General features: G+C 39.6%; 1 protein-coding gene and 4 pseudogenes across 1 annotated transcript; all 5 read left to right on the top strand.

Annotated features, from left to right (window-relative positions):
- Positions 1–1,556: 1,556 nt before the first annotated feature.
- Positions 1,557–2,452, top strand: LOC138085230 (olfactory receptor 7A10-like; annotated as a pseudogene).
- A 21,141-nt stretch (positions 2,453–23,593) lies between these two features.
- Positions 23,594–24,562, top strand: LOC138085632 (olfactory receptor 7A10-like; annotated as a pseudogene).
- A 5,452-nt stretch (positions 24,563–30,014) lies between these two features.
- On the top strand, positions 30,015–41,078 carry LOC138085631 (olfactory receptor 7A10-like; annotated as a pseudogene).
- Positions 41,079–53,342: 12,264 nt separating this feature from the next.
- LOC138085628 (olfactory receptor-like protein OLF4) lies at positions 53,343–54,310 on the top strand (annotated as a pseudogene).
- A 9,906-nt stretch (positions 54,311–64,216) lies between these two features.
- Positions 64,217–65,167, top strand: LOC138085627 (olfactory receptor-like protein OLF4). Its single transcript, XM_068980093.1, has one exon. The coding sequence runs from the start codon at positions 64,217–64,219 to the stop codon at positions 65,165–65,167; it is 951 nt and encodes a 316-aa protein (XP_068836194.1).
- Positions 65,168–72,089: the final 6,922 nt, after the last annotated feature.

Genomic DNA, 72,089 nt, shown 5'->3' with positions numbered 1-72,089 from the left:
CTATAATGTGACTTGATATCATAGTGATATCTCTTTTATCATTTACATATTTTTTTCTGCTTTATTAGTTAATCTGGGTATCCAGGGGATACACAATGCAAAGAACAGATGGACAAGGGACTCCCCATGTCTTGAAGTTTTAACAATAGCAGGGAAGCCACTTTATTCTTCAGCATCCTCTAATACAACCCTTCATCACCTCCTTCTTACATTCTGCCAAACAATGGCTTAAGTTTGAAACTTGGATATCTGGGGAAAAAAAGACCCTCAGGTTTTTTCACAGGTTCTTTTCCCTTAAGGCACCCTGATAACTTCTTGTCACCTGCTGTGTTCTCACTGAAGTATCTTTTAAAATATCATTTTGTTTACAGGATTCCTGAATTCCCAATAAAAAGTAACAGCCCTCTCTCTTATGAAAGTGAGTGTTAGTTGCTCAGTCATGTCCAATTCTTTGCTACCCAGTGGACTGTAGCCTGCCAGGCTTCTCTGTCCATGGGCTTCTCCAGGCAAGAATACTGGAGTGGGTAGCCATTCCCTTCTCCATGGAATCTTCCCAACCCAGGGATTGAACCCAGGTCTCCTGCATTGCAGGCAAAATTCAAAACCATCTGGGTGAACACTTCATAGCAGCTGCCACTACCTGGCATGAAATATATTTGCTAATATTCTTTCCTCATTCATGATTAGATTGCAGGACTTTTATAGGACAAAGCTGACACTAGAACTCATACACAGGGAAGCCACAAAGACTCCTTTAAGGAGATGAGGTTCAAACTCTGTGTGTGTGTGTGTGTGTGTGTGTGTGTGTGTGTGTGTGTGTGTGTGTGTGCACACTTAGTTGCTCAATTGTGTCTGACTGTTCTGAAACCCTTTGGACTGCAGCCCACCAGACCCCTGTCCATGAGACTTTTCAGGCAGGAATACTGGAGTGGGTCACTGTTTCTCTGTCTCTCTCTGCATCTAGATATAGACCTCCCTCTCTCCATATATATATGAGTTGAGCTTCCCAGGTGGCACCATTCGTTCTAAAGAACCAATCTGCCAATGCAGAAGACATAAGAGATGCAGATTTGATCCCTGGGTTGGGAAGGTCCCCTGGAGGGCAACCCACTCTGGTATTCTTGCCTGGAGAATCCCATGGGCAGAGGAGCCTGGTGTTCTACCATCCAAAGGGTCACAGAGTCAGACATGACTGAAGTGATTTAGCACACATGTAAGTTTGCAGTTTAGCCATATATACAAGTGCTGCTAGGCAGTGGCTTCCTCATTGGTGTGTGTGTGTGTGTGTGTGTATATATATATATATATATATATGTATAAACATGGCTTAATTTAAAACTTTAATATATGCTAGCTATATATATATATAATTAATTGTAATATTTCATCTAGCTAGTAATGCCCATTTGTATGAAAATTAGCTATATTATTTTTTTCTTTTCTAGTCATTACATCTACCTTATGGAACCAGTAATAACACACAGGTTTCAGGATTTCTTCTGGGATTATCAAAGGAACCAGAACTGCGACCCCTCATATTTGGGCTTTTCCTCTCTATGTATCTGATCACTGTGTTTGGAAACCTGCTCATCATCCTGGCTGTCAGCTCAGACCCCCACCTCCCCTCCCCCATGTACTTCTTTCTCTCCAACCTTTCCTTTGCAGACATCTGCTTCACCTCCACCACCATCCCAATGATGCTGTGGAACATCCAGACTCACAGCAAAGTCATAACCTATGAAGGCTGCATCATCCAGAGGTAGTTTTTCTTACTGTTTGGGGGACTGGACGTCTTCATCCTGACTGTGATGGCCTATGACTGGCATGTGGCCATCTGTCACCCTCTGCACTACATGGTCATCATGAAACCCCGGCTCTGTGGTCTTCTGGTTCTGTCATCTTGCATTATGAGATTTTCCTGTATTCCTTGTACAGAGGAATACATTTCATTTCTTGTATTCCTTGCTACAGAGCTTAATGGTGGTGCAGCTGTCCTTCTGTACAAACAATGAAATGCCTCACTTTTTCTGTGAAACCAGTCAGTTGTCCTACTTGCCTGTTCTGACACCTCCATCTGTGACGTGGTGATGTATTTTGCAGGAGTGCTGATCGGTGGTGTTTCCTTCACGTGTATTCTTTACTCTTACTCTCAGACAGTCTCCTCTGTATGTGGAATCTCATCAGCTCAGGGGAAGTATAGAGCATTTTCCACCTGTGCATCTCACCTCTCAGTTGTCTCCTTATTTTACTGTTCAGTCCTAGGAGTGTACATTGTTTCTGCTAATACCCACGGCTCACAGTCAAGTGCAGTCACCTCAGTGATGTACACTGTGGTCACCCATGCTGAACCCTTTCATCTACAGTCTCAGGAATAATGACATAAAAGGAGCTCTCAAAATATTACTTACAAAGGAAACTATAAAAGAGATAATTGACGAAGAACTGCTGTTAGTTGCAGGGCTCACAACTTCAAAGCCATAAATTGTGATTATTTGAATCGCATTTTGAAACTAGAACTTGCTCTTTCTATTTATTTCCAGAATTTTTATTTCTTTGGCTTCCGTTTATCTAAAAAACTTTAACTACCATTATTATGCTTTATTCTCCCTCTGATATTGAACATTTTCCCCCTTTTTTATCTTCCAATTTTTCCAGATTTATTCCCAATCTTGAATATTAAATATTTGGAGAATCTCATTTGTCTCATGGGACAATATGCATTTCTCAGTATTTTTTTTCCTCAAATGTCATATATAATCCTATGTAACCTTCCCTTAGTTTTCCTAAAAGCATAACTATAGGCTGTACTAAACCTATGGGGGTAAAGAAGAACACATTTGAGAAAACAAGGTCATTTACATAAGTTTATAGGAGAGGAAAATCTGAGACCACCATTTTTCACTATATAAGCACAACTGCTTGTGTATCAATAACAGTTGTTTTTCATAATTATATAGATTGAACATATAGTGTGTTTTAGCTAATCATTTGTTTTCATTAATTAATTTCAATTAATTAATACCCAGCAAGAATACCAAAGTGGATATTCTTTTTCTCCTATATAACCTGTATACGCAGTGCCAACACTAGCCCCTGACTTTGTCTACCAAATACATGTCTCCTAGTGATGTCTCCATGAAAACAGATATTTGAATAAACCTTTGGATTCATATGACCTTGAATATGATGAAGCAAGCTTTAACTTATACTTGGTATCACTCTACATAATATTTCTCTTTCAAAATATACATTTACTTTTTGAAGTAAAATATATGTCACTTGTTTAAGAGGGGGTTATTCTTTGGTGTGAAGTTTTGGAAGGTATGTTTTAAAGTTTTTCATTGAATTACTGACTTTTTTTTCTTGAAATCTTCCAGTGATGCATACAAACATGATTCTTTCTATTGCTCTAAGTAAAATAACTCATCCTTTTTTATATTTCATTATGAACACTAGAGGGACAGTGAATGACCATAATCATCTACAATATATCTCCTATGGGGGACATTTCTTCAATATTTATTATCATAAATCATTCCCAAGACAATGTGAATCTTCTTAGTCATGTGATTCAGGGTCAGCCGAGTTTCTGCACCAACTTACACGTCCTTCCAAGTTCTCGTAGGTGGCTGGAAAGGATATCAGTGTAGTCATTTTTTACTATTGTTACTTGTGAAAGTGAAAGTTGCTCAGTTGTATCCAACCATTTGCAACCCCATGGACCATAGAGTCCATGGAATTCTCTAGGCCAAAATACTGGAATAGGTAGCCTTTCCCTTCTCCAGGGGATCTTTCCGACCCAGGGATTGGATCCAGGTCTCCCTCATTGCAGGCAGGTTCTTCACCAGCTGAGCCACAAGGGAAGCCCAAGAATACTGGAGTGGATAGACTATTCCTTCTCCAGGGGCTCTTCCAGACCCAGGAATTGCAGGCAGATTCTTTACCAACTGAGCTATCAGGGATTTGATATAAACATAAATGATGATACAATCAGAAATGCTATCTTCAAATATCAGAATAAATGTCAAAAATAAGATCAAGTAGATTATTTTCATTGCCCTCAGTTCTGTGCCTTTGGGTTATTGTATCAATTATTGTATCAGTATCAGTTATTGCAGCATAACAAACCAACATACAATAAAATAACTTATCATAATGACTGTATTTTTGAATGAGATAGTATGATGGGGAGTGGTTCTGAGCCCTGCTTGCCACTTGATGAGTCCTTATTCAGCTAGAAGTTTCTTCATTGTGTTTCTAAGGCTCATCCATGAAACTGTGTGACTCGTGTTCTTCTGTCTTGAACATATTTATGGTCATTTCACTCCTTGTCTATATCCAGTTTATCCATTTACAGAAAAAAACGAGTTTCTGAAATGTGAATCCCTTTACCTAATGTCACAATTCCTATATTCATATATAGCACTTTGCTTTCTTCTCAGTTAGAAGACCTATATTCCATACTTCACTCTAAATATTATCTGACTTATTAATTTTTAACTAATACCTCAAATTTAATTTTTTCCTGTTAACTAATTTATTAGAGTATCATGCTGTATGCTCAGTTGTGTCCAACTCTTTGTGACCTCGTCAGGCTCCTCTGTCCATGGGATTATCCTGGCAAGAATACTGGAGTGGGTGGCCATGTCCTCCTCCAGGGTATCTTCCCAACCTAGGGATTGAACTCACATCTCCTGAAGCTTCTGAATTAGCAGCTGGATCTGTTAACCACTACCACCAACTGGTAAGCCCTATTAGATACATTAAACAACACATATTTTAAAAGTACAGGTGATAAGCAATTTACAAATTCAATGCAATCCCTATCAAGCTACCAGCCATATTTTTCACAGAACTAGAACAAATAATTTCAAGATTTGTATGGAAATACAAAAAACCTCGAATTGCCAAAGCAATCTTGAGAAAGAAGAATGGAACTGGAGGAATCAACTTGCCTGACTTCAGGCTATACTACAAAGCCACAGTCATCAAAACAGTATGGTACTGGCATAAAGACAGACATATAGATCAATGGAACAAAACAGAAAGCCCAGAGATAAATCCACACACATATGGACACCTTATCTTTGACAAAGGAGGCAAGAATATACAATGGAGTAAAGACAATCTCTTTAACAAGTGGTGCTGGGAAAACTGGTCAACCACTTGTAAAAGAATGAAACTAGATCACTTTCTAACACCGCACACAAAAATAAACTCAAAATGGATTAAAGATCTAAATGTAAGACCAGAAACTATAAAACTCCTAGAGGAGAACATAGGCAAAACACTCTCAGACATACATCACAGCAGGATCCTCTATGATCCACCTCCCAGAATTCTGGAAATAAAAGCAAAAATAAACAAATGGGATCTAATTAAAATTAAAAGCTTCTGCACAACAAAGGAAACTATAAGCAAGGTGAAAAGACAGCCTTCTGAATGGGAGAAAATAATAGCAAATGAAGCAACTGACAAACAACTAATCTCAAAAATATACAAGCAACTTATGCAGCTCAATTCCAGAAAAATAAACGACCCAATCAAAAAATGGGCCAAAGAACTAAATAGACATTTCTCCAAAGAAGACATACAGATGGCTAACAAACACATGAAAAGATGCTCAACATCACTCATTATCAGAGAAATGCAAATCAAAACCACAATGAGGTACCACTTCACACCAGTCAGAATGGCTGCGATCCAAAAATCTGCAAGCAATAAATGCTGGAGAGGGTGTGGAGAAAAGGGAACCCTCCTACACTGTTGGTGGGAATGCAAACTAGTACAGCCACTATGGAGAACAGTGTGGAGATTCCTTAAAAAATTGCAAATAGAACTACCTTATGACCCAGCAATCCCACTGCTGGGCATACACACCGAGGAAACCAGAATTGAAAGAGACACATGTACCCCAATGTTCATCGCAGCACTGTTTATAATAGCCAGGACATGGAAACAACCTAGATGTCCATCAGCAGATGAATGGATAAGAAAGCTGTGGTACATATACACAATGGAGTATTACTCAGCCATTAAAAAGAATACATTTGAATCAGTTCTGTTGAGATGGATGAAACTGGAGCCGATTATACAGAGTGAAGTAAGCCAGAAAGAAAAACACCAATACAGTATACTAACACATATATATGGAATTTAGAAAGATGGCAATGACGACCCTGTATGCAAGACAGGAAAAAAGACACAGCTGTGTATAACGGACTTTTGGACTCAGAGGGAGAGGGAGAGGGTGGGATGATTTTGGAGAATGGCATTCTATCATGTATACTATCATGTAAGAATTGAATTGCCAGTCTATGTCTGACGCAGGATACAGCATGCTTGGGGTTGGTGCATGGGGATGACTCACTGAGATGTTATGGGGAGGGAGGTGGGAGGGGGGTTCATGTTTGGGAACACATGTAAAAATTAAAGATTTTAAAATTTAAAAAAAAAAGTGAAAAAAAAAATAAATAAATAAAATTAAAAAAAAAAAGAAAAAAAAAGTACAGGTGATAGATGGAGGAGAATGATTTTCTCTGAGTAATGTCAGTAATGTGGTATATGATGATTTGTGTGTGTGTGTGCGCGCGCGTCATTCAGTCATGTCTGACTCTTTGTGACCCCATGGACTGTAGCCCACTAATCTCCTCTGTCCTTGGGATTCTCCAGGCAAGAATACTGGAGTGGGTTGCCATGTCCTTCTTGATACGAGGTATATAGGGATTTCTAGCATTCTTCTACCACTGGAAACATCAATTTGAATAACTGTCTGTATACAATAATGCCTTTGTAAGTGTCAGGATTCTACACCTTTGATTATAGTACACTAATAAGAGAAAAAAAATTAGTAAAGACATTTTTCTGTTATCCTCATTACAACTTTTCCACAAGTGGGCAACAAAGCATGGAGAGAGACACCCTCCCCACGACAGAAAGAAGCTGAAGTGTTTGTCTGACCTCATTGTAACCCATACACCAGGCCATCCCCTGCAGCCTCAGGCTCCAGGCAGACTTCCCCCGACTGAGGCTCCAGTAGAACAATGTCCATGCTCCCAAGCCTGAGGACATCCTACATTGACCCAAACTGTAGGCTGGTCCTGAGAATAGGATGCCATATGATGGCTGAGACCCTAGGAGCTCCACGCTCATCTAAGCACCAAGTCAGCATGACTCCTGTTAACCAGAGCTTTCAGTCTACCCCAGCATGAGGCCAGCTCTTGCAGCCCAACTGCCAGGCCCATTCCAGTGTTCCCTGATGCCTCATCAACCCCTACAAATCCAAAGTCCAGGTCTATCCCCAGGGCTCCAAGCATCAGGCCTTATCAATCACCTGCCCAGACATAAGACCTGCCCATTTTAGGACTCCAGAAGGAAGCCGAGCAAAAGACATAACTGTTATGCACCGAGCCCATATCTCCAAACCGACCAAGAGAAAGCAAGTCTTCCACAGTAATGCAAAAAGGCAGGAAGGGAGTTTATTTCTAGCACGCTAGGGTCTGAGTCTCATCCGACACAGTGGAATCCGACAGGGACCCCGAACAAAGGGATATGGTGGTTTATATACAGTCAGTTCTTTGTCTCAGTTACAGGAGTAGCTGGTGTTACATGATTGGCTAGACAGGATGAGCGCATGTCTTGTCTCTTTCTGGTTGGTGTGTATGGGAAGTCTTCCTAATTTGGTCAAGGAATGCTTTTTTTTCTTCCCAGCTAACAGGAAACATGACTCAGGTCCCTGGTGCTATGCACCTTACTGAGCCATCCGGTCTGCCTGACATTCCCCCTGTTTTTAGATCATACAGCGGAATCTTCCTCTGGTTCCTGAGACACGGTCTGATATTGTTGCCGAAGCACGAACAGCTGTACTGTATGCGTTCCTTTACAAGGGCTACAAGTCTATTGATAATGCATGGGCCAAAGGTAAGCATTAATAAAAGTACTAATAGGGGTCCCAGCAATGTGGAGATTAGGGTGGTCAACCAAGGGGACTGTTGAAACCAAGACTCTAACCACCCTTGTTGAGCCTCACGTTCTCTTTTACGTTGGGCTAATCCTTCTCTCACTTTGGCCATAGATTCCCTGAGTATTCCGGTGTGATCAGCATAAAAACAGCACTCTTCTCCTAGGGCTGCACAAAGTCCTCCTTGTTGCAGAAAAAGCAGATCTAAACCTCTCCTGTTTTGCAGGACCACTTCAGATAGTGAGGTTAAAGATGATTCTAAATGACTAATAGATTGTTCTATACGGGTAATGTCTTCATCTATGGCCACTCTTACAGAGTTAAATCCTTGACTTTGCATGGACAGAGCTGCTATTCCAGTTCCGGCCCCGGCTATTCCCAGACCGAACATAGTTGCTATAGTTATGGCAGTAATGGGCTCTCTCTTAACTTTATAAGCTCTTTCTTGTTGATTAAGAGTCAATTTGTGGGCCCAATAATCATATACAGCTTCTTCTGGTCGATACAGTATCTTTGGTATCACAGCCACCATAACACAGAATTCTTTTTTAGGGTCAAAGATTGAGCTGTGTAAGCATGGAGTCAGCCCCGTGTGTGAACAGACCCACCATCCTCCCATCCGTGGTATTAGCCACCTGGCTATGGGCAAGTCCGTAGGCTCAACGACATGCGCACACAGTGGAGACCTCTCTGATAATATCTTGCCCATACATAACCCTTTTCCCCATACCTCTCTCATTGTAAGGCCTACTTTTCATTCTCCCCATCGACACTGGGGAGGATCGGTGCCGTTGGCCAGGTCATAAGAGGAGTTGAGGCCTACTGCCTCATAATAAGGGGGAATTAAGTTGTAACATAACCAACAGGATTTAGTTGCCTCAGGATGGGTTTGATTCAAGGTAGCATAAGCTGCCTTTACTAATTTCCATAGTGGATCTATTTGTCCAAGTTTAGCAAGGGGGCCTGCCTCTGGGTCTTTTGTTGGTCCCTGGGATGTAGATAGGGAGGTTGTCGGGTAGAGAGTTGCATGGACCTGTTCAACGGGGTTTGGACCGATACTATACATTTGTACCAGTTCTTAAACTTGACTCACAACAATGATCCCATTATAAGTAGTCAGGTCATTTCTAGTCTGAAGTCCCCATGATATTCCGTTGATCCAGGCCTTCTCTTTTTTTGCTTTGCCGATGTTAAACCTTATTTTTACCTGGGCAAAGTTATGATCCTTTTCCCAATCGGAGTACGGAAGTACGGGTCCTACAAATGAGAAGTTAAGCAAGTCCCGATTTCCTACATCCCACCGTCTATACCCTGGAGTCTCTGACCCATCATTAGAAGTTACGCAGTCCCAAGATTTACAATAAGAGTCCTGTATCCCCCAACAGATCTTCCAGTTGTGCCTGGGTGCACCTGGACATGCCCAGAATGCATGATTCCGGAGGTAGCCCCTCTTCCAAGGTACATTTACCACCGGCTTAAGGTCAAAGTATAAGTCTGGCCACCAAGTATTTGGTGGATGTATTGCGGTGGTGGAGTTAAGCATCTCACGTGTTAGTCCATTTTGCAGTTTCCAGGTGATTTTGACGGGTTGGTGCGGGTTCACGCTGGCAGCTTTGGAGCAGAGTAACATGGTCATCCATAAGATGGTCCAGACGAGTTGCCTTGGTCCTGTCGACGACGCCGGAGCTCCAGCCTCAGGGGGTTGGATGGGTGCAGAGACACTTCCCATTCTTTTTTAGCGTCTTCCTGCTCTGCTGAAGTAGCTGGGCGTACGTGGTTGCAATGCACCCAAGGCCCGATACCGTCGACCTTTAGGGCAATTGGGGTGGTAAGAAAAACAACATAAGGACCCTTCCATTTAGGTTCTAGTGCCTTGGTGTGGTGCCTTTTGACCCACACCCAATCTCCGGGGCCAATGTTATGTGAGGGGATAGTCCCCTTGTTTTGACCCTCATGTATTTCCTGGAGCAGTTTCCAGACGTGAGAATGCACTTTGCCCAAAGCCATCAAAGCCTCCTGGAATTGTCCCAGAGTAGGAGGTGGAAGTTTCTTTCCTTCAAATATTGGACATACAGGGGGAGGTCGCCCATACAGAATTTCAAATGGGGTCAGATTAAGCTGATAAGGAGTATTACGTGTGCGAAAGAGGGCAAAGGGAAAGAGAGTCACCCAGTCCCCGCCAGTCTCTATAGCCAATTTAGTTAAAGTTTCCTTTAGGGTCTGATTCATTCTTTCAACTTGCCCCGAGCTCTGTGGGCTGTATTCACAATGTAATTTCTATTTGGTCCCCAGAGCTAGGGCAAGGCTCTGAACTATTTGGCTCACAAAAGCAGGTCCATTATCAGAGCCAACAGTCACCGGCAGACCAAACCTGGGAACTATTTCTTCTAAAATCTTTTTAGCCACTACCATTGAAGTTTCTCCCTTAACAGGAAAAGCTTCTACCCACCCTGAGAAGGTATCTACCAACACTAACAAGTACTGGTAACCATACTTGCCTGGCCTTACCTCGGTGAAATCTATTTCCCAGTGCTGCCCTGGCCCTTCTCCCCGATACCTCAGTCCTGCGTGTTGCCTCTTTCCTGGCCTCATCTGTTGACATGCCTTACAAGCATGTACTATGTTCTTCACAGTTGTTTGGTGCCGGGGGAATCATAGGCGTGCAGTTTGAAAAAGCATCAGAGTCTTTTTCTCTCCCAGATGAGTAGACGACTGTAGATGCTCACACAGTTGCTGTCCCAACTGAGCAGGGAGTATCAAGTAACCATCGGAGTCTCGGTACCATCCATCCTCTCCTTGTTGGAGGTTGGAACGTTCCTGAATCCAGGCAAGGTCTGTGGATGAATACTCAGGGGTTGGGGGCAAAGTTCCCATACCTGGGGGTGGAAGTCCGATCGCCAACACCGGAGTGATAAAATCTTCATCAGCCACTTTTCGAGCTGCCAGATCTGTGGCACGATTTCCTCGTGCTGTGAGGCTGTCCCCTTTTTGATGTCCAGGTACATGTACTATTGACACAGTCCGAGGCAACTGCACAGCCTCCAGAAGTCGACGGATTTCTGGCAAGTTTTTAATCTCTTTTCCTTCAGCTGTCAAAAACCCCCGTTCCCATTATATTGGGCCCTGGATGTGTACCGTGCCAAAAGCATAGCGACTGTCAGTAAAAATATTCTTTTTCCTTTGGCTCTCTCTAATGCTTGAATCAGGGCAATTAACCCTGCTCTTTGTGCTGAGGTGCCTGGGGAAAGAGTCTCCGCCCATATCGTCCGTCCAGAATCATCTACCACTGCGGCCCCCACCCGTCTCTGTCCATCTTTACATAACTGCTTCCATCTGTAAACCATATTAGCTCACTGGTATCCAGTGGCGTATCTGTTAAGTCCTTCCGTATTGCTGTTACTCCGGCCAGTATCTCATCGCAATTGTGGAGGGGGCTATCCCCCTCCGAATTGGGCAAAAGAGTAGCCAGGTTTAGAGTGCAGGGCGTTTGACAATGAATCCGTGAGGTGTCAAGTAGCAGGGCCTGGTACTGTGTCAAGCGGGCATTGGAAATCCATTTACCCGGGGGTTGTTTCAGAACTCTCTCTATAGCATGAGGAGTGTAGACCAAGAGTCTCTGTCCATAAGTCAGTTTATCAGCATCATGGACTAGGAGTGCAGTGGCCGTGATGATTCGGAGGCAAGGTGGCCATCCGGCTGCCACTGGGTCCAATTTCTTGGAAAGGTAAGCTATGGGACGCTTCCAAGGTCCCCACTTCTGTGTTAGTACCCCTTTTTCTATCCCTCGCCTTTCATCTATAAATAATTGGAAAGGCTTAGATGGGTCAGGAAGGGCAAGGGCAGGAGCTTCCAGCAAGGCATACCTGAGCTCCTGAAAGGCCGTTTTCATTGACTCAGTCCATTTCCAGTCTTTGTTTTCCTTGGTCCCTTCATACAGGGGCCTGGCCTTTTCTGCAAACCCCAAGATCCATAATTGGCAATATCCCACAGTTCCCAGAAATTCTCTCACTTGTCTAGGGTTGGCCGGCTCAGGGATCTGGAGGATGGTTTCTTTCATAGCCTGTGTTAGCCACCCTGGCCCTGTTTTATCTTATAACCGAGGTATGTAACCTCTTGCTTGGCAATCTGGGCCTTTTTGGCACTGGCCCTGTAACCTAAAGTCCCCAAGGTTTGGAGAAGGTCACCTGTTGCCTCTTGGCACTCTTTTTCCGTAGTTGCTGCCAGCATAAGGTCATCAATATATTGTAATAAAACAATGGTAGGGTGTTCAACCCGATACTCACGGAGGTCTTCATCCAAGGCCTCGCTAAACAATGTGGGTGAGTTTTTGAAACCCTGTGGTAAGCGAGTCCACGTCAGCTGCACAGGAGTCTGACCACCGTCTTCCTGTCATTCGGAGGCGAAGATCTCTTGGCTTGCAAGGGCAAGAGGCAGACTGAAAAAGGCATCTTTTAAATCTAAAACAGTATACCAAACGTAGCTTGGTGGCAAGCTGCTTAGCAATGTATAAGGGTTAGGAACCGTAGGATGAATATCACTCACCCGTTTGTTGACTTCTCGCAGGTCTTGAACGGGTCTAAAATCAGTTCCCCCAGGCTTCTTTACGGGAAGCAGGGGAGTGTTCCATGGGGACCGGCACTTTCTCAAGACCCCAGTGTCTATGAGGCGTTGTATGTGAGGAGTAATTCCTTGCCGAGCCTCTTGACTCATGGGATACTGCTGCACTCTCACAGGTGTGGCACTGGCTTTCAGTTCCACAATAATAGGGGGCCTCTGTTTGGCCAGTCCCATTCCTGCTGTTTCAGCCCAGGCCTGAGGGTATCTCTGAACCCATGGCTGTACTTCGGGACTTATTGTCACTGGGGCCTTTGGCAAGTACAGTCTGTATTCAGCCTTTAATGCCAAAGACAAGACCTGAAGAAGATGCTCGGTTCCATCTAAAACTGACACTTGCCCATGGTCGAAATGAATTTGGGCATTTACTTTAGACAGTAAATCTCTTCCCAGCAAGGGCGCTGGACACTCAGGTATCACCAGAAAGGAATGGGTCACTTGGTGGGCCCCTAAGTTCACATGCCATTTTATAGTCCATCCATATCACTTAGTCCCGGTTGTTCCCTGCACCCAGCTACTTTTCTTAGACATGGGTCCATCTCTTTGGTTTAAGACTGAGTATTGAGCTCCCGTATCCACCATGAAGCCAACCGGTTTCCCCTCCACATTTATAGTTACCCAGGACTCGGGGAGGGGCGTCGAGCCCTGACCCCCCTAGTCACTATCCTCACCTGCGTAGAGGATATGACTGTCAGGAGAGGGAGTCTCGTTCTTGGGATTTTTGGGCCCCTCTTTTAGGTTTTTCTTGGGGCATTTATCTTTCCAATGTCCAATCTCCTTACAAAACGCACATTGGTTTTTTTCAAGCTTACGCCTTGCAGGTTTTTCCTCAGTCTTTGAGTCTAGCTTTTTCCCTTTTAGGAACCTATTTTTGTTTTCAACTCCGGCGAAAAATATCTGAGCCAGCTCTTGTTGGTTCTTATGGTTTTCTTCAGCTCTAAATTCTCTTTCTTCCCTTCTAATGCGGTCCTCTCTCTCCTCTGGGGTCTCTCTATGACTGAAAACTCTCTCTGCCGCCCTCACTAGATCTTGCAGGGACTGGTCACCCAGCCTCTCTATCTTTTGTAACTTTCTCCTAATATCAGGGGCTGCCTGATTCACAAATGCCAGCATAACTGCTGCTCGAGACTCATCTGCCTGTGGGTCCATAGGAGTATACTGTCTAAAAGTTTCCATTATCCTTTCAAGGAAGGCTGCCGGGCTCTCATTTGGCTCTTGCCTCACTGAATTTACCTTGGCCAAATTAGTTTGCTTTCTGGCGGCCGCTCTAAGGCCGGCCATAAGGATCTGCCGGTACATTCGGAGACACTCCCTATGTTCAGCACGTTCGAAGTCCCAGTTGGGTCGCACCAAGGGGAACCCCTCCTCAATGAGGTTAGGCTGTATTGTGGGTCTCCCATCTACCCCCGGCACGTTCTTCCGAGCTTCTAACAGGATTCGCTCGCGCTCCTCTGTAGTGAAAAGCACCTGTAACAGTTGGTGACAATCATCCCAAGTGGGATTGTGAGTAAAGAGGATAGACTCTAAAAGATCAATAAGACCCTGCGGTTTTTCAGAGAAAGAGGGAGTCTGGGTTTTCCAATTGTACAAATCACTAGTGGAAAAGGGCCAATACTGATATGTCCATTCCCCGCCCTCTCTGGCTGGCCCCGCCCGGACCGGAAACACGTGAACAGTGGAGGAGGGAATTTCCGGGCCTTCTTCTTCCGCTGCGCTGGCCATTTCTCTTGCTCTTCCCAGAGTTCCCTGGGCGGGGCCCCCTTCCCTAGGAGGAGCCGAGGGCTCCGCCCTCCTCCGGGCTTCTCCCGATGAAACTTGTGGAACCTGTGGAAGCAAGGGTGGATGTGGATCCCCATACGGGGGTGGGAACAATTCGGTCTCCAGATCTATCAGATTAGGATACAGAGAAGATTCCTAGAAGATCGGCTTTGGTTGATTGTCGTCCTTTTTTCCTTCTTTTTCTTTGGAAGCCTTCATGACTAATACCTGCGGGTTTGGCGAAGTTGGGGTTGGGGAAGAGGGATGGGGAGGTTTAGGGGGTTTAGGAGGAGCAAGAACAAAAGGTTTAAGCCATTCTGGCAGATTCCTCACTAGATCCTGCCAGACTAGGATGTAGGGAGTCTGATCAGGGTGTCCGGCAGGACTAGGAGCAAATACCCGCTCTTTAACTGCTTGGACAATCTGGGGATTGAAGGTTCCCTCTGGTGGCCATCCAACGTCAAAGGTGGGCCACTCGGTGGAACAGAAAGTCACCAATTTGCTCTTCTTCACCAGTAACGAAAGATTCTGAGCTCTAGACTTGAAATCAGAAAAATGATCAGTCATCAGAGACAGCGGAGTAGAAGTAGATTGTCCCATGGGTACAGAGAACACTAATAGCAATAGCGAGACTCACACAGACAGACAGTGCCAGCACACTGAGACACGAAAACAACACTACAAACAGATTCCAACCCCAATATTACCTTCAGTCCTCTCTACAGCACTTGTAACCCCTTCTCTGCTTGCAAGCGTCTTACCATCAGGACGTCCTCCGCACCAGCTGCCCTCCCGGTACGTTACGGGGGAACCGGCCTTATGCTGGACTTGCCTCTTCACTTTACACCTAGATGCCTCCCCAGCATGATACTAGGCCCCGGACTTAATCTAGGCCTCTGCTACGTTAGCACTGGTGCTCAGAGCTCTTACCTCCTAACGAGGTGGCCCCCTTCTACCAGGAGAGTTGTTCCCCCCTGGTGGGACGGAGATCCCGGACGAGCCCCCAAATGTTATTTCTGAACCAACCAAGAGAAAGCAAGTCATCCACAGTAATGCAAAAAGGCAGGAAGGGAGTTTATTTCTAGCGCGCTAGGGTCCGAGTCTCATCTGACACAGTGGAATCCGACAGGGACCCTGAACAAAGGGATATGGCGGTTTATATACAGTCAGTTCTTTGTCTCAGTTACAGGAGTAGCTGGCATTACATGATTGGCTAGACAGGATGAGCGCATGTCCTGTCTCTTTCTGGTTGGCGTGTACGGGAAGTCTTCCTAATTTGGTCAAGGAATGCTTTTTTTTCTTCCCAGCTAACAGGAAACATGACTCAGGTCCCTGGTGCTATGCACCTTACTGAGCCATCCGGCCTGCCTGACAATAACTATCTGGCTCATCCAGAAACATGACAGGTTGTCTGGTGAAGGACTTTCTATGCCAAGACAGGAAGAGATACCAATTTCTTTAAATGTACACTGATGCAAGTCTGTGAGGATCACAAGTACTCAAGGAAAAAAAGAAACTACTTACAGGATTTCCCAGGTGGTGCCATGGTAAAGAATCCACCTGCCAAGGCAAGAAACACAGGAGACATGGGTTCATGCCTGTATCCAAAAGACCACTGGGTAGGAAATGGGAAGCCACTCCAATATTCCTGCCTGGAAAATTCCATGGGCAGAGGAGCCTGGCACGAGACAGTTTATGGGGTTGCAAAAAGTCAGACATGACTGAATATGCACAAACTGCAAGGAAACTAATACAGCTCCTATGAATGCCCCTAAAGAAATAGAGATCTGTAAACTGTCTAACTAAATATATATAATAATCCTCTTAAAGAAATTTAAGAAAATGCATGAAAAAAAAAACAGAAAAAATCAAACAAGGAAAACAATGACTGTTTCATTTCTGCACAGAGGTAACTGGGCTTATATTTTCAAGATGACCCTTAATAATACAGAGGCCAGAACTCAACCAACAGATGGTAACAATTCATGGGATGTCTTTGCAACCAGATTAATAAGGTGTAAAGGTACATGGTGTGGAAGAGGGACACCTGTGACTTGAAATTACTTCAGCAAGGAGGTCACTTTGTTGCTCAACATTCTCTGACATGATCTCTCATCACCCTCCATTTTTCTCACTCCCCTACCAGATACTGCCTTCCTTTCCTATACTTAACTGATTGAAACAAGCACCTTCCTCAGGACCTTTGCAGGGGCCATGCCCTCTGCCAGGCATACACTTCCCCAGATGAGTTCATTCTCCCTGCTGTCTCTTCCTTGAGGTCTCTTTTGAAACATCATCTTGACTGCAGTCCTGCCAGAACCCCAGATAAAAAAATAGTGGCTGCGCTTCACTGTCTTTTATACCTGCTTCTGTTTTCTTCATCACACTTATCACCATCTGACCTATTATATCATTATTTTATTTGTTTGCATGCTTTCTCTGTTACTGGATTGTACAGAATTTTTTTTTTTTCCTCAGTATCCAATATCCTTGCCTGGGTAGTGCCTGAAAAATGTCTGATAGTCAATATACATTCCTCAATTAAATGAAAGATATTTTAAATAAAAAATGGTATAAATTATGCTTGAAAAACATCCTGAGACTAGTAAAGGAATTCTTAGCAAGTAATGGAAATGGAATGTCCTAAAGGGGCACTGATCCATAAAGAAAATATTGAAATGAAACTTCTCTGCTTTCACTGTTTATAATAGCCAGAACATGGAAGCAACCTAGATGTTCATCAGCAGATGAATGGATAAGAAAGCTATGTGGTACATATACACAATGGAGTATTACTCAGCCATTAAAAACAATACATTTGAATCAGTTCTAATGAGGTGGATGAAACTGGAGCCTATTATACACAGTGAAGAAATCCAGAAAGAAAAACAACAATACAGTATACTAATGCATATATAAGGAATTTAGAAAGATGGTAATGATAACCCTGTATGCGAGACAGCAAAAGAGACACTGATTTATAGAACAGTCTTTTGGACTCTGTGGGAGAGGGAGGGATGATTTGGGAGAATGGCATTGAAACATGTATAATATCACATATGAAACGAATCGCCAGTCCAGGTTTGATGCATGATACAGCATGCTTGAGGCTGGTGCACTGGGATGACCCAGAAGGATGGCATGGGGAGGGAGGTGGGAGGGTGGTGCAGGATGAGGAACACGTGTACACCTGTGGTGGATTCAAGTTTATGTATGGCAAAACCAATACAATATTGTAAAGTAATTAGCCTCCAATTAAATAAATTTATATTAGAAAAGAAACTTCTCTGCTTTAAAATTATATCAGTGCTTATTTGAGGTTACTAACATGAGCTTCTGTGAATATTAATCTTTAAAACACTTTATTGGCAGTCACTTGTACCACATGGAACCAGAAGAAGTTACCTGAATTTCAGAATGACGTCTGGAATTTTCAGAGACACCAGTAGTGCAGCCGCCATATTGGGACTTTTCCACTCCAAGCACCTGATCACTGTATGCATAAAACTGTTTGTCACTGCAATCATCAAATCAGATTCTTATTTCCATACCCCCATGTACTTTATCTATTGCTGACCATTATCAACATCTGTTTCACCTCAACCAATGCTTAGAGTCAGTATGTAATTAAGGAAGAAAGTCATGACCTATCCAGGCTGCATTATCCAGATGTATTTTTTCACAGTCTTTTCAGAGTTGGGCGATATTCTCCTGAGTTTGATATCCTGTGACTGGTTTGTGACCATTGACTAGTTTGTGACCATCAGAGTACATGTGTCTTTTCAAATTATGGTTTTCTCCAGATATATGCTGCAGGAGTAGGATTGTGGGATGATATGGTAGCTCTGTTTTTAGTATTTTTTTTAAAGAATATTCATACTAATCTACATAGTGGCTGTACCAATTTGCATTCCCATTAATGGCACTGGGGCTTCCCAGGTGGTGCAGTGGTAAAAAATCTGCCTGCCAATGCAGGAGATGCAAGAGACATGGTTTTAACCCTTGGATTGGAAAGATCCCCTGGAGGAGGAAATGGAAACCCACTCCAGTATTCGTGCCTGGAAAAAGTCTCCTGGACAGAGGAGTCTTGCAGGCTACAGTCCATGGGGTCCCAAAAAGTCGGACATGACTCATCTACTAAACTACATCAACAGTGTGCCTGTGTCAATCTCAGTCTCCCAATTTACCCCTCCCTTTCCCCCCTGGTAGCCATAAGTTTGCTTTTTACATTTGTGACTCTATTTCTGTCTTATAATAAGTTCATTTGTACCATGTAAGTGATACCATATGATGTTTCTCTTCTGGTTTACTTCACTCAATATGATAATCTCTAGGTCTATCCATGTTGCTGCAAATGGCATTATTTCATTCTTTTCCATGACTCAGTAATATTCCACTGTGTATACGTAGCACATTTTCTTTATTCATTCCTCTGTGAATGGACATTTAGGTTGCTTCCATGTTCTGGCTATTGTAAATAGTGCTGCAGTGAACATTGGTGCACATTTATCTTTTCAAATTATGGTTTTCTCTGTATATATGCCTAGAGGTGAGATTGCTGGATCAAATGGTAGTTTTATGTTTAGTTTTTAAAGACACCTCCATGCTATTTTCCATGGTGGCTGTATCAATTTATATTTCCACCAACAGTGTGAGAGGTTTCCCTTTTCTCCAAACCCTCTACAGCATTTATAGTTTTTAATTTTTTTTAATGATAGGCATACTGACTGACATGAGGTGATACCTTATTGTAGATTTGATTTCCATTTGTCTAATAATTAGCTATGTTGAACATCTTTTTATGTGTCTCATGACTATCTTTATGTCTTCTTTGGATGAATGTCTATTTTAATGTTTCTCTTGTAATTAATGCATACTTTATAATAAGGGGCTGAGCCACAGCTTTTATCTTGTGATATAACTATGAGTTTTCTAATTGCTTTGGTCAAAATGTCAGGAAGCCAAGGAGTATACTACTCAAGGTTTTATATTAAATTTTACAATCTGTCCCTTTTAAAAACAGAGGAATAATAATTTTGTGGAATTTCAGGGACACTATCCCAATCAAAAATCAATGTGTGAAATTCCAGGGAACCTAAACGATACAGGATCTTCAGTCTTAGGCTTTAAGAAAATTTTAACTCCAGGTTTTGATGAGGACATTAGGGTTTAGACTTCTGGAAGGAAGAAGAGTTAATGGAGGAGTGATCACCTGGCTCATAACCTGGTCTCCTAGGAGCAGAGAATCAGCAGAAAAAATTTCATGCTTTCTAGATGAGTGTCCCACTGGGAAATCACCTACATGGATTTGGTAGTAAAGGAGGGAAGTATACCTAATGAGCAGAGAGAGAGAGCTGTAAACACCTTCTCACTGCAGTTTCCCGTGAGGACAAACTTGGATTGGGTGGGGCACAGTTAGCACTTTTGTTATCCTTAGTCTGGATCAAGGAAGGATGCCTGACCCTTAACAGCTGACTTGTGGGGACTGAGTTCAGTCTCCATCATCTACCACCCAGGGAGGACTTCCACACAGAGAGTTTCCATCCAGGTTAGTTCTGCTACCCAACTGATACAGAAGGTATCAGATAATATGGAAGCTAACTGCTTACCTGAGGTCATCTGAAAGCCAATCCAGTCTAGCCCAGTGCCCAGAGATCACTGTGGTTGTTCACTTGTTTGATTGATGTGTGTGTGTGTGTGTGTGTGTGTGTACTGTGTATGCACTCAGTCACTCAGTCATGTCCGACTGTGAGATGCAGGCTCTTCTGTCCATGAGATTTTCCAGGCAAGAATACTGAAGTGGGTTGCCATTTCCTACTCCTGGGGATCTTCCCAACCCAGGGATGAAACCTGAGTCTCCTATGGCTCCTTCATTGGCAGGCTGATTCTTTACCACTTGCCACCTGAAAAGCTGTTTGATTAATAGATCAATGTATTTTTATGATGCTGTAAAGAGACATGAACATTGAACTCAGCAATTTGAGGGTCAATGATATCAATTAAATCTTAGTGATGGAAATGCAGTTAGAAGGGGAAATGGGGGGTGTTATGTACTTTGAGTAAAGTGAAATTTATGTCCAAGAACCTATTAATTAATAGGAGTAATCAAATAGAATATTAATTGTGGAGAGATGTCCAGGGAAGTGTGGGGTTTCCTTTCATTTTTAAGATAGTGCCTATTTGACTATATACCCATATGATAAGAAGATCAAGACCAAGGAATGACTGCAAATTAATCTTTACAATACCATTTCATGAGATACATGTTTCAGAATATCTTCTGTCAATCAGGGTGTCCATGTGAAAAATAATTATTTTATATGTCAAAGAGGTATACAGCCAGCTTTATTCTGCAACTATTTATTATCTTGTGAGGCTGAATATATATGTGAATTTGTTAGACATTTACTTTCTTGACGCAAGTTACATATATGTGGCATTTGATTCGATATACTGGGTTGGAATATTTTCATTCCTGCTTTTCACTGAGTTCTTTCAAAGAACTGAAGTTTTCCCACAAACTGACTGCTTGCCGCTTAGCTCTTTTACATATTATAAATGTGTCTGTGGGCCACTGTGAGTGTTTACAACTTTTCGTGATCAAATCAATCCATCAGCCATAGAATGCTCCCTCCATTGCATTTTAATTTTTTGTTTTCATTGCTGAAATATTTGATGTTTCACTTTAACATTCTTCAGTCTTAAATCATTGCTTTAAACAAAAATATTAGTGAAATTTCCTCTATCTCCTTAGTGCTAATAAATCACTTGTGTACCTATTTCCAGTGTGGCAAGAAGATCCCCTGGAGAAGGAAATGGCAACCCCCTCCAGTATTCTTGCTTGGAGAATTCCATGGACAGAAGAGCCTAGTGGGCTATAATCCATGGGGTTGCAAAAAGTCGGACATGACTGAGTGACTAACACTTTCACTTTCCAGAGCTGAAGTTATTGAATTGTAGTCTCTTTCTAATTATTTCTGATGAAACTCCATTCTGTTTTATATAATGGCCATTTCACAAATTACACAGATTTCACAAATTGTATTAACACCAATAGTGCACAAAGTTCACTTTTCTCCACATTCTCATAATCTCTTCTTAGCTCTAGTATTTTTGACAATCACCATTATAACAGGAATAGATAATATTTCATTCAGTTTTGACTTGAAGTTCCCTAATGAACAGCATTGTTGTGTGCCTTTTCACGTACCTGTTGACCATTTGAGTATCTCTTTGGAAAACATCTACTCATATCCTTTCCCTATTTTTTATTTGAACTTTTTTTGCTACTGGGTTGTATGCTCAGTAGTCTGCATTGTGTCTGGCTCTTTGCAACACCATGAACTGTAACTCTCCATGTTCCTCTGTCCATGGAGTTTTCCAGGCAAGAATACTGGAGTGGGTTGTCATTTCCTCCTGCAGGAGATATTTCTGATCCAGGGATCAAACCCACGTCTCCTCTGACTCCTGCATTAGCAGGCAGATTCTTTATCACTAAGCTACCAGGGAAGCCCTGCTGGGTTGTATGAGTTCCTTTTATAGTTTGAATATTAACTCCCTTTCAGATATCTTGTTTGAAAATATTTTTTCCATTTCCATATCTTTTTTTTGGTCATGCTGTTAGTTTTTTTTTTTTTTTCCCCTGTAGATGCTGTCTAGTTTGATGTAGTGCCACTTGGTTATTTCTTATTTTGATATTTTGTTGACATGTCAAATCCAAAATAAATATTTCCAAGAACTATGCTAAGAAATCACTTCCATATGTTTTCCTCTAGGATTTTAATGGTTTTAGATCTACTTATGTCTTTATTCACTTAGGAGGAATTTCTTTGACTACCATAAAGTAGTGGTCCAATATCATTCTGCTTTATGTAGCTGGACAATTTTTCCAGTATTACTTATAGAAGAGGCCATATTTTCCCTATTTTATATTAATGTGTTCTTTGTCATAGATTAATTAACCATCTAAGTGTCATTTTATTAATGGGATCCCAATTTTGTTACATAGTTATACATGTCTGTTTTTTTGCTAGTACCCTGCTGTTTTGATGACTGTAGCTTTGTAGTATATTTTTGAAAGCAGAAAGTGTGATGACTCTAGCTCTGTCCTTCTTTCTCAAGATTACTTTGGATATTTATGGTATTGTGATTTCTTATGAATTTTAGGATTGTTTATCTGTTTCTGTGAGAAATGCCATTGAAATATTGACAGGGATTGCATTGAATCTGTAGGTTTGCTTAGACTAATATAAACATTATAAGAATAATACTTTTTTGAATCTAAAAACATGGGATATTTTCCATTTATTTGTATCCTCTTCGATTCCTATCAACAATGTCTTGTAATTTTCAGCATAGAGATACTTTACCTCATTGGCTGAACTTATTCCTAAGCATTTGGTTGTTTTTAATGCTATTGTAAATACTACTGCTTTCTTTATTTCCTTTTTGATAATTTGTGGTTAGTATATACAATTGCTACTTACTTGTATATGTTAATTTTATATCCTGCATTTTAGTGAATTTTTAAATTAGCTGTAACATTTTTCCACAGATTTTTTTTTAGGGTTGTATTATATGTATGTCATCTGCAAAAAAAAAAAAAAAAGACAATTTTACTTATTTTCCAAATCTTCTGTGTTTTATTTCTTTTTTGTGCTTTAATGCTCTCACTAGGGACTTCTAGAACCATGTGGAATAGGAGTGGTGAGAGAGAGTACCCTTGTCTTGCTCCTGATCATACAGGTAAAACTTTAATTTTTTTCACCATTTAGTATGAAGTTAGCTGTGGGTACATCATATGTGATGCTTTTATGCATGTTAGGGCATTTTTGCTTTTCATCTTCTTCCACTCAAAGACCAGACAAGAATGGGAAAATTGTCAGCAAACAATATGAATTCCAGAAATAAATGATAGAATTTCTCATTAAGGGTGGAACATAACATGGTGACAAAAAAGCTTAAAAAAATGGGAAAAAAAGAAAGAAAGACAAAAAATAAAAAAGAAATAAAACACATAAGATTTGGAAAATAAGTAAAATTGTCCTTTTTTTTTGGCAGATGACATACATATAATACAATTTCCTGATCAGGGATAGCAATAGGGAATTCCCACAGAGGATTAGGTCCATACACAAAACTATTGATATTAATTTTGTTACTGCAAAGTATAAACTAACTGTTTTAATTTTGTGGGTGAAAGCCATTTGTATAAAGATAACTAATGATATTTTTCTCCTTTCTTATACTCAACTTCAACAAATGTAAGAAGAAAATCTTACAGTAGTTTCAGGATTTCTTCTTCTGGGATTTTCAAATGAACAAGAATTGCAGCCCATCACATTCATGATTTTCTTCTTCCTGTATCTGATCACTGTGTTTGGAAATTTGGCTATCATCCTAGCCACCATTTCTGACTCCCACCTCCACACACCTATGTACTTCTTCCTCTCCAACCTGTCCTTTGTAGACATCTGTGTTACCTCTACCACCATCCCAAAGATGCTGTGGAACATCCAGAACCAGGGCAAGCTGATAAGCTATGAAAGCTGCATTACTCAGATGTACTTTGTCATTCTCTTTGTAGGGTTGGATGACTTTCTCCTAACAGTGATGGCCTATGACCGCTTTGTGGCCATCTGTCACCCCCTGCACTACACAGTCATTATGAATCCATGGCTTTGTGGCATTATGCTCCTGGTCTCCTGGATCATCAGTGTCTTACATTCCTTCTTACAAACCTTAATGGTTTTGCAGCTTACCTTCTATACACATTTAGAAATCCCTCATTATTTCTGTGAACTTAATCAGTTGATTCAACTTGCCTGCTCTGATACCTTTCTTAATGACATGGTGATGTATTTTGCAGCCCCACTTCTGGGTGGTGGTCCCCTGGTTGGTATCATTTACTCATACTCTAAGATAGTGTCTTCCATTTGTAGAATCTCATCATCTCAAGGGAAGTATAAAGCATTTTCCACTTGTACATCTCACCTTTCAATTGTCTCCTTATTCTATTGTACATGCTTAGGAGTGTACCTAAGCTCTGCTGTTACCCACAGCTCACACTCAAGTGCAACAGCCTCGTTGATGTACACAGTGGTCACACCCATGCTGAACCCCTTCATATACAGTCTGAGAAATAAAGACATAAAGAAAGCTATGAAAAGATATGTGGGGATGGCAGCTACACAGGGTGCAACTGTCCTGGAGTTGAACAAGGCCATATGAGTATAGGGTTCATAATCTTGGAGCCAGAATGTATGATTTCGGCAGTTTTGCCTCTTATCATTTTCCTGCTCTCCCCAATTATTTTCTATATCAAATCATATGACTTTGGGTTTCATTAAAAAGTATTTTTCCCAAATAAAGAATATAATATCAAACCCTATAGCAGAAAGTGAAGAAGAAAAGCCTCTTGATAAAAGTGAAAGAGGAAAGTGAAAAAGTTGGCTTAAAACTCATCATTCAGAAAACCAAGATCATGGTATCCAGTCCCATCACTTCATGACAAATAAATGGGGAAACAATGGAAACAGTGACAGACTTTACTTTCTTGGGCTCCAAAATCACTGCAGATGGTGATTGCAGCCATGAAATCAAAAGACACTTGCTCCTTCAAAGAATAGCTATGACCAACCTAGACAGCATATTGAAAAGCAGAAACGTTACTTTGCCAACAGAGTAAGAGGGTAACAGGCAGGAAGGCCAGGGGTCTTAAAAAGGAGGAAATAGGTTGCAAGTGTCAGACATTTTTTTATCTCTCTCCTAAGTGTCAGAAAACAAACTAGTGATATATATATATATTTCCCCTTCTGTATACAAATTAAAAAGAGATTTCTCTTAAAATACTATGTTGCCATAATGACACCTGGTTCCACGTAAACTTAACTTTTCTCAGATCTTGAGCTAACCAATGCATTTTTCTTATGGAAATGTTTGTCTTAAGCTATGTTACTGTACTATACATTTACCCCAAACTCTGACATCAAGTAGGTTTCCCCTAAAGGCTCAGAACTGACTTGACAAACCAGTATGTTATCCTCATATATTGTTCTCCTTATCCATGTAAGTGGAACTATTTGTATGGCAATCTGCCATTCTACAAGATTCTAGTAAATCAGTATATGGCCCAGGATGACCAGCCTGGTGCCAAGATTATCTCAAAATGCATCTTGTGGGAGAGGGGCCTGGTGCCTTCTCAGAGTTTTTAGGCATTCCTCTTTCATTAACAGACTGCTAGTAACTATATAACATCCAGCATACAAAAACTAGCTATCTGGCATTGAAACATGTATAATATCATATATGGAATGAATCGCCAGTCCAGGTTTGATGCATGATACAGGATGCTTGGGGCTGATGCACTGGGATGACCCAGAGGGTTGGTACAGGGAAGGAGGTGGGAGGGGGGTTCAGGATGGGGAATACGTGTACACCCGTGGTGGATTCATATTGATGTATGGCAAAACCAATACAATATTGTAAAGTAATTAGCCTCCAATTAAAATAAATAAATTTACATTTTAAAAAAAACTAGCTATAAAAAAACTAGTGGGTATTCTTTCTGTCCCCTTCTGATGTCTATGTCAGAAGCTTTCTCTATCTCTTTTATACTTTAATAAAACTTTATTATACAAAAGCTCTGAGCAATCAAGCCTCATCTCTGGCCCCAGATTGAATTCTTCTACTCCAGAGGCCAAGAATCCTGGCATCTTTTGTGGTTCAGCAACAACCTTTCAAAAAGTATATCTAGTCACAGCTATAGTTTTTCCAGTAGTCATATATGGATGTGAGAGTTGGACTATAAAGAAAGCTGAGCACTGAAGAATTGATGCTTTTGATCTGTGGTGTTGGAGAAGTACTCTTGAGAGTCCCTTGAACTGCAAGGAGATCCATCCAGTCCATCCTAAAGGAAATCAGTCCTAAATATTCATTGGAAGGACTGATGCTGAAACTGAAACTCCAATACTTTGGCCACCTGATGCGAAGAACTGACTCATTTGAAAAGACCCTGATGCTGGGAAATATTTAAGGCAGGAGGAGAAGGGAATGATAGAGGATGAGATGGTTGGATGGCATCACTGGCTCAATGGGCATGAGTTTGTGTTGGTCCTGGGAGTTGGTGATGGACAGAGAGGCCTGGCATGCTGAAGTCCATGGGGTCGCGAAGAGTCAGACACAATTGAGTGACTGAACTGCCTGAAGCCATGTTTTGTTTTGTTTTTTAAGTAAAAGATTAGTCATGAGTTGTACGCTCCCTTGGAAAGAAATACACTCAGATACAATCATATTTATATGTTTCTATAAGATTTAAAGGAAAGTCTCAGAGAATTTTTTCCTTTTGGGGCCATCATTTTTCCATATCTCTATATTAATTTATAGGTGAACTTGACTCCAATATATATTGTGTTTTATATTCAGTCACTGACTTTTATTTTCTCACTAGGATCCTATTCTCTTATTCAATTCCATGTCCACAATGATTGCCATGGCCACTGGCAAAAAATAGATCATTAGGTATATGTCTCCATGTGGAGGATTTATTTAACACAACTTAGAAGAAACAAATTAACTTAATATGTCCTTGTAGTCATTGTTGCTGTTCAGTCACCAAGTCGTGTCTGACTCTTTCAACCCCTTGGACTGCAGCAATCCAGGCTTCCCTGCCCCTCACCATCTACCAGTGTTTGCCCAAGTTCATGTCCATTGAGTCGATGATGCCATCCAACCATCTCATCCTCTGTTGCTCTCTTCTCCTTCTCCCTTCCCAGCATCAGGGTCTTTAACAGTGAGTCAGCTACCTTGCATCAGGTGGCCAAATGATTGGAGCTTTAGCTTCAGCATCAATCCTTCCAATGAATATTCAGGATTGATTTTCTTTAAGATTTATTGTTTTGATCTCCTTGCTGTCCAAGGGACTCTCAAGAGTCTTCTCCAGCATCACAGATGTTTGACACTCTACCTTTTTTATGGTCCAGCTCGCACATCCATACATGACTACTGGAAAGACCATAGCCTTGACTATATGGACCTTTTTTTTGCAAAGTAATGTCTTCGCTTTTTCATACATGTCTAGGTTTGTCATAGCTTTCCTGCCAAGAAACAACTGTCTTCTAATTTTATGGCTACAATCACCATCCACAGTGATTTTGGAACCCAAGAAGAGGAAATCTGTCACTGCCTCCAACCTTTTCCCGTTCTATTCGCCATGAAGTAATGGGACCAGTTGCCGTGATCTCAGTTTTTTTTTTTTTTTTCAATATCGAGTCATAGGTTACCCTAAATATGACAAAGCAAATTTTAAAATTATATGTTATATGCAAAATATTTGCTTTTCAAGTTGTAAATCTACTCATTGACATATGGAAGATTTGCGTTTATCTTTTAGAGGGTTTATATAATGGAGTCAAGGACTTGTTGGATTGCTTCAATTGTTGGATTGTTTCAATGGGATTGGCCATCTTCCTAAATCTCTTTGAAAATGCCGTGCTGCCTACATATATAAATCCTTCCATTTCTCTAGATGATATGCCTCAGTCTTTTCTAAACTGCAACATCATTTCTAAAGGAGTAGTGGACTAACATATTATTCATTCCATGTCTACTTGTAGAATGAACAAGATGTTAATCTTCATGAGAAGTTATGATTCACAGGAGAGTTTGAATTCCTTTCCAATCATGTGATTCAGGGACAGCAGACTTTCTGCATGGAAATGCAACTCCTTCTCACCTGTCCCAGTTCCCTGGAACAGAAATTCACTTTTTAGTAGAGCTGTCTGAAATAAACTATATCAGAGTTATCATGAATAGTGCCCTCAAATATCAGAACAGGGATCACTGACATAAGAAGTAGTGAACTCTTAGAACTGTCCTCAGTTCAGATGACTTTGTTATGACAGTTAACTATTGTTGTATAATAGGTCTTCATAAAATCAAGTGGTTTAATTGAATGCCTGTATTATTAAAAGGGGCTACATGATGTGAAGTTGTTCTGAACTCTACTGGGTTCCTTATGAGTGTGGAGTCAGTTGTCAGGCTCTGCAGTGGGTTTTAAGGTTCGTCCCTGTCCTGTGTGTCTATAGTGCCTTTTGGTCTCGAACCAATTTATGGTCAGTTGACTTCATTTATATTTTTAAAGTTCTATTTACAGGAAAAAAAAACATATTTAGCATATAAATTACTTTGACTTCAATGCACTGATCCTATATGTTTGTGACATTTTGCTTTTGCAATAGTTAGAAAACATACCTTCCACTCATTTTAAGGGTGAATCAGCTACCTTTGTGCTTTCTAGATCCCACTTCAACCATGAGATATTTTTTTCATTTAAAGAATCCTAATTAAATAAATTAATTAATTTACAAAAAATAAAGAATTCATTGGCATATAATGAACATAATAAACTGCACCGGTTAAGTGTAAATTTTGATGAATTAAAGAAACTTTACAGAATCAAGAGGGCATACTGCAGTTTTGCATTTGTATATATTAACAATTCAAGAAAATACAAAACAAGCTTTAAGAGTTTTGTATGTAATTAGTAAAAATTTAGTTTCCATAAATCTCAATTTTCTTATTTCTGAAGGTGCAAGCATGCTAAATTGCTTCAGTTGTGTCTGGTTCTTTGCACCTCATGGGCTGTAGCCTGCCAGGTTCCTCTGACGGGATTTCCCAGGCAAGAATACTGGAGTGGGTTGCCATTCCCTTTTCCAGGGAAGCTTTCTGACCCGTGTCTCCTGCATTGGCAGGTGGACTCTTTAACACTGAGCCATCTGGGAAGCCTATATTTCTGAAGGTACTGTGAGATTAAAAAATAAATTTAAAGAGATATGTATGGTGAATTAAAAAAGTGTGGAAATATATCATTATATTCAAAGAAAACATTCATGATAGTGGTCTGTGTATATGCATTTGTACACATTCTTCTTTCAAATAAGCACAAACACATTTACATACAAATGCATAGACAGCTATGATCTCTTCTTTTATGGTGAAACAGAATTTGAGAGGAAGTTGGAGATGATAGAAATCAAATAATGAATGTTTGAATTAACATGAACAACAGTGTAGAAATTTATTTATTTATTTTTATTTTTATTTTTTTTTAATTTTAAAATCTTTAATTCTTACATGTGTTCCCAAACATGAACCCCCCTCCCACCTCCCTTCCCATAACATCTCTGTGGGTGATCCCCATGCACCAGCCCCAAGCATGCTGTATCCTGCGTCAGACATAGACTGGCGATTCAATTCTTACATGATAGTATACATGATAGAATGCCATTCTCCCAAATCATCCCACCCTCTCCCTCTCCCTCTGAGCCCAAAAGTCCGTTATACACAGCTGTGTCCTTTTTCCTGTCTTGCATACAGGGTCGTCATTGCCATCTTTCTAAATTCCATATATATGTGTTAGTATACTGTATTGGTGTTTTTCTTTCTGGCTTAAACAGAATTAAAATAGAATGCTGCTACGTCACTTCAGTCGTGTCTGACTCTGTGCAACCCCATATGGGTAACCTTAATTTTCATAGTAAATTATATTCCTGTATTTATTCCTCAAAAGCCTCAGAATCAGACCATCAGACTCATACTTACATTTATGAAAAGGCCATTTACTGAGCCAGCTAGAGCAGGTAGCCTGTCTCTAGAAGTACTTAAAACTTAGTCTTCTATTGAGATGGAATTGCAAGGTAACATAGCCTCACCCAAGGTAAGTTAAACAAATGAAATGAGAGGTTTAACCTTAGTTGTCTGAGACAAAATTTTATTTAATATATAATTACATTTATATAATATATAATATAATTATATAATATATAAACTAACATATTCTAAGGTTTTTGGGATTTGTAGCTAGACATCTTTTGGAAGTCCTTATTTTGTTTACTGGTTTCCCAAGTGGCTTTACTGGTAAAGAATTCACCTGTCAATGCAGGAGATGCAGGTTTGATCCCTGGGTCAGGAAGATCCCCCGAAGGAAGAAATAGCAGCCCACTCCAGTATTCTAGCCTGGAAAATCCTATGGACATAGCAACCTGGCGGGCTACAGTCCAAAGAGTCTGATGCAACTGAGTACAAAAACACATTCTGTTTACTACACAGTCTTTTCAGAAGTATACTAAATGAAGTCCCTTGAGGTTTGTAATATAAATCATACGCAGAATATATGGTAGCCTCTGAATTGGTTGAATATGCTTTTCATTAAAGTCTTATATTAGCAAAATATATGGTGAAGAAAAATTGAACCCAGCTGACTCTTAACACATGACCACAGTCTTGCAACTCAGACAGTGGTCCATAGATTAGGACCTGCAGCATCAATATCATCCAGGAGCTTGTTGGAAATGCAGAGTTTCTGGGATCACAGGAGACATGCTGAATCAGAATTTATATTTGAACTAGCGTCCCTAGTTCCCTAGTTTACCAGTTACTCCTGTGCACATCAAAAAGTTGAAGTGTCGGTCCAGAATTGATATTCTTTCCATTGATATTTGTGCTTGATGATTTGTTGGTGCTATTCTCCGCATTGCTAGTGTTACCAGCCTGTCCCTCCAGACAATGTCAAATATCCCCAGGAGGAAAATCGTACATGGTTGATAAACACTGCTACAGAGTTTGAGAACTGAAAGCATCCTGACATATTTCCAATCAAGATTCCATTCGTTAATCAGACTATAACCTGAGCAGATCAAACCAATACAATATTGTAAAGTAATTAGCCTCCTATTAAAATAAATACATTTAAATTAAAAAAAGAAAGTTGTTGAAAGAGTGATCAAAAAAAAAAATCCCTCTAAACTCCACTCTTGCATGAAGAACAGAGATCATAATAGTAACTGTTCATAGACAATAAGACTTCCTCAGTGGCTCAGTGGGTAAAGAATCTGCTTGCAATGCAGGAGACACAGGACATGCATCTTCTATCCCTGGATCAGGAAGATCCCCTGAAGGAGAAAATGGTAACCCACTCCAGTACTCTTGCCTGATAAATCCCATGGAGAGGAGCCTGGCAGGCTACAGCCCATAGTGTTACAAAAGAGTCAGATACGACTAAATGACTAAGCATGCATAGACAAGACTTTTCAAAACAAAATTAGACAATACATATTAAGTGCTAAGACCTAAATATATCTCTTGTAATTAACAAACTTTAAATACTGAGCTTTAAGTAACACTTCTACTGCTATATAAATATGAAATCCCTCATTATTTGGCAAAAGTGTCACAAAGCTAAGGACAGTATTATAAAAGTTTTACGTCATAGAAAAAAAGATATCCCCCTTGTTAAGGAGGGAAAAATCAACCTTCTAGAAAAATCAGGAGTTTTATCCCCATCACAAGTTAAGGCTTTGGAAGTCCAAGAAACGTAAGCAAGATGAGTTGCTCAATATTATAAACTGGAAAAAACAACTTCAAGGTAGACCTCTGGAAGTCAGGAGAAGTATTAGATAAAGAATAATAAAAACTGAATTCACCTGGCTTATAGCCCAGTCGCTTAGGAACAGAGATTCAACAAGGAAACTATTCTTTCTGTTCAGACCAGTGTCTGGCAAGAAGACCAATTATTTAGAAGCATTTGTAACAGGAGAGAAATGTGCTAATGAGCAGACAGGGAGTTGTATATAGTCCCCTGCTGCATCCCTCAGGATGGACAGGATGTGGTTGCTTGGTGAAAATTCAGAGTAATTTTTAGATGCTAAAAAAGAGACACAAACATTGAATTCAGTAAGGTAATGTTCAGTGATAAGAATGAACTATTAATAGGAATGGAAGCTCCATCAGAAAAGAGATGAGAGGCAAAAAAGTACTTCTAGTTAAAGTAGGACTTATGTCAAAGTATCTTATTATTAACTGGAGTGGAGAAATAGTGTACTAGCTGTGGAGGGGTATAAAATGAAATGAAAACATTTCTTTCTAAGTTTTAAGATGGCATATTTGACCATGTTTACTTATTGATAAGAAAGATCCACACCAAGGAATTCGTGCAAATGCATCTTTGCAAAAATCCTTGTGGTTGTGAGAAACATATTTCACAGTATCTTCTGTGGAAAAAAATTTTAGAAGTGAGAAGAGGTATGCTAATTATCTTACTTTGCAATCATTTCATTACCTATGAGGGTAGTTATGTTTGTGGATTTATTAGCCATTTACTTTCTTTATCTCTAATTATCTGTATGACTCCTTGCTTTGGTAGAGAAGAATCAGAGAAACTTTGTTCCTATTTTTGATTGCAACTCTTCAATAACAGAATTGGACTATTTTTGTGTGGCTGTTTGTCATTTAGTTCTTTTATCTATATATAATGTATTGGAGGGGAACTGTGGGTGTTTATAAATTTTGTGTGGTTAGACCTATCCATCAATCACACTGTGTGGTCTCCATTGTTTTTTATTTTTAAGTTTTTTTTTTTTTTTCCCTGAAGGAGATGAGCTGTCACTTTAATGTTTTCCACTTGCAAATCATTGTTTTAAGCAAAAATGATGCTAAAATTTGTGATTCATTAGTGCTAATATGGGGCTTCCCAGGTGGCCCTAGTGGTAAAGAACCTGCCTGCCAATGCAGGAGACATAAGAGATGCGGGTTTGATGACTAGGTTGGGAAGATTCCCTGGAGGAGGGCATGGCAATCTATTACAGTATTCTCGCCTGGAGAATTCCTGTGGACAGAGGAGCCTGGCATGCTGCAGTCAATGGGGTTGCAAAGAGTCAGACTGAAGCAACTTAACACATCACAGTGCTAATACATCGCCCTTTACACTTTTTCCATGTCAAAGAAAAAAAGTGCACACCATGAGAGTTGCAAATTTTTTAAAATTTAAATGTATTTATTTTAATTGGAGGCTAATTACTTTACAATATTGTATTGATTTTGCCATACATCAACATGAATCTGCCATGGGTGTACATGTGTTCCCAATCCTGAACCTCCCTCCCACCTCCCTCCCCATACCATCCCTCTGGGTCATCCCAGTGCACCAGCCCCAAGCATCCTGTATCCAGCATCAAACCTAGACTGGCGATTCATTTCTGAGTTAAGTTTTATTTGTAACAACAGGAAGTCTGCAGCCCAGAAGACAGCACCTCAGATAGCTTCAAAGAGGTAGGGGGGAAATAACGGCATATATGTGATTTTGTTATGGAGTCGGGCACATACTTTTTTGTAGACAGTTTCTGCTGGTCTTATGAAGCTTCTGCTATTCACAAGAAACAGTTGTCACTATGAAGGATTTTAGTGCTTTTCTAGATATGAGGAGATACAAGACTTGGGCTCATAAAATCATTTCCTGAGAGTATCTAATTATCTGGAGACCTGTCCCGCCAGTTCCCCCTGTTCCCTGCTCCTGCCACCAGCACAGAGTGCCTCATTTCTACTCTCTACCCTGAGCTCCTTCAGGAGTGTTGGAGGTCAGCAGCTACAACAGTGCACTTGTCAAATGGCAAGTGCCAAGTTGCATTTGACATCCAACACATTTTTACATCTCTGTTATTTCTTTTATTTTTATTTTTTTAAATATAAATTTATTTATTTTAATTGGAGGTTAATTACTTTACAATATTGTATTGGTTATTTCTTATTGATCTTTTTGTCTGTTTTTATTAGATCATGTCTAAAAGTTGCATCACAATTGGCCATCACGTGGAAGGTTTTCTTCTTTACCATTTGACTAAAGATAATCTCTATTCTCTTTTAGCACATTGAAATCCACGAATCTTCTTATAAGATGAAATTCTAACTAAATACTGTTTTCTCCCTACATTCTAAAAGCTCTTCTGTTGCATTATTTATTTCCAGGTCTTTGCTAGTTTAATTTTATGTTAGTAACTACCACACAATTGCACTCATCTCACATGCTAGTAAAGTAATGCTCAAAATTCTCCAAGCCAGGCTTCAGCAATACGTGAACCGTGAACTTCCTGATGTTCAAGCTGGTTTTAGAAAAGGCAGAGGAACCAGAGATCAAATTGCCAACATCTGCTGGATCATGGAAAAAGCAAGAGAGTTCCAGAAAAACATCTATTTCTGCTTTATTGATGATGCCAAAGCCTTTGACTGTGTGGATCACAATAAACTGTGGAAAATTCTGAAAGAGATGGGAATACCAGACCACCTGACCTGCCTCTTGAGAAATCTGTATGCAGGTCAGGAAGCAACAGTTAGAACTGGACATGGAACAACAGACTGGTCCCAAATAGGAAAAGGAGTACGTCAAGGCTGTATCTTGTTACCCTGCTTATTTAACTTCTATGCAGAGTATATCATGAGAAAAGCTGGAATGGAAGAAACACAAGCTGGAATCAAGATTGCTGGGAGAAATATCAATCACCTCAGATATGCAGATGACACCACCCTTATGGCAGAAAGTGAAGAGGAACTAAAAAGCCTCTTGATGAAAGTGAAAGAGGAGAGTGAAAAAGTTGGCTTAAAGCTCAACATTCAGAAAACGAAGATCATGGCATCTGGTCCCATCAGTCCATGGGAAATAGATGGGGAAACAGTGGAACAGTGTCAGACTTTATTTTTTGGGCTCCAAAATCACTGCAGATGGTGACTGCAGCCAGGAAATTAAAAGATGCTTACTCCTTGGAAGAAAAGTTATGACCAATCTAGATAGTATATTCAAAAGCAGAGACATTACTTTGCCAACTAAGGTCCATCTAGTCAAGGCTATGGTTTTTCCAGTAGTCGTGTATGGATGTGAGAGTTGGACTGTGAAGAAGGCTGAGCGCCGAAGAATTGATGCTTTTGAACTGTGGTGTTGGAGAAGACTCTTGAGAGTCCCTTGGACTGCAAGAAGATCCAACCAGTCCATTCTGAAGGAGATCAGCCCTGGGATTTCTTTGGAAGGAATGATGCTAAAGCTGAAACTCCAGTACTTTGGCCACGTCACGTGAAGATTTGACTCATTGGAAAAGACTCTGATGCTGGGAGGGATTGGGGGCAGGAGGAGAAGGGGACGACCGAGGATGAGGGGCTGGATGGCATCACTGACTCAATGGACATGAGTCTGAGTGAACTCTGGGAGATGGTGATGAACAGGGAGGCCTGGCATGCTGCGATTCATGGGGTCGCAAAGAGCCGGACATGACTGAGCAACTGAACTGAACTGAACTGAACCAATGTTGATGTCATTAAATTATTACTAGTTCATATGTTTATATAACTTAGTTATAGAATTTCATTTTATTTTGTCTCATAGTTATTTTTTATTTGGAGGATAATTGCTTTACATTGTTGTTCTGGTTTCTGCTGTAGAACAACACGAATAAGCCAGAATTATATATATTTTAATAATTATATCATATATAAATATATAATATAAATATAAACATATATCCCTCCTCTTGAGCCTCCCTCCCTCCCCTTGCCACCCCACTCCTCTAGGTCTGGGCTCCCTGTGTTATATAACAGCTTCCAAATAGCTAGCTATTTTATACACGGTAGCATATATATGTCAACGCTACTTGCTCAGTTTATCCCCTCCTCTCCTTCCCCTGCTGCATCCACAAGTCCATTCTCTATGTCTGCATCTCCATTCCTTCCCTGAAAATAGGTTCATCAGTACTATTTCTCTAGATTCCACATAAAACATATAGTTGTTTTTAAACCACTCCATTTAACCTAATTGTATTCTCACCAACAATTTTCCATAAATTTTTAGATTCTTTTAAAACTTCAATTTTTATGTTATCCACACATGCTCCATATACTTCATAAGTACTCTTTTGTTTGAATGCAGTCATTTTCCCTACTCCCTGCTCCATTTTAATATTTCCTCATGGGCTTGCCTCCAATCGCTAGTCTAATGATGATTCATTGTTCATGGCCTTTCAACATTTCGTGGTGTGCCTGCGTTACCCTCACTTTTACTCTTATATTCTTTATCATTATGTTGCTTCTTTAATCAATGCTACTAATTAATGTTGAGATAGTGATGTTTAAACTGTGGTTGGAATCATGGATGATTTTGTCACCCAGGATACACTGAGCAATATTCTGTTTTTTTTTTTTTTTTTTTTTTTTTGTCTGTTACACAGGTGGCTCCACAGGGGTCACAATGTATAAAAAGACAGATTCCGCCACAATGATCTGGACTTGAATGTCAACCATGCCAACTCTGAAGACCCTCAAATTAAAGACTATTAGCATTTTAAATGTTGACAGCTGTCTTCAGACTGTTTACCTAAAAAGTTGTAATGCTCATGTTTCTGCCAGAAAAATCAGAGTATGCCACTGCTACTAATTCAAAGCTTCTCACTCCAAAGTGTGAGCTCTTTAAGTTTTCCCCAAGATGATGCTATAAAAGAGATTTCTTCTCGTTTTCTTAAATTATATACTGAGGTAGAGTAAATATCTATATATTTGGTCACCACTTTGATTTGCCTATTATTATTATGCACCCATAAATTATAAGTCAAGTTTTCCACAGTTCATAGCCTTTCAAATAATTTTTACAAAAGATTGGTTTTCAGTTGACTTTTAGGTGACACTGGCAATAATTTTAAAAATATTTACTTAGTTAAATGTGTTTATTGTCTTACTTTGAGTTTCTTGCTTTATCTAAAATAGTTTTATCCACCAACTATTTTATATGTAGATTTCAATATGTTTAGCTATACTGTGTTGGTTCTTCTTACGCTGATGCTGTAACTCTCATTTTTTGTAAGATGTTTGAGGGCAGGAGGAAATTTATTTTTGCAAGCTTGACAGATGTTTGTGCTAGGTTTTTTTTTTTTTTCCTCCCAGCAATTCAATCCTTCTAAATAAACTGAAGTGCAACCTTGTCATATATTGTATGCTCATAAATAATGAGATACTTCATTCAACAAATAATAATTGAGCATGTGCTACATACCAGTACACTCTAGGAACATTATATATCATTTTGTCTTATATCTAGTTCATTGCCAATTTAATCTATTTTGATATCATAAGTTACTGCTACTGTATTTCTTGTTCAATTAGTTTTCAACACTCCATTTCATTTTATTTACTGCATTTGTTTTGAAATTCTACTATTTTAACCTAATTTCAATCTCCTTGCCGTTCTTTTTATTTCCTAACTTTTCATTTTTATAAATTGATTTTTGTACAAGTGTATCTATATTTACACACTTGGTTAAAACACAAAGGTGAACAAAATAGAAGTCCCTGCCTGTTTAGATCTATCACCATAGTTGAGAAGATAGAGTACAATGAAAGAAATGTGTGTATAATACAATGTCCAGAATATAATAGGAAAAAAATGTAAAATAGGAAAAACTAATAATACTATTTTGTTACTGATAGTGACAAAAAATGTTACTCTGTAAAAATGTTGGAATAATCAAGGTATGAGCCAGTCTTATGTGTACAGACTTGGGATGTCATTGTTAAAGCTTGAACTGGAGTAAGCCTTTAGGACTCATCAGAAAAGGAACAAAATCAAAGAATAACAAGGAGAAGATGCAACATATAAAAAGAGAGATAGAGTCTGGCCTCTTCTGCTATTAGATCATGTAAAACCAATTAGTCAAATGAATAGGAAATAGCCATAGGAAAAGCAAGTTTTGCTGCCTGTATGAAAATTAACCAAATTAATTTTACATTCATTGCACGTTACATACATCCCTTTGTGAAGTATTGTTTTATTCTCTTTGCTCATTTTTCTCTCGGGCTGTACAGTCTGTATCTCACTACATCACAACTTTATCTCTTGGATTATTTTATTTTTTTCTCTTTTATTACTTTTCCTAGACATTAAAGAAATATAGTAACACATGAAATGTTCCAGAATCAAAGGAATTATTTTTCCACATATTTTCTCAGGGAGTGCTTCAGCTTATTAGATCTTTACATCTTTATTTTCTCTTGTGTCCATCTCTTTCTCTCTCTCTCTTTTTCTCTCAGAATGTATACCTATATCTTAAAAACAAGGTTTACAGAAATAATACAGATAATACACAAACATATTTTTTACTGGAAAAAGTTATATATATTTTAATGCAAGGCATCAACCCCATAGACCGTAGCCCACCAGGCTCCTAGGTCCATGGAATTCTTCAGGGAAGAATACTGGAGTGGGTTGCCATTCCTGGTAAAGCATCTGCCTACAATGCAGGAGACCTGGGTTCAACCCCTGGGTCGGGAAGATCTCCTGGAGAAGGAAATGGCAACCCACTTCAGTATTCTTGCCTGGAAAATCCCATGGACAGAAGAGCCTGGTGGGCTACAGTCCATGGGGTTGCAAAGAGTTGGACACGACTGAGTGACTTCACTTTCACTTTCACTTTCTCCAGGGACTCTTCCCAACCCAGGGATCAAACCCAGGTCTCTCACACTGCACACAGGTTCTATACTGTTTGAGCCACCAGAAAAGCCCACATACACAAATATATTTGTTTATTGAAAAAAAAAATGGATTGTTAATACAAAGCATAAGGCGGCCATGCCATAACTGAACCACAAGTTGGTACCTGAAAATTTAAAAACTGTAAATTCTGGAAATAAATAAAAAATTATTTACAAATAATCTGACCTGATCAATTTGAGTTTTATCATCTCTTAGTTAATCAGGGTCAGTAGGAGTGAAATATAGATGAAAGCAACAGTCTAGGAAGACAGGGGATACTCTGTGTTTGTGTTTCTGCCCATGTCTTGTGAAGTGTGCAAGGTCCTGAGACCAGGGGGAGCTCACATATTCTGAGGTGACTAATATATAGAGGCCAGAGCTCAATCAACAGAAGAGATTCATTTACAGGACATCTTTGCAACAATTTCATTGTGTGGATGAGAGACCCCTGTGACTTGAAGTTTCGGCAGCAACGGGGAGGCCACCTTGTTTTTCAGCATCCTCTGACGCCATCTCTCCTCACTCTCCCTCCTGCTCATGTCACTCCACACACTGCACATCTTAAATAAGCAGCTTCCTAAAGCCTTTGCACGGACTGTGCTCCTGGCCCGACACACATTTCATCTGATATATTTGTGGCTCCTGCTTCCTTTTCCTGAAAGTCTGTGTCAAATGTCACTATATTTCCATGTCTTACATGAACATTTTACCAAAACTGCACTCTTCTTCACTCTTTCCCCTTTAGCAGCAGGCAAATTTCTTCAAAGCACCTATCACCCTTTGGCATGCTAAATACTTTTTTACTTGGTCATGTGTTTTTCCCTCCATGGCTGGATTTTTTAAGAACTTTTATTATTCAGAATGCTCCCATCTTTGCCTAGGCAGCACCTGGAACATTATACTGAATTTATATTCCCAAAATGAAGGAAATAACTTTTCATTAAATGTGCTGAATAGATGATATGTTGGGGAAAGTTCTAAAAGCAGAAATAGTTTTCAAATTAGAGATGAAGTTGTTGTTGTTTACTCACTAAGTCATATCGGACTCTTGGCCACCCCGTGGACTGTAGCCCACAGGCTCCTCTGTCCATGGGATTTCCCAGGCAAGAATACTGGAGTGGGCTGCCTTTCCCTTCTCCAGGGGATCTTTCTGACCCTGGGATCAAACCAGCATCTTCTGCATTGCAGGTGGATTCTTTATCGCTGAGCCACCAGGGAAGCCCAGAGGTGATTAGATTAATCAATAAAGGGGACCTGGTCTGTGAATAAAATGTTGAAATTAATTTTTTGACAGAAAGATGTAAATGATAACATTTCAACAAAGTGAGCCATGCCTGATTGTGTGAAAATTAGTCAGGTTCTTTTTTCTTTTTTTTTCTTTTTTGGAGTTACCTGCACCACTAAGGTGGCACTAAGGAACCAAACAGGAGTTTCAGAATTTCTTCTTCTGAGTTTTTCAGAGGAACAACACTGCAGCCCCTCTCCATGTGCCTGAACACTGTATTTGGAAACCTGCTCATCATCCTGGCCATCAGCTCAGATTCCCACCTCCACACCCCCATGTACTTCTTTTCTAACCTGTCCTTTGTAGACATCTGTGTCACCTCCACCACCATCCCAAAGATGCTGTGGAGCATCCAGACACAGAGCAAAGTTATAACTTATGAAGCCTGTATCACCCAGGTGTGTGTGTGTGTGTGTGTGTGTGTGTTTGTGCATGCGCGCGCGCGCGCGTATGTATTTGGTATGTTGTTTGCAGGTTTGGATAACTTCCTCCTGACAGCAATGGCCTATAACCACTTTCTAGACATCTGCCACCCCCTGCACTGGGTAGCCCTCATGAACTCCTAGCTCTGTGGAATTCTGGTTCTGGTTAGCTGGGTCATCAGTGTCCTGCATTCCTTGTTAGACAGCTTAATGGTGTTGAGGCTGTCCTTCTGTAGCGAGGTGAAAATCCCTCACTATTTTTGTGAACTCAAACAGTTGGCTTATCTTGCCTGTTCTGACAACTTTCTTAATGACATGGTGTTGAAATTTGCAGCTGGGCTGTTGGGTAGTATTTCCCTTGTTGGTATCTTTTACTCTTATTCTAAGTTGGTCTCCTCCATACATAGAATTGCATCAGCTCAGGGGAAGTATAAAGCATTCCCCACCTGTGCGTCTCACCTCTCAGTTGTCTCCTTATTTTACTGTACAGGTTTAGGAGTGTACCTTAACTCTGCTGCTACCCACAGCTCACACTCAAGTAAAACAGCCTCTGTGATGCACACTGTGGTCACACCCATGCTGAACCCTTTCATCTACAGTTTGAGGAACAAAGACTTAAAGACGGCTCTGAAAACATTCATTAAAATAGCAGTTATAAAAAGCAAATTTTCCTGGGCTGAAGAAAGGTTTACAGTTGAAGCTTGAAATGTTCAAAGCCTCAGAGCCAGAAATTACAGACCTTTGACAGTTTAAGAAAGCAGAAATTTCTCCTTTGATTTACTTGGAATTTACCTTTGTTTGACTTCAGGTCCTCCATACACTTTGCTGCTGTTCAGTCGCTAAGTCATGTCCAACTCTTTACGACCTCATGGACTGCAGTGTGCCAGGCTTCTCTGTCCTTCACTGTCTCCCAGAGTTTATTCAAACTCACGTCCATTGAGTAAGTGATGCCATTCAACCATCTCACCTTCTGTTGCCCCCTTCTCCTCCTGCCATCCATCTTTCCCAGCATCAGGGACTTTAACAATGAATCAGCTCTTTGCCTCAGGTGGCCAAAGTAGAGCTTTAGCTTAAGCATCAGTCCTTCCAATGATTATTCTGAGTTGATTTCCTTTGGATTGACTGGTTGGATCTTCTTGCAGTCCAAAGGATTCTCAAGAGCCTTCTCCAGCACCACAATTCGAAAGCATCACTTCTTCGACACTCAGCCTTCTTTCTGGTCCAGCTGTCACTTCCCTACATGACTGCTGGAAAGATCATAGCTTTGACTATATCAGTTCAGTTCAGTTCAGTTCAGTTCAGTTCAGTTCAGTCGTTCAGTTGTGTCTGACTCTTTGTGACCCCATGAATCGCAGCACGCCAGGCCTCCCTGTCCATCACCAACTCCCGGAGTTCACTCAGACTCATGTCCATCAAGTCAGTGATGCCATCCAGCCATCTCATCCTCTGTCGTCCCCTTCTCCTCCTGCTTCCAATTCCTCCCAGCATCAGAGTCTTTTCCAATGAGTCAACTCTTCACATAGATCTTTACAAAACTCACTTGATTAGGCTTTGTGATCGCTCCCATTTTCATCAGCTTTTCCATTTTTTGGTTTTCCCACTCAAATTAATTCTCAAACTTAGATCAGAACAATTAGGAAATTACTGTTTATGGTATGCCTAGGTGGATTTCTTAAGAAAAATTTATTCTGAAATAAAATACATAGTAACAAGTCTTCTTCCTTTGTTGTATTAAAAGGATAGTCAAGCTTTTTGCCACTCCTGTGGCAAAAATATACTCTAGGCACCTGTTGCTATTTTTAAGTTTATAGAAAGGAAAATCTCAGCCCACAGAATTTCAGTTTTGTTTATATCATTCCCCTGTGGGTCACTATGTTAACTGCTTTTCCTAATATCCTAGACTCTACATTCAGTGTATTTCACAAGGTTTCAATAAATTTTATTTTCCTCATTAGGAATCTATCATCTTTTTCAGGTCTGGGTCCATGATTCCTACCACTGTCACTGGAAAAAGTAGATTATCAAATACATGTCTACATGACTCCATGTGGAGTCTCCAAGGTAACACTTTTTGATTCTTTTTTTTTTTTCCTGATTTTTAAAATATAGTTGATTTCCAATACTGTATTAGTTTCAAGTGTACATCACAGTTATTCAATATTTTTACAGATTATGTTTCTTATTAAAAATATTTATGTATTTATTTGGCTGTGTCAAGTCCTAGTTGCAGCGTGTAGAATCCTCATTGCAGGGCATGGGCTCAATAGTTGTGGCACAAGGGCTTAGCTGTCCCACAGCATGTGGGCTATCAGTTCCCTGAACAGGGACCAAACCATGCCCCCTGCATTGGAAGGTGAATTCTTAACCATTGGACCACCATGGAAGTCCTCAGATTATATTTCATTAAACGATGTTAGAAGAAAATGGATGTAGTTACCTGTGCTATACAATGCATACTTTTTACTCACTTATTTTGCAGTAGTTTGTATATCTTAATACCATTCCCCTAACTTGCCCAACACCATTATCTTTTAGATTCCACATATAAGTGATATAATACAGTATTTATCTTTCTCTGTCTGACTTAGCATAACATTCTTTAGGTCCTTCCACATTGCTACAAATGACAGGTTTTCATTCTTAAAAGGTGAACAACATGGATGAATAATATTCACCTTCCCAGGCAACTCAGTGGTAAAAAGAATCAGACTGCCAAGCAGGAGACACACGTTTGATCACTGGGATGGGAATATCCCCTGCAGAAGCAAATGGTGACATACTCAAGTGTTCTTATTTGGGAAATCCCATGGACAGAAGAGCCTGGCAGGCTCCAGTCCATGGGATCACAAAGAGTCAGACACAACTTAGCAACTAAGTGACAACAACAATGATATTCTGTTTTATATATATATATATGTTTTGTGTGTTTTTGCCTTTTTGTTTCTGGTAGAAGAGTTTCTTTCAACATTTCATTTAAGACAGTTCCATTCTTAATGAACGTTTTGCAAAACCCCAAATGAGCTTTCTGGCCAACCCAGTATGAGGGGAAAAATCTGTGTGCAATGAGGTAATTAGACGATCTTAACTTTAAGGACTTGTATATCCAATTCCTTCCCTAGGTTTTGGAAGTTCTCTGTTTTATTTAAGTTCTTAGTTTTATTTATTTAAGTAAACCCTCCACTCTTTCCTTCCTCTGTTCTCCTGGGACACCCATTATCTCAATATTGTCCGTCCTAAAAGAGTGTTAACTCTCATTGAATTTCCTCATTTTTAAATATCTCATTTTTCTTCCCTCTTCTACTTGTATCATTTCTAGATTTCCATCTTCAAACTCACTAATTCTGTCCCATTTGCAGTGATTTCTAATGCATTCTTCATCTGGTTTATTATATTTTTTTTCAGCTCTGGAATTTCTGTCTGGTTCTATCTGAAAGTTTCAATATTTTGGAAAAGCATTCCCTCTAATCATTCTTTTTATTCCATTGAACTGCCTATTGAGCTTCTTCATGAGAGCTACCTCGTCTCTATTAGTATTCCATACACTGAAGTTTGGGTTCTGGAGAGTTGTTATTTTATTTTTGTGATGGTGTTTCTGTGGTTCTTCCTAGTGTTTGACGGGTTATTCAACTGGTGCATTTGAAAAAGGGAGCACTTTTCTATTTGCTTCTAACCATTCAGTGGTAGGGGGCTTCCCAGGTGGTGCAGCAGTTGTCGCCAGTCCAGTTTCGATGCATGATACTGGATGCTTGGGGCTGGTGCACTGAGATGTACGGGGAGGGAGGAGGGAAGGGGGTTCAGGATGGGGAACACATGTATACCTGTGGTGGATTCATGTTGCTGTATGGCAAAACCAATATGATATTGTAAAGTAATTAACCTTCAATTAAAATAAATAAATTTATTATAAACAAAACAAGAACCTCCCTGCCAATCCAGGAGACGCTCGTTGCCTCCTTTTGTTGTCCGGTAGCTAACACTAGACTTTTTGTTTGCTTCTCTTACAGAGGCAGCATTTGTTTATCATTTGAAAATTTGCACTTTGCAAATTCCACCACCTCTGTCAAAGGTGTCGTTCTTCACCCTAGTTTCCTAGGCCTCTGGGGTTGTTGATGCCTTGGTGCTGCTGGTATTGTTGGAGTGCTGCCTGAGGCACTGGAATGGAGGCTTTTCCCAGGTGTCTGGGATCTCCTGAGTTACAGGCTCTGCCACCCTTATGTCAGGGGTTGGTGAATGGAGAAGTTGGGGTCGCAGAGGTGCCTCTGCTTTCCCTCAGGTCCCCATCCTATATGGACCCTTCTTAGATGTACACAATTATGGAATTCTCTAATATCCTGGTATGTTGTACAGAGCCACCTTCCTTGGGTTGTAGATTTTTTCTTGTTGATTGACAGGGAGAGACAAAAGGAGCCTTTCATTAGCCATGCCATAGAAGATAAGATACTTCATATAGAAAACCTAAAATCTCCACCAAAAGTATATTATAACTATTAAAATGAATTCAGAAAAGCTACAAGATAAAAAATTATTGTATAGATATCTGTGACTTTTCTATTCACCAGTAATCAATAATCGACTATCAGAATGAGAAATAAATAAAGGCAAGGGAAAAAGGGGGGAGGCCTAATTAAATTTAAAATCTTTTGCACAGCAAAGGAAACCAACTAAAAAGGAAAACGACAACCTACGGAATTGGATAAAATATTTTCAGGTAATATCACTGATGAGACTGGGTATCCACAATATAAAAACAATTCATACAATTCAATTAAAAATAAAACAACCCAGTCAAAAAATGAGCTGAAGACCCGGATAGACTTTTTTCCTAGAGAAGACAAGTAGATGACTAACCAATACATGAAAAGCTACTCAATATCATGAATGTCTAGAAAAATGAAAATCAAAACAAAAATGACATTATCCTTGTCAGGATGACTATCATCAAAACATCTACAAATCACAGTGTTGAAGAGGATGTCATGGGAAGGGCACCCTTGCAAACTGTTGGCAGGGATGTAAATTGGTACAGGCATTGTGGAAGACAGTATGGAAGTTCCTCAAAAGCTAAAAACAGAATGAACACATGATCCAGAAATTATTCTTCTGTGTATTTATTCAAAATAAATGAAAATACTAATTAATATGCCCCTATATTCATTATCTCATGTTTACTATAGCCAACATATGGGTTCAACCTAAGTGTTCATTGACAGAAGAATGGATAAAAATGATATGCTATATCTATATGATGGGATACTATTTAAGTATAAATATGTGAAATTTTGCCATTTTCAGCAATAAGGATATAAACTTTGAAAGTATTATGCTAAGTGGAATAAATGAGAAAAAATCCCATGATTTGATTTATATTTGGATTATAAAAAAACAGAAAAATAAATGAAGAAGCAATCAAACATAAACACATAGATACAGAGAAGAGAGTAGTTGTTACTAGAGGGAAAGTATGGAGGAGGAAAAAACAGGTCAAGGGGGCCAGCTGTACAGTGACAAAAGGACACTAAATGTTTTGTGGTGAGAATACTTATTGTGTACAGAGAATTCAAAATATAATGCTGCACATATTAAACATATATAATGCTGTGAACCAACAGCACTGTGTTAGTCTTTCAGTTGTGTCTGACTCTTTGGGACCCCATGGGCTAAAGCTCACCAGGCTTCTCTGTCCATGGAACTTTCCAGGCAAGAATACTCGAGTGGGCTGCCATTCCCTTCCCAGGGATCTTCTCAACCCAGGGATCGAACCAAGGTCTCCCACATTGCAGGCAGATTCTTTACCCTCTGAGCCACCAGCAAAACCCATAAGACAATATTACTTCAAGAAAAAGAAAAAAAAAAAGATTTGAATACTAGTATTGGTGAGAATGGGCAGAAAAGTTAAACATGTGCAGTACTGGTGTTGATATAATTTATGGTATAGTCCTTATGGAAAACAGTAACTAAATTACTCAAAAAATGAAAAAAAAAAGAATGGGAATATGTTATAACAATTTTACTTCTGGGTATATTTCCAAAGAATTGAACTCTCCATAAAAATATATGCACCCCTTTTCATTGCAACATTATCCATCCTGATGAAACACATGGAAACAACCAAAATATTAATTGCCTCAATGCCTGTGACTGTTGTGTTCAGTCATTCAGGCTTGTCTGATTCTTTGCAACCCCACGGATTGTAGCTCACCAGGCTTCTCTGTCACTGGAATTTTCCAGGATGAATGCTGAAGCAGGTTGTCATTTTCTACATCAGGGAATCTTCCTGACCCAGAAACGGAACCCAGGTCTCTTGTGTCTCCTGCACTGGCAGGTGGATTCTTTACCACTGAGCTACCTGGAGAGCCTCATTTTGTAAATGGATTTTTAAAAATATTGTATATATTGGAATGTTGTTGTTCAGTCACTCAGTCATGTCCAACTTTTTGCACCCATGAACTGTAGCATGCCAGGCCTCTCTGTCCTTCACCATTTCCCAAGTTTGTCCAAGTTCATCTCCATTGCATCAGTGTTGCCATCTGGCCATCTCAGCCTCTGATGACCTCTTCTGCCCTCAATCTTTCCCAGGATCAGGGACTTTTCCAATGAATCAGCTGTTCACATTAGATGACCAAAATACTGTACTTTCAACTTTAGCATCAGTCCTTCAATGAGTATTCAGGGTTGATTTCCCTTAAGATTGACAGATTTGATCTCCTTGCTGTCCCAGGGACTCTCAGAAGTCTTCTTCAGCACCACAGTTCAAAGGCATCAAATTTTGGGGGCTCTAACTTCCTTATGGTCCAGCTCTCACGATTGTACATGACCACTGGCAAGAGTAATGTCTCTGCTTTTCAGCACACTGTCTAGGTTCATCATACCTTTCCTTCCAAGAAGCAAATGTCTTCTAATTTCATAGCTGTAGTCACCATCAGCAGTGATTTTAGAGCCCAAGGAGAGGAAATCTGTCACTACTTTCACCTTTTCTGCATCTGTTTGTCATGAAGTAATGGGGCCAGATGCCATGATCTTAGTTTTTGTTTTTTTTTTAATATTTAGTTTTAAGTGAAAGAGCTGGCTTAAAACTAAATATTGGAATGTATTTGACCATAATAAAAGGAAATCCTACCATCTGTGACAAGATGGCTGGACACTTAGAGCATCATGCTAACAAGAATGATCTAGACACTGAAAACTAAATACTGCATTGTCTCGCATCTATGTGAAATATAAAAAAGCCAAAGTTATAGAGAGTAGAATGATGATTTTCAAGAATAGAGGTGTGAGGGATTTGGGGGAATGTTAGTCAAAGTGTCCAAACTTCCAGTTAGAAGATGAATAAGTTTTGAAGATCTAAGAGACAAGGTGGTGACAACAAGTAACAAAATTCTTATTGGATATACATCTGTATTAAGTTCCTATTGCTTCCATTAAAAAATTACAAATTCATACTCATGTTTCTGGATAGCAGAAGTCTAAAATTGTTTGTTTTGAGTTAAAATAATGAGATGAGCATGGCTGGCTTTCTTCTGGAGGCTCAAAATAGTAATTCACTTCCTCTCCTCTTCCAGGTTCTAGAAGCCACCTGTATTGCTTGGCTAATAGCAGCATCTTCAAAGTTAGCAGCTTCAAGTTTTCAAGTCCCTCTGTGACTCCAGCACTTCTCATCCACATGTAGAGCGCCACTGTGATTAAGTTAGTCCCACCTGCATAATCCTGGCTGAGCTCATTAGAAGCTCTACTCTACTTACATCCTTAATCATCACTTACTGGTATAAAATACAGTGTTCAAAGATCATCACATCTTTTGGAAGCCCTTATTATGTACACTACACATATTTTTTTCACAAGTAGATTATTTGGTATGATTCAAGGGCCTTTAAAAGAATTGTACATAGAAAGTATCACAGTCTGGAATGAATCCATACAGTTTTTATCACATATTTCACCCAAAAAATTCATTAAGAATTTCATGGAAAGATAATTTTTGGTGGAAAAATGTAAAACTCTGTACACATGACTCAAAAAACATAACCACAGCCTGGCTTACTCACAGAATGGCTATAGTCCAGTACCTGCTTCATCAGCGCCTCTCAGGACTTTGTTAGAAGAATAAAGTCTCATGGTTCACTGGGGATGAGCAGAATCAGGAACTGCATTTGAACTCTCATCAGGTTTATTGAGGGCTTCCCTGGGGGCTCAGTGGTAAAGAATCTGCCTGCAATGCAGGAGCAGCAGGAGGTGCAGGTTCATTCCCTGGGTCGGGAAGATCCCCTGGAGGTAGGGGATGGCAACCCACTCCAGTATTTTTGCCTGGAGAATCCCATGGACAGAGGAGTCTGGTGGGCCACAAAGATTCTGACACGACTGAAGTGACTTAGCATACATGCAAAGATTGATGGATATGCAAATGAAGTAGGAAAAGTGCTAGTCTAGAAGAGGTTTACTCATTTTCCCACTCTTGACATTTTGGAGCAAGGTCATTATTTTTGTGTGGTACAGTCCTGGAAACATAAAAGACGTGGGTTCAGTCCCTGAGTTGGGAAGATCCCCTGGAGGAGGCAATGGAAGCCCACTCCAGTATTTTTACCTGCAGAATCTCATGGACAGAGGAATCTTGAGTGCTACAGTTCATAGAGTCAAAAAGAGTCAGACACAATTGAAATGACCACACACACACACACACACACACACACACACCCTGAACATTGCAGTTGTTTAGCAGAATCCCTTCAAACCATGCCAGATATTATCGAGGCCAAAGACATTTCTGGTTGAGAACCACTGGTGCAGAGTTTGAAAACTGGAAACTATCTGACAAGATTCCAATAAAGGCCTCATGCCTTACTCAGATTATAACTGGCATATCACTAATTCCCACGAAGCCCATTTCTGCAACTAAAAATTGATTTCATAATAGTACCATCTCATGGAATGGTCTTTACTAAAATTAAATTATTATATAATCCCTATATGGTGTTATGATCCAAAATATCTTCTATGATTAACAAATATTTTAATGAGGGACTGAACAACCAGTTTTAACTTGTGCTGTAAGTATTAAATTTTCACATGTTTTGGCAAAATTATGAATTGATGCAGTGTACTGTCCAAGGTTTTGTATTAAAAGAACAAAATTATCCCGCTGCTTGAAGATGGTAATAGTCATTTTCTAGAGATAGCAGGAGTGGGGACTCATCAGGATCAATGCTTTGATTAGGAACCTAATCAAGATAGAATCCTCAGACTGAGATTCTGGAGAAATTTGAACTCAGAATTGGGATGAATGGCAACCCACTCCAGTGTTCTTGCCTGGAGAATCCCAGGGACGAGGGAGCCTGGTGGGCTGCCATCTCTGGCGTCGCACAGAGTCGGACACGACTGAAGTGACTTAGCAGCAGCAGCTACAGTCCATAAGGTTGCAAAGGGTCAGACACAACTGAAGTGACTTAGCACACACAGTGCAACTTTAAGGTTTATTCCCGTAGGCAAACAGGAGAGGTCATGAAGGAGTAATATACACTGAATTCATCTGCCTTGTAACATTGTCTCCTAGACACAGAGAATGAGCAGGAAAACTTTTCTATCTGTCCAGACCACAGTCCCTCAGGGAAATCAGCTATTAGAGGTGGTGATACAAGAGGGAAATGTACCTAATGAGCAGACACTGGGAGCTGTAAATGTCTCCGCTGCTGCATCCCTCCTCCTGCCCATCCTTGGGCTGGATGGTGCACGGTTGTTGCTTCTGGGGTTATAACTCTGGTTGGGGGGCCAATGATTCACTCCATCCTCCTGTCTTGTCTAGAAACTGAGCATCTAACCCCATCATCAACAAACCATCAGAATTTTCGACATTTATGTCCAAATGTTCCTCTTAGAGACTCCAACCAGGTGAGTCCAAGAGCCCAGGAAATAATGCAGGATATGATCAAAGGGAATGGCAGGCAAGAATATTTTACCTGAGTTCACTTGAGCGCCAATGCAGACTAACCCAGAGCTATGATTTCTGTAGTTGTTTGTTTGCTTGATTAGTTATGACTATATTAAAATGTGATGCTCACAATAGGAGGTATTGAAATCTATAATCAAGGATCAAAGTTGACCATTAAATGGTGGACTTAAAAGCCCAATTAGAAGAGGGAATGAGATATGAAAAGTACTTCTTAAAAAGTACTTCTTAAAACCTAGGTCCAGGGAGTTTTGAGATTAATTGGAGTAGAGAATAGCGTATTAGCTGTGCTTGGATGTACAGACATGTAAGGACTATTTTTAATATAGAGCGTATTTGACTACTGATGAAAAATATACAGACCAGGCAATGTTGCCACGCATTACCTTGCAACAACAGTTCATGAGATATATATTTCAGAATAATATGTCTTTCAGTATTCAAATAAAAAAATATTATGGGAAAGACTGTTAATGAATTTAATTTACAATTGTTTTATTTCCACTAAGGTTGAATACATGTATAGTCAGCCAGTTACTTTCTGCATTGAAAAAGTAGTGATTTTCCTGTTCAATTCCTTTACTTTTGTACAGTAAATACAACATTTTTTTATTTTTTTTAAAAATAATTGTATTGTTTCAAATTAGAATTGTTAACATGAAGCAGAGTTTGCAATTAAGTTATTTCATATATGTATAGAAGAATTTGTTCAGAATGTCCAGAATTTATAAATTTTATGTGATAAAATCTGTGTCACCTTATGTTCCTTCCCATTATTTCTTTAAAGATTTAACTGAATGCATTCTTACTTAAATAATTTAATTTGCAAATCCTTGCTTTAAACAGAAAGGAAAATGAATGTTCCTGTGCATATTATGAGCTAATAAGTCATGCTTTATATGTGTTCTCACTATTTCCCACATCTCTTATTCCTCATTGTTCAATTTATTCTATTGTGATTAGATTTACTTATAAAAGTTGCATCATGTTCCATCAACATATGGAAGACTTTCTTTGCATTTAGCTTAAGATCACCTTTATCTTCTTTTTTTTTCTTTTTTTTATGAATTTATTTTTATTTTATTTTTTTTGTCTTCATGATCATTTGTTTCTTTTTAAAAACAATTTATTTATTTTAATTGGAGGCTAATTGTTTTACAATATTGTGGTGTGTTTTTCCATACATTGACATGAATCAACCATGGGTGTACATGTGTTGCCCATCCTGAACCCGCCGCCCACCTCCCTCCCCATCCCGTCCCTCAGGGTCATCCCAGTCAAACCTGGACTGGCGATCTGTTTCACATATGATAATGTACATGTTTCAATGCTATTCTTTCAAATCATCCCACCCTCGCCTTCTCCTCAAAACTCCAAAAGACTGTTCTATATATCCGTGTCTCTTTTGCTGTCTTGCATATACGGTCATCGTTACCATCTTTCTAGATTCCATATATATGCCTTAGTATACTCTATTGGTGTTTTCCTTTCTGACTTACTTCACTCTGTATAATAAGCTCCAGTTTATTCTACCTCATTAGAACTGATTCAAATGTATTCTTTTTAATGGCTGAGTAATATTGCATTGTGTATATGTACCACAGCTTTCTTATCCATTCATCTGCCGATGGACATCTAGGTTGCTTCCATGTCCTGGCTATTGTAAACAGTGCTCCGATGAACATTGGGGTACATGTGTCTCTTTCAATTATGGCTTCCTCATTGTGTATGCCCAGCAGTGGGATTGCTGGGTCGTATGGCAGTTCTATTTCCAGTTTTTAAAGGAATCTCCACACTGTTCTCCATATATATTTGTATTTAAGTTCATACTTTCCTGTGTAAGAGGAAATGACAACTTAGGCACCATTTCCTCCCAACATTTTAAAAGATTTTCTGTCATATTATTTTATTTCCAAAACATTTCCAAAATTGATAAGTTGATATTACTAAATTTTTAAAAAATGTGCATCTTTCATAAGTTGGTTTTGGATGTCCCTTCAATTTTGTTTCATCTATTTTTTTGTTAACATTGAGTATTACAAAGTGTTGAAGATACATAATGTGGGAAAGGGAGCTCTTATGACGAAGTTTCAGTCCAGCATGGAGACCTTCTTGTTCCTCAATATCTTCTGACACCATCTGTCCTCACTCTCCATCCTGTTCATTTGCCTCATGGGACTGGCTTCCTTTTTGGACTGAAACATCTTAAACAAACACTTTCTTACGCCTTCACACTCACTGTCCCCTCGCCAGGAGAACACCATTCAGGTGTACTCATGGCTCTGGTTCTCTCTTCCTTGAGGTCTTTCCAGTTATCACCTTGTTTACAGGTCTTGATTAACATGTGGTTCGATGCATGATACTGGATGCTTGGGGCTGGTGCACTGGGACGACCCATAAGGATGGTATGGGGAGGGAGGAGGGAGGGGGATTTACCATGGGGATCACGTATATACCTGTAGTGGATTCATGTTGATGTATGGCAAAACCAATACAATATTGTAAAGTAATTAACCTCCAATTAAAATAAATAAATTTATATTAAAAAAGACGTGTATACAACAGGTGTCATCCTTCTCCATCTGCCTTTTACCTCCTTTCTTTTCCTTCATAACAACTGTAACAGATGACATGCCATATAACTTTTATTTTCTTGTCTTCTGTCTCCATAGCCAGATGTTAGGAGCTTCTGTTGTTCAACACTGTGTGCTCCCTGCGTAGATACCATATATAGTGCCTGGTACATTGTCTCAATTCAATTCATATCCTCAAATATGTGAAAGAATGTCCCATTAAAACTGTAAAATATCTGACATCTTGGAAAAAACTCTGATAGTTTTTCCTGGAAAAACTTGAACCAGTTTGCTAATTAGAGATGGCACAAGAAGCTCCCTAAAGTGCATGAACAGAATATTGAAAGTAATTTCTTTATGGTGAAATATAAATGGTAGCATTTCAACAATGTGGTAATGCCCATTTATGTGAAAATTAGTCATTTTATTTCTGTCTTTTCTCATAGTCACCTTCATCACATGGCACCAAGGAACCTAACAGGAAATAACAAATTTCTTCTTATGGGATTTTCAGAGAAATCAGAATTGCAACACCTCATATTTGGACTTTTTCTCTCCATGTACCTGATCACTGTGTTTGGAAACCTGCTCATCATCCTGGCCGTCAGCTCAGACTCCCACCTCCACACCCCCATGTACTTCTTCCTCTCCAGCTTGTCCTTTGTAGGCATCTGCTTCACCTCCACCACCATCCCGAAGATGCTGTGGAACATCCAGACCCAGAATAAAGTCATAACCTGTGAAGGCTGCATCATCCAGATGTACTTTTTCTTACTTTTTTCCAGACTGGATGTCTTTCTCCTGACCGTGATGGCCTATGACCCATATGTGGCCATCTGTTACCCCTTGCACTGCATGGTCATCATGAACCCCTGGCTCTGTGGACTGCTGCTTCTGGTGTCTGGATCCTAAGTGTCCTGCATTCCTTGTTAGAAAGCTTAATGGTGTTGCAACTGTCCTTCTGTACAGTTTTAGAAATCCCTCATTTTTTCTGTGAACTCAATCAGATGATCCAACTTGCAAGTTCTGACACCTTTCTCAACAATGTGGTGATGTACTCTGGAGCTGCGCTGCTGGCTGGTAGTTCCCTCACTGGTATCCTCTACTCTTACTCTAAGATAGTTTCCTCCATATATGGAATCTCATTAGTTCAGGGCAAGTATAAAGCATTTTCCCCCTGTGCGTCTCACCTCTCAGCTATCTCCTTATTTTATTGCACAGGCTTAGATGTGTACCTTAGTTCTGCTTCTATTCACAGTTTACACTCAAATGAAAGAGCTTTGGTGATGTACACTGTAGTCACACCCATGCTGAACCCCTTCATCTACAGTCTGAGAAATAAAGACTTAAAGAGAAGTTTGAAAATGTCCTTTGGAAAGTTAAGTATAAAAGGTCTTATTTTCCTAGGGCTTAAGAAGTCCCCTTGATAGCAGAGCTCAAAGCCTGAGCCCAGTGTTGTCCTCCTTTGGTCAGACTTCTAGAGATAGAAAACGTTTCTTCTGTTTTTTTTGGAATTTATATTTTGTTTCTAACTTCTCTGTACAATTTTGTAACTCATTCTTAAGGTTTGTGATATCTATGAAATCTCAAGTTTTTTTTTTCCTTTTTGATTTTCCTCCTCTACCAATTGTAATCCAAATATTGGATGTGAAGTATTTGGAAATTTCCATTCATCACAAGAAACTTCATGGATCACTTAAGAATAATTTATTCTCATATGCAGTATATCATATTGAGCATTTTTCATTTTATTTGCCTAAATTAATTGCCATGATTTATGCTACTCCTGTGGGAAGGATAAAAACTCCTCTTGGCAACCACAGCTATCTATATAAGGTTCTTAAAGAAGAAATACTGAGACCACTGTTTTATCCCTTTCCTGAATGTAATTCTTTGCATATACTTATGGTAATTGCTAGGCTTCTCAGGTGTCACAGTGGTAAAGAATCTGCCTGCCAATGCAGCAGACTGTTTTGATCCCTAGGTTGGGAAGATCCCCTTTAAAAGAAAATGGCAACCTACTCCAGTATTGTTGCCTGGGAAATTTCATGGACAGAGCAGCCTGGTAGGTTACAGTCCCTGGGGTTGCAAAGAGATAGACATGATTGAGCATGCAGGCACACACGCAGTGTAACTTTTGTTCCTGATAATCCAAACTTTATAATACTGGTTGTTTTCACTAATATAAGATACTTTTATACTCATTAGGATCTTATTCTTCAATACAGGCTATGTCCACTGTGTTTACCATTGATACTGGAAATCACAGATAATAAAGTACATCTCTCCAAGCATAATCTACATGGAAACAAATATGAGAGAACAGATGGATATAATATGGTTTTAGAGTAGAACTGATCTTAAATATGATAAAGCAAAGTATTAGATCACACATCTATTACTATACAGCATATTTCTTTTTTGGAGAGTTAATGCATTCTTTCAAATATGCACCATCGCTGTCTATTTGTAAGATGTATTCATTGAACTGAAGGACTAGTGCTATGTTTAGCTTTTTAAAATTAAATTTCTTTCTTGTGTCTGTTTGAAAATTTCGAGTGCTTCCAGAAAATCTTTATCTTTTCGCTTCTCCAAATGAAATATATCCAATATTCATAATTTTGTCACAAACAATATAGAGGCAGAAAATGTACAATAGCAGTATCATCCATTAGATGTCATCCTAAGAATCAAAGAATGACTTGCTAGAAAGCTTGGGTTCCTGTTCAGGAATGTGATTCAGGGTCACAGGTGCTGTGCTAACATTCAAGTCTTTCCAACCTGTCCACATGACCTCAAAGGGACTGACTGCAATGGAGTCACTTTTTCATACAGTTATATGAAATGAACTTGAATAATAAAGTAATTATGAATGCTACCTTTAAAATATCAGAACAAAATTCTAGAATTAGTAGAATCAGATTATTACAATTGTCCTTAGTTCTGCTTAATTAGATTATTATGTTAGGTGTTGTTACATACAAACTTTCCTGAAATAAAATTGTTAGTAAAACATCTTCATTGTCAAATGAAGTGATACAGGTGGAAGTTGCTCTGATCTCTCCATGGCTTCTATCCCTCCAGATTCATGAGTCTAGTCAGGCGTGAATCTCTCTAGCATGTTTCTAAAGCTCATCTGTAATGTTGTGTGTGGCCTTACTGCTCTTCTTGAACCAACTAATAATATTTTATTACTTTTATATATGTAGGCTAATCTTCCAATTTTCAGGTGAAATGAGTTTATTAAATGTGAATCGCTTCAATTTAAATTTGACTACTATAATAGCCTCATAGCACAAGCTGGAATCAAGATTGCCAGGAGAAATATCAATCACCTCAGATATGCAGATGACACCACCTTTATGGCAGAAAGTGAAGAAGAGCTAAAAAGCCTTTTGATGAAAGTGAAAGAGGAGAGTGAAAAAGTTGGCTTAAAGCTCAACATTCAGAAAACGAAGATCATGGCATCCGGTCCCATCACTTCATGGGAAATAGATGGGAAAACAGTGGAAACAGTGTCAGACTTTATTTTGGGGGCTCCAAAATCACTGCAGATGGTGACTGCAGCCAGGAAATTAAAAGACACTTACTCCTTGGAAGAAAAGTTATGACCAACCTAGATAGCATATTCAAAAGCAGAGACATTACTTTGTGGACTAAGGTCCGTCTAGTCAAGGCTATGGTTTTTCCAGTGGTCATGTATGGATGTGAGAGTTGGACTGTGAAGAAGGCTGAGCGCCGAAGAATTGATGCTTTTGAACTGTGGTGTTGGAGAAGACTCTTGAGGGTCCCTTGGACTGCAAGGAGATCCAACCAGTCCATTCTGAAGGAGATCAGCCCTGGGATTTCTTTGAAGGGAATGATGCTAAAGCTGAAACTCCAGTACTTTGGCTACCTCTTGCAAAGAGTTGACTCACTGGAAAAGACTCTGATGCTGGGAGGGATTGGACGCGGGAGAAGAAGGGGACGACCGAGGATGAGATGGCTGGATGGCATCACGGACTCGATGGATATGAGTCTGAGTGAACTCCGGGAGATGGTGATGTACAGGGAGGCCTGGTGTGCTGCGATTCATGGGGTCACAAAGAGTCGGACAAGACTGAGCGACTGAACTGAACTGAACTGAATATCCACATGTAAAACTTTGCTTTTTCCCAGTTGGAAGAGATGTCTCTTGCCCTGTTAGGTGTGACTCACCTGTCTGTTCTTCATTACCTACCCTGGTGTGCACACTAGAATTTAAAATTCTAATAAATTTGTTAAAACATAATTGAAAACAATAAACTGTGCCCATTAAACTATGTGAATTGAAGAATTTTGAAAGCCATAAAAATTTAGAGTGTATACTGCCTGATTCTATTTATGTGTAATCCAAGGAGGTATGCAATAAGTTTGTCTGCTATATTATGTAATGGTTGACCTCCCCTGGTGGCTCAGCGGTAAAGAATCCACCTGCCAATGCAAGAGATGAGGATTTCATCTCTGGGTCAGAAAGATCCCCTGGAGAAGGAAATGGTATCCCACTCCAGTATTCTTGTCTGGGAAGTCCCATGGAGAGGAGAACCTGGCCATCTACAGTCCATAGGGTTGCAAAAGAGTCAGAAACAACTTTAGCAACTAAACAACAACAACAACAACATGTAATTGTTATAAATGTAATCCCCAAAGTGCCTCTTTCTTTACTTCTGAAGGTGATACACAAAAATAAACCTATTTTCTGAGGGATGATATGAGAAAATGACAAGAATACTTGCATAACCCAAAGAATACATTTAAGGGTAAGAAGTATATGTGTATGTGTGTTAATTGCTTGTATATACTTTATGTTAAACACACACGCACATACATGTCCATGCACACAGACACAGAGATAATCTCATTTATTATTTTGAGAATAATCTTTACAGAAAATTAAAGAGTAAAGGCATGAAAATAATGAATGTTTTTGTTAACATGGAATTTAAGGAATGCAGAAATTCGGACAAAACATTTTAAATGGAATGTGAGACATTACTTTTGATATGAACTACTTTTCTTATCATAAGTATTCAAAATATAACCACATTTATATAATGCAATGTGGAATTCAATGAACCAGCAAACACAAGGTGGGGTTCCAACACACACACACACACACAAAATCTTTATCCAGGGAAAACTAGATGACTGAATTGAGAAGTTTAAACTCAATAACACATTACACTAATTGCTTTAAAATTTAAGATCAGCCACTGATATTCCTTACATTGGGCTGAATAAAATATGTCTGCTAAAACTGAGATCAATCTGGACAGTCCAAGGAAGAAGGTATTCCCTTCCTAGATGACTTTCTAGGGGCATCTACTTTCCTTGTGTTATAGTCCCTCTTCCATCCTCAAGGCTAGCATCACAGCATCTTCAGATCTCTCTCTGACTCCAGTTCTTACTCTTCTCTCCTCTGCATTTAGATAATCACAGCCATTGCTTATAGCAACATGGGTAATCCAAGTTAATCTTCTCATTTTAAGGAGAATGATTAGCTAATTAATTTTATCAGCTAGCTCTATTCTTTTTTATGTAAGTTAACATACTCAAAAATTTGAAAAAACATCAGAAAATAAATACCTCTGAGTCCTATTTGTAGAATGGAGAATGAATGGCATACACTATTATTGATATTTTACAGAATAAATTTCTCCAAATTTAAGCAGATAATCCCTATACTGTGCTAAGGTAGGATATGGTACTTAAAATATGGAAATACATGTCATAACTTAGAGACATTATAATGAGGGGATAAATGACAGCTATTAACTTCAGATATACATATGAAATTCCTAATGGTTTTAGCAGAAGGGTCAGGAAACCAGGGTGTGCACTGCCCACTATTTAACAGTAAACAAATAGAGGTGTCCCTTTATAAAGAGAGAAATAAAACTTTTCTGAGTGTATCATGGGCTCTGTCCTTACAAAAAGTCAATGCATTGACCATCCAAGGGATCCATTCAAGACAATTGCCTCAGTATCACTTGTTGGAGAGAACTTAACACTGGTGTTGGGATAACACTGGCTTTGGGAGTTTAGACCCCTGGCAGGAGAGAAATTAATGGAGAAGAATTCATAAAAGCTGAATTCACCCCTCTTGTAACTTGGTCTCCTGGGAACAGAGAATCAGCAGGAATAAAAAAGGATCCTTTTTGTCCAGACCAAGTACCACAGGGAAATCATATGTTTACAGGTCACTGTATTAATAACAAGAGGGGAATATACTTAATGTGCAGACAGAGAGAGCTGTTAAATAGCTCCTCTATTGCATCCCCAAACTTGTACAACCTGGGCATGGAGGAGACAAGCTTTTGCTTTCGGAATCCAAAGTCTGAGTAAAGAATCAACACTTGACCCTCCACGTGCTGTCTTATCTGTAGGCAGAGCTTCGGTCTCCATCAACCATCCAGGAAGGGATTCAGACTTCCACACAAGGACCTTCCTCTCAGTTTCCATGCAGGTGAGTCAAAGTGGCCAAAAGACACTGCAGAAAAGTACCAGATAAAATAAAATTCAAAAATGTTTACATGACGTCACCTGAGAACGAACACAGCCGCACTCAGCCGAACTCAGAGCTTGGCAATCACTGGTGTCATTCCCTTGCTTAAAATATCAATGCAAACCAGAAGGCTAAAAAGAGAAGTAAAATAAATATATAAATAATAAAAAGAGAAGTGTAGAAACTGAAATCAGCAAGCAAAACGATAAGAATGAGGGTCCAACTAGAAGAGGGATGAAAGGCATAAAGTGCTTCCAGTAAAAGTAGAACAGGTCCAAATATCTTATTAATTAACTGGGGTAAAGAAATTGGGTGTTAGCTATGGAAAGCTATAAAATGAAATGAAGGCATTTCTTTCCAACTTAAAGATGGGTGTTTTTTTTCTTACCAACTGACCATTTAGTTTTCTTATTAGGGATAGATGCATTTGAGGGGAATTGTGACTCGATATAAATTTTGTGTGGTCAAATCTAGCAATCAGATATGTTTTCTCCATTGCTAGTATATCATTGCTACAAAAATCTATGGTAATTAAATTCAAACTCTGTCTCTAACTGTGGATGATTTTTTCCCCCACAGTAATGTCCAGAACTTTGTGTGGCTGTGACACATTGAGGGCTCAATAAAGGTCAGGGTTTCTGTGAACACCCCACAATGCATAGGACAGACCCCCACCACAAATTATATGGTCCAGAATGTCAACTGTGACAACACTGAAGAACCCAGAATTAAAGAATACCTGCATTTTGACTACTTATTGCTATCTTCAATTTTTTTTCCCTAAAATGTTAACACTTCACATATCTGTCAGAAAAACCAGAGCATACTCCTGGGCTACTAAAAAGTTCTCAGCCCTAATTCAACAGATATTTTTTTTTCCCCACAGGAAAATGATATGAGAGAGGTTCCATGTTGCTTTCCTAAATCATATCTTGAATTAGAGCAAAACTTCATATATGTGGTCACCATTTTGATTTACCTATTATTATCATATAGCCATAGTATATGCACATTTTTCTACAGTAAACAGACTTTCAAATAATTTTTATGAATGCTTGTATTTCAGTTGGCTTTTGGAGCATATTTAGGGCCACAAATTTAAAAAAAAATTCAGCTATATATGTCTTATTTTCTTACCTCTGAGTTCCTTGCCTTATTTAAGATGGTTAACTCACTCATAATTTCATACAGAGATTTCAAGCTGTCCACTCATAATGTGTTTGTTACTTTTACACTGAGGTCATAATCTCTCTGATTTTTTGTAAGATGTTTTAAGGAGGAACAACTTCATATTTTTGTAAGATAGACCTTTAAGTCAGTTTTTATCAATAATTCCATCTTTCCAAATAAAGTGAAATACAACCTTGCCATATGTTAAACATCCAAATATAATGAGACATATTCCTGATTCATTCAACAGTAATAACTATGTGTTACCTGCTAGAGAATTTTATGAACATAATACATTATATTATTTTATCTTTAGGCTATTATTAATGTAATTAATCCATGTTGATGTCATAAATTGTTGCTATTATATCTTTTATTCAGTTAGCTTTCAAAACTTCATTTAATTCTATTTATTACACTTGTTTCAGTGTTCTATTTAGCCTGGTTTCATACACCTCGTCATATTTTTACTTCCTAACTTTTCATAATTTTTGTACAAGCGAACATCTATTCACATAATTTGTTAAAATACAAAGGTGAGCAAAACAGGTGAAGTCTCTTCTTGTTTGGATCTTGCAGTATGATTAGGAAGACAGAGTACAGTGAAAGAAATGTGTGTAGAATACAGTGTCCTCAGATGACTGATATGAGGGACATTACTCAGTGATAAGTATGGAATTCTCACAATGCAAGTAGGTCTTATGAATATGAACCTCACGGGTAATTGATGTTTGGACAAAAATCAGAACTAAGACTAGAGTGAGCCCATAGGATCTATCAGAAAAATGATCAAAACCCAAGAATAACAAAGAGATGATGCCACATATGAAAAAGCACTAAAGAGGCTGTTTTTTGTCTACTATTGAACCATATATAAACAGTTACTCAAACAGATATGAAACAGGCACAGGGAAAATAAGTTTTACAGCTTGATTAAAAATGGTCTAAATTCAATCCATATTCATTGTCCTTTTGTACTTCCTTTTGTGAAGTGCTGTCTTAGTCCTTTTATTCATTTTTGGGCAATTCAATCTGCAAATGTTTCATATCATAAAGATACCATTTGGATAAATTTATCATTTGGATAAATTTATATTTGGTGTTTTAATTATTTTCCCAGACATCAAGGTAATAGAACAGTACGTGAAATATCACCAGAACCAAAGATGCTTTTCATTACCAGTCTCTCAGGGACCATTTGAGCTTATTAAGTCTTTATTTCCTCTTGTGTCCATTTGATTTTTCTCTCCCCCTCACATCCCTCTCTGTATCTAAATGTATACATATATCTTAAAATCCAGTTTTTAAGAAAAGATATAGATATATACATACATATATATATCCTTTTCTGTGACACAGTGGTAAAGAATCAGAATGCCATTGTAGGAGATATAAGAGACTCAGGTTCAATTCCTGGGTCAGGAAGATCCCCTGAGGAAGGGAATGGCAATCCACTCCAGTATTCCTACCTAGGAAATCCCATGGACAGAGGAGCCTGGAGGGCTACAGTCCATGAGGTTGCAATGAGTCAGCAAGGACTGAGCATGCATGCACAATGTATACATATACATTGAACAAATTTTAATGTGTCTTTAATACAAGGCCAGACCAAAGTTGAGCCCCAAGTTTATTGATTCCTGGGAAATTTACAAACTGGAATTTTTGGATACCATTTTACATAATCAGATCTGATCAACTTGAGTTGTATCAAACTTTAACTTAATCAGGGTAGTTAAGGGGGAGGGGTGAAAAGGATTTAGGAGTAACATAGCTTAGGTAGTGAGAGGGTAACAGATGGGAAGGCCAGGGTTCACCAAATGTAGGAAATAGGCTGCAAGTGTCAGACATTTTTTTCTCTCTCCCTTAGGCAGGAGGAGGAAACAAACTACAAGTTTCAGGTTTTTTTTTTTTTTCTTTTAGAATTCTGTGTTGCCATGAAGATACCTGGTTCCACCTGAACTTAACTTTTCTCAAACCTTTAGTTAACCAACGTGTTTTTCTCATGGAAATGTTTTTCTTAAGCTTTGTTAATGAAACTATGTATTTGTGTTGGTATTTGACTTTCTTCAAAATGGTTCCACCTCAGACTAACTTTTTTCTTTTCTCAAACCTTGGGCTGATAGTAGCTCAACAAACCACTATTCATATCATTTATTTTATGGCTGGGGAATGACACACTTCTTGCCATCCTATCTCAAAAATGCATATTGTGGGAGAGGGCCCTGGTGAAACTCTGTCAACCTTGAGGTGTCTCTCTTATCTGATTAATAGCTTTCTAACAGACATAAGACATCCGACTAAAGACTAGCAGAGGGGCACTCTTTCTGCCCCCTTCTGATGTCTATGTCAGAAGCTTTCTCTCTTTTATACTTTAATAAAACTTTATTACACAAAAGCTTTGAGCGATCAAGCCTCGTCACTGGCCCTGGATTGAATTCTTCTCCTCCAGAGGCCAAGAATCCCGGCGTCTTTCACTGCTCAGCAACAGACTTTAAGTAACCAGTGTCTACTGTGTGTATGTGTGTTCTTGCCATGTATCATGTGAACAGTGCTCACAGCAGGGATAATCAACTACTACTACTAAGTTGCTTCAGTCGTGTCCGACTCTGTGCGACCCCATAGACGGCAGCCCGCCAAGCTCCCCCGCCCCTGGGATTCTCCAGGCAAGAACACTGGAGTGGGTTGCAATTTCCTTCTCCAATGCATGAAAGTAATAAGCTCACATATTTCAAGGTGACTCATATACAGAAGCCAGAACTCAATCAACAGAAGGGATTCATTTAAACATACAGGACACCTTTGTAACAATTTCAAAATGTGCTAGAGGAACATAACATAGTGTGGATGAGGGTCTCCTTGTGACTTGAAGTTTCAGCAGCATCCTGACAGCGCCTCTCCTCACACTTCATCTTGTGCACTAACCTCCCCAAATTGGCTTCCTTTTTTAGAAAACTTGAACATGTTAAACAAGCACCTTCCCCAGGGCTTTTACACCAGGGCTGTTGCAACAATTTTTCACCTTGCCAGGCACACATTTCTCCTCCTGGTAAGTTCAGTATTCTTGCTCTCTCTTCCTTGAGGTCTCTATTGAAATGTAATCTTATTTGCATGTCTTACCTGAAGAGTCATGAGAAATAGTATCCCCTCTCTATTCTTTACCTTATAACTCTTTTCAAATTTCTTCATAGAAGGAGTCATCGTATGAAAAGCAATATATATTAACACATATGTAGTCAAATTTCATATATATATATATATATATAGCTTATATTTTCTTTGTGTCTAGATTCTTACAGCTTTTGTAGAACCCCATACTCATCACCTGGACAGCACCTGAAACACTGTCATTATTCAACTTCTATTACCCAAATGAATTGAAAAATTTCTCATTAAATATTTGGAACATATGATAGCCTGCAAAAAAAAAAAAAATCTACACGTGAGACAACCTTGTGAGTTTGAGCTGACATAGGGAATTCCATAAAGGGGAAAATCCATTAGAAACATACTGAACTTAGGCAAAAAATATTAAATGTACTTAAGTAAAATATAAACAATAGTTTTTCAACAATGTGAGCAATGTCTGTTTTTGTAAAAATAGACATGTTATTTTCTCCTTTCCCGTAGTCATCTCCACCACATGAGACCAATAAACCTGACAAATGTTTCAGAATTTCTTCTTCTGGGACTTTCAGAGGAATCAGAACTGCAGCCCCTTATATATGCGCTTTTCCTCTTCATGTACCTGATTACTGTATTCGGAAACCTGCTCATCATCCTGGCTGTCAGCTCAGACTCCCACCTGCACACCCCCATGTACTTCTTTCTCTCCAACCTGTCCTTTGTAGACATCTGCTTCACCTCCACCACCGTCCCAAAGATGCTGTGGAACATCCAGACTCAGAGCCTAGTTATAACCTATGAAGGCTGCATCACCCAGATGTATTTTTTCACACTGTTTGTAGTTTTGGATGACTTCCTCCTGACCGTGATGGCCTATGACCGGTTTGTGGCCATCTGTCACCCCCTGCACTACACAGTCATCATGAACGCCTGGCTCTGTGCACTGCTGGTTCTGGTGTCCTGGATCATCGGTATCTTGGATTCCTTCTTACAAACCTTAATGGTGTCAAGGCTGTCCTTCTGTGGAGTGGTGATAATCCCTCACTATTTCTGTGAACTCAAAGAGTTGGTTCAAGTTGCCTGCTCTGAGACCCTTCTTAATGACACCGTGCTATATTTTTCAGCTGTCTTGCTGGGAGGTTCACCCTTAGCTGGTATTGTTTACTCTTACTCTAGGATAGTTTCCTGCATACGTGGAATTTCATCATCTCAGGGGAAATATAAGGCATTTTCCACCTGTGCATCTCACCTCTCAGTGGTCTCTTTATTTTATTGTACATGCTTAGGAGTGTATATTTATCCTGTTAATGCCAATAGCTCACACTCAAGTGCAACGGCCTCAGTGATGTACACTGTGGTCACACCCATGCTGAACCCCTTCATCTATAGTCTGAGGAACAAAGACATAAAGAAGGCTCTGAAAGCATTCTTTAGGACTGCAGCTATAAAAAGAATCCAATCATTCTGAGCTGAAGCAGGCGGCATGATTGAAAGTTTTAAAGATGGAATGAACCAGTGAATATGCTTATAACTTTTATGGTTTCTTTTTGAAAAATTACTGGTTTGAATCTTATGTTTTCAGAGAGTAGGGGAAACCTTCCTCTCAAACTAATTATGACAATACTTTGGTAAAATTAAAGGTTATAAACAAAACAATTATATTTTCTCTCTATCTGACTCCTCCAAAAATTGGAAATTCTTACGTTTCCAGTAAGTTTACTAAATGAGTTAGGAAGGTTATCTCATGGTTACAAAAATCTCAAGAAATTTTTGAGACCTTAAAAAGGGACGAATACACCTAGATTTGTTAGGCAAAATCTGTGATAAGCCTTTGGTGTTAGTTTCCCAGCCCTGTTTTATGTTAAAAGTTCAATCTGAGACTCTATAAATGTTTCAGCAAAATAAAAAGTCTATAATCAATTATGGTTATATAAATCATCAGACCAAAATTAGTGAGAACAGACCTGTTTTGCAAAAAAAACTAGCCTTAATTTGGTTATATGTGATAAAAATGAGGGTAACTTTAGGGAGAAAAAATATTTCAAAAAATGTTAAATCCCAGTTTGTTAATGGAAGTCTGCATCTAGTAAGACTCTGACCTAATGCTTTTGTCAAAATATAAAAGAAAACCTGAAGCTTGAAATAAGCATGTAGTTCTGTACTATGAGTCAGAGGCTACATCATAGTCCACTGACACCCCTCACCCCTTCCAGGCTGATTCCCTGGCTGCTGGAGCTAGACTCCGGCTGTTGGCCCTGAGGAAATTTACTTAAAAAAAATTATAGTCATATTCAGGTCATTGTGATATTACTAGATGGGATCCCCTCATCAGGCCAATTAATAATGTCTACTCTGACTCTGGCCATAAATTTGAGCTTTTTTCTATAACTCAAGCTCAATCAGAGCAACAAGAAAAGTTTCAACAAAGGAGGAAAAATCTCCAACAATTATGGGATGGATTTATGTAGATAACACCAGGCTATGGTAATTTAGGCTTAAAGTCTCCTCTGTGTTGGAAACAATTAAATCATACTAAGGACGATCAATCTAGCAACACTAGAAAACTGGGCTATGTATCTTATAGGCAGTGCTAATATTGCAGCCATGAAATTAAAAGATGCTTACTCCTTGGAAGAAAAGTTATGACCAACCTAGATAGTATATTCAAAAGCAGAGACATTACTTTGCCAACTAAGGTCTGTCTAGTCAAGGCTATGGTTTTTCCTGTGGTCATGTATGGATGTGAGAGTTGGACTGTGAAGAAGGCTGAGAGCTGAAGAATTGATGCGTTTGAACTGTGGTGTTGGAGAAGACTCTTGAGAGTCCCTTGGACTGCAAGGAGATCCAACCAGTCCATTCTGAAGGAGATCAGCTCTGGGGTTTCTTTGGAAGGAATGATGCTGAAGCTGAAACTCCAGTACTTTGGCCACCTCATGTGAAGAGTTGACTCATTGGAAAAGACTCTGATGCTGGGAGGGATTGGGGGCAGGAGGAGAAGGGGATGACAGAGGATGAGATGGCTAGATGGCATCACTGACTCGATGGATGTGAGTCTAAGTGAACTCTGGGAGTTGGTGATGGACAGGGAGGCCTGGCGTGCTGCAATTCATGGGGTCGCAAAGAGTCGGACACGACTGAACGACTGAACTGAACGAACTGAATATATATTTTCCGTGGAAGATAAAGATTCTACAGAGCAGACTAAGTCAGATGACCTGAGATATACTGGGCTACATCTAATGGAAGCTCTTAAGTCTTACTTGTGACTTTACTAATACTGCTGGCTATGTTATTTGTATTTCACCTGTTTTATAAAATTGCTGTTTCTTACACTGTCAAATGTGTGTCTGAGGCCTCTAATAGAATAATATATAGTCCCATATGAGATCGATGATGCTCGTTAGCATCATGTAACTCTAGATATGAGAAGAAGCAACAAGAGGGAATATTTTCCTGGACCAAGAGGCTAGTAAGACAGGTGGTCCAGAGAATTTTGGATACTGTTTTATGGCCTAGTCCAGTAACAGCACATTGAGTGGCCTGTCAAAAAATCTTTGCCAAACCTGAGAATGGACATTCTCGGCACCATAGGATAAAATGGTCATGAGATGCTCCCCTCAAAATCATGATCAAGTTTATGAACAAAAAGGGGCTCTGCCAACTGAAGACTGACACTTGCCATCTGCATCTACAAAGATCAAATCATGGCCACTGCAACTGCTGATTTTCAACGCCCCTGAAAGGAGTTCAGGGTGAAAATCAGGAATGAGGCACTCTGTGCTCTGGGAAAAACTGGCAGAACAGGCCTTCAGATAGTTAGATCTTTTCAGGAGAAGGTTTTATGAGGCCCAATTTTTGCATCTTCTCATATCTAGAGAAACTGACTTCATTTATGGTGAAATCTGCTTTCGCTAGTAAGGAAAAGTTTACAATTAAAAAGTCAAAATAGAGTAGCTATGGTTCAGATATCCTGGGAAATAACTAGGTGATGCTATGGGTGTACTTTCAGATTAGACCTTGTATTGCTAAATACTTGAGTTTTCTCAGTCGTGTCAGGCTTGGATGCCACCATTCTCAAAACAATGTCTGCTGGAAGCTAGTAACAGCAACCTTACTTTTTATAAAATTAGGCAACTGGCTACCTGGCTACAAGTCTCCCTGAAGTGCCAGGTCCAGACTGGGTTTCAGGCCTATTCTTTTCTTTTCTTTTCTTTTTAATTTTTATATTTTTATTTTATTTTTTATTTTTATTTTTAGATTTTTATTTTCACGCCTATTCTTTTAAAAGAAATGAGATTTATTTTGTCTACTAAATTCCAGTTATCACTCCTCCAACTACTTCTAATTGGGTCTGTTATACCAAAATGGCAAACCAAGGGATTGAGATTTTAATCATACAAGACTCAGATCTAGAACTTGGAACTCAGAAATACTTCCAATTCAGTGTCTATATTCCAAGCTGCAGCAGTCCTATGCTCCATTTTGACAGGAAGTTATCACAGTCATAGCTGCCTAGTTCCCTAAATTAAAACTGAGCAGGACTCTGTGGGGCTCTGGAGTAGAAATCTGTTCTGTGTTCTCCATTTCTTGTCTGTAGGATATAGGCTTCATTCAGCCTACTTGACCTTCCCTGAGTTCCAAAGTGTGGATTCAAACAATTGCTAATCAGGGAAGGGAGGGGATACAGAAACAGGAGAAACAATCAAAGGTTGGTACAGCCTCCGGACCGAGTCCTGGTTACTCCTCAAAGAAATATGCATAACAATGTCTTTGAGCCCCCACCCAGGTGGAGGATGGTAACTTCAGACTGAGCACAAGATTCCTGGAGCACAGCTCTGTTGCCTCACCACCAACCAATCAAAAAGGGTCACAAACCCTGCAACTCTCACCCCAAATGTTGCCTTCTGTTTCTGGGGACCAGAGATGACCACCCTGTTAGGTCTCCTGTTTGGCCTCTGTCTATTTCGTCCCTGAGAGGGGCCAACAGTTTCAAACTAAATTGCTGTTATTATAAGGGTGAATGCTGGTTTCAGGCAAAAAAATACCTTGACTTAGATCTGGTAGAGAGAGACTTCTGCTCTGCTAGGCAGGCATACGCCCATGCACAGCAGGAAGAAGTTACAGAAGAAAGAGACCTCTGCCCCAATTCCCAAGAAGTATCTTGAGTATGAAGTCTCTCAGGGGGGAGTTTGTTAGGGGAAGCACACTGATTGAAACTGCCCACCCTGGCCAGGCACCATAGTAACCATTTGCATGAGTTGTTTTATGACAGGAGATCCTGACAAGGAATAGGGAACTAATAAGCCACCATCAACAGAAGAGTTAGGGAAAGGTTGAAAGGAGACACCGTGTGTCCATCCACTTCCCAGAATCCCTTTCGCTAGCATTCATCTTGGCTGAGTGATGTGTGCGCCACCAGGAAAGACTGAATTAGATTGGCCAAAGACCACCTGGAAACTAATCCCATCACCATAATACCTGAAACTGGGAGCCACGCATCAGAGCAGTTCTCCTGGGTTCCCTTACCCTACTGCTCTCCACTCCGGTGCCCTTACCCGATAAAATCTCTCTTTGTCAGCACATGTGTCTCCTTGGACAATTCATTTCCAAGTGTTAGACAAGAGCCCAGTTTCGGGCCCTGGAAGGGGTCCACCTTCCTGCAACAATTTCCTTTAGGATGGACTGGTTGGATTTCCTTGCAGTCAAAGGGACTCTCAGAGTTTTCTCCAGCACCACAATTCAAAAGCATCTATTCTTTCATGCTCAGTCTTCTTTATTATGGTCCAACTCTCATATCTGTACATAACTACTGCAAAAACCATAGCTTTGGCTATATGGACATTTGTTGGCAAAGTGATGTCTCTTCTTTCTAATATACTGTCTAGGTTTGTCATAGCTTTTCTTCCAAGGAGCAACTGTCTTTTAATTTCGTGTCTCCAGTCAATATTCACAATAATTTTGGAGTCCAAGAAAATAAAATATGTCACTGTTTCTACTTTTCCCACATTTATTAGCCATGAAGTTGAGAGGGTAACAGGTAGGAAGGCTAGGTGCCCCCAAGTGGAGGAAATAAATGACAAGTGGCAGATTTTTGTCCCCTTCTCTATACAAAATTAAAAGGAGGTTTCTTTAAATTCTTTGTTGTTATGATAACACCTGGTTCCCCCTAAACTTAACTTTTCTCAAACCTAGAGCTAACCAATGCTTTTTTCTTATGGAAATGTTTTTCTTAAGCTATGTTAATGAACTATGTATTTGCCTTGGAATCTGCCTTTCTTCTAAAAGGTTCAGCCTAAGACTCAAACCTTGAACAGAAAATGGCCCAACAAACCAGTATGTCTTATTCATGGAAACATTCTCTTAAGCTATGCTAATGAAGCTATGTATTTGTTTGGAAATCTGCCTTTCTTTAAGATTCATGTCAATTGTTTTATAGTCGGGATGATTCAATTTGTGCCAATGTTATCTCAAAATGCATGCTATAGGAGACGGGCCTGGTGCAACTCTTTCAGTTTTGAGGTGATTCTTTATTTGATTAGTAACTTGCTAACAGATATATAACTCCTTGCTTAAAAAAATAGCAAGAGGGGCATTCTTTCTGCCCCCTTCTGATATCTATGTCAGAAGCTTCCTCTGTCTCTTTTATACTTTAATAAAACTTTGTTACACAAAAGCTTTGAGTGATCAAGCCTCGTCTCTGGCCCCGGATCGAAATCCTCTCCTCTGGAGGTCATGAGTCCTGGTGTAGCTCATGGCTCACAGCCAAACCTTTTAAAGTGATGGGACTGGATGCCATGATCTTAGTTTTTTGAATGTTGAGTTTTAAGCCAACTTTTTCACTCTCCTCTTTCATCCTAATCAAGAAGTTCTCCAGTTCCTCTTCACTTTCTGCCATTAGAGTGGTATCATCTGCATATCTGAGGTTGTTGATATTTTTCCCTGTAATCTTTATTCCAGCTTGGAATTCATCCTGCCCAGCATTTCACGTAATGTATTCTGCGTATAAATAAGCAGGGTGACAATATACAGCCTTAAAGTACTCCTGTCTCAATTTTGAATCAGTCAGTTGTTTCATGTAATATTCTCATTGTTGCTTCTTGATCTGCATATAGGTTTCTTGGGAGACAGGAATGGTGGTCTGGTTTTCTCATCTCTGAGAATTTCTCAGTTTGCTGTGATCCACACAGTCAAAGGTTTTATCATAATCAATGAAGTAGAAGAATATATTTTTCTAGAAATCCTTTGCTTTTTCTATGATTCAGCAGTTGTTGGCAACCTGATCTCTGGTTCCTCTGCCTTTTCAAAATTCAGCTTTTACATTTCCCTGGTTCAGGATCAGTTAAAAATTTGAGGTTTTACTCTCATTGTCCAGTAGGTGATGATATAGCAAGTACAAATTTCTTCTGCCTGAACTGCCTCTGTTTATTGTTCTGCTCTTCCCACCTTCCATCGCCTCTATCAGAGGTGTCATCCTGAGACTTAGTTTTTGCTTCTTGTGTCTCTGGGATTGTTGGTACCTTGCTGCTGACAGGGTGGCTGGCGTGTTGCCTGGTATTCTGGGTGGGTAGATTTTCTGATGCACCTGGGACCTCCTGGGACACAGGCTATGATGCCATAAAGGTAGAGTGATGGGAGGTGGTGGAGCTGGGGTTATAAGGGTGCTATGGCATGTTCCCGGTGGCTCAGATGGTAAAGAATGCATCTGCAATGCAGGAGACCCAGGTTTGATCCCTAGGTAGGGAAGATCCCCCGGAGAAGGAAATGGCTACCTACTCCAGTATTCTTGCCTGGAGAATTCCATGGAAAGAGGAGCCTAGTGGCTATAGTCCATCAGGTCACAAAGAGTCAAACAGACTGAAGTGACTTAGCATGCACACACATGACATGTTCAGTGTGGTAAGATTCAACAACCATGGTCACTGCAGGTGTGGAAATAGGAGGAAGAGTCATGACTATGGTGACTATGGGGATGGGATCCCATGCCTCATGGCCACCTGTACTCACACCTAATTAGAGATGATGTAGGAGGCTCCCTACAGTGCATGAAACCCATGAACAAAATACTGAAATTAATTTCTTTATGGTAAAATATAAATGGTAGCATTTCAACAATGCAGTAATGCCAATTTATGTGAAAATTAGTCATGTGATTTTCCCTTTTTCTCATAGTCACCACCACCACGTGGCACCAAGGAACCGAGCAGCAGTTTCTTAATTTCTTCTTATGGGATTTTCAGAGGAATCAGAACTGCAGACCCTCTTATTTATTATTTTTCTCTCCATGCACCTGATCAGTGTGTTTGGAAATGTACTCATTATCATTGCTGTTGAGTCAGACCCCCACCTCCACATCCCGTGTGCTTCTTCCTCTCCAAACTGTCCTTTGTAGA

The sequence above is a fragment of the Capricornis sumatraensis genome, chromosome 9, assembly GCF_032405125.1.
Source record: "Capricornis sumatraensis isolate serow.1 chromosome 9, serow.2, whole genome shotgun sequence".
NCBI lineage: Eukaryota > Metazoa > Chordata > Mammalia > Artiodactyla > Bovidae > Capricornis > Capricornis sumatraensis.
This window is presented reverse-complemented; position numbering and strand designations above follow the sequence as displayed.

What these genes read in the sequence shown, in the direction of transcription:
- LOC138085627 (XM_068980093.1), top strand. Translation starts at nt 64,217, where the DNA reads ATGAGACCAATAAACCTGACAAATGTTTCAGAATTTCTTCTTCTGGGA.